Source organism: Scyliorhinus torazame, chromosome 7, assembly GCF_047496885.1.
Source record: "Scyliorhinus torazame isolate Kashiwa2021f chromosome 7, sScyTor2.1, whole genome shotgun sequence".
In the NCBI taxonomy this organism is placed as follows: Eukaryota; Metazoa; Chordata; class Chondrichthyes; order Carcharhiniformes; family Scyliorhinidae; genus Scyliorhinus; species Scyliorhinus torazame.
Genome location: NC_092713.1, coordinates 308,174,688 through 308,246,776, shown reverse-complemented (window position 1 = coordinate 308,246,776; position 72,089 = coordinate 308,174,688). Strand labels below are relative to the sequence as shown.

Sequence of the window (72,089 nt, the reverse complement as noted above, 5' to 3'; positions counted from 1 at the left end):
CCACCCACTGCTCCTCTCTCTTCTCGATGTTTTGTTGTCCATTGTTACGTGTAGATGTGACCCAAAGATGCACATGGGAGATGGAGGATCTATCTTACTGGAACACTGTACTTGCTGCCACGCCACGTTCACCGGCCATGTTGTTGTTCAAGAGGAAACGACGGACACAGTTTGATTTGTTCACTCCACCTGATACTTCAGAGATTGTCAAACAACACCAACAAAGACAAATTACTAACAGGGGGAAATCTATAAGAAGTGAGTATTCAACCAGATGACCTGCTCATTATCACATTGCTGCTTGTGGAATCTTGCTTTGCACAAATCGGCAGCCTCATTTCCTTGATCAAAACAGTGATGACATTTCAAATAAAGGGTCTTAATTCATTGGCTGTAAAGCGCTTCAGGGTGTCCTGAGATCACGTTGGTCGCTGTACCCTAACCTCAATCGACTCCCTGTCTGACAATGCCTCAGTTATAAAGTTCCCACCACTCCCTGGCCCTCGCCAGCTCTGTAACTACCTCCAGCCCAGCAACCCTGGCTTCACAGCGCCAGGGTCCCAGGTTCGATTCCCCGCTGGGTCACTGTCTGTGCGGAGACTGCACGTTCTCCCCGTGTCTGCGTGGGTTTCCTCCGGGTGCTCCGGTTTCCCCCCGCAATCCAAAGACGAGCAGGTTAGGTGGATTGGCCATGATAAATTGCCCCTAGTAACCAAAAAGGTTAGATGGGGTTATTGGGTTATGGGGATAGGGTGGAAGTGAGGGCTTAAGTGGGTCGGTGCAGACTCAATGGGCCGAATGGCCTCCTTCTGCACTGTATGCTCTAACCCTGCAAGATCTCCGCACATCTCCAGTTTGGGCCACTTATGCATTCCCCACTTCCACCACTCCACCAATAACGGCCGTGCTTTCAGCTGTCTGGGCTCCGAGCTCTGGAATTCCCTCCCTCAGCACCTCCACTTCTCTCCCGTCTCTAATAGCCTTCTCCTAACCTACCACTTTCACCAAGACCTTGACCAAAAAGCTTCTTCCGTCTCAGAATTTTGTTCTGTAACACTCCTGTGATGTATCGGTGACAAGGTCGGCCATTCGTTACCCCCCCCTGAGTTCCAGAAGTAAAGATATCTTGTTACAGTTGTATAGAGTGTTGGTGAGACCGCACCTGGAGTATTGTGCACGGATTTGGTCCCTTTACCTAAGGGAGGATGCACTTAGCATCAAGGGAGTGCAATGAAGGTCCACCGGAGTTACTCCCGGGATGGCAGGACTATCCGATGAGAGGAGATCGAGGAGACGGTTTTATATATTCAAGTTTAGTTGCAATTTCTGGCGAGGACGTGTGAAGATCGTTCCTATATAAAGCCAGATCAGAATTCTAACGCAAAGCTAGCCTTCTCCCTCACCTCCAAGAATACAGAGTGTTCTGTGATGAGCGAACAGCTGGCCTCAGCCCAAGCCGCTGCTTAATGAGGCCACATGACCCGCTGATTAATTTCACACTGTACTGCTGCCAATTCCATAAATAAAATACAGAACTAATAGACAATAAGACAATCCCCTACTTCATAAAACTCATAGGATGTGTATAATTGAGAGTTTAATGAATTTAGCCTGGCAAAACATGATTTCTGGACTTCAATGTAAAATGCAGAGAGCAGTAGATCTTTACTTAATGTTCTGTAAATTAAGCAGGCCGGCATCTGACAATATACTGTAATTATTTGCATACTTAAATGTTTATAAATGGACAATCTTTTTTTTTATTTTACACTTTATTTTAAAGGTTATCTGTAACCGTTAGGAATTATAAATACTTCTTCATGTTGTGTCGTTGACACTATCCAGCACTTGCTGCCAAGACGGTTTGTAATATTGCACTAATATTTTCCCTGTTTTCTAACCATCATAGCAGTAGCAGCAGTCAGTGTGGGCGAGCCTTTACCTGAAGGTCCCAGAAGGCAAGAACCAGGTTAGCGGACAGCATTCCTGCCGAGGTTCCAGGTCTGAATCCCACTCCCGACAATCCTGGTGGCTAGAGACCTGGAGATCCGACTGCGAATTCCCGTGCAATATCTGTACCTGGTGGGTGTGGGCATCCCCTTCATTATTGGATGGGTTGTGGCAGCCCAATAATGTCGTCCTCCCTCACCCCTTTAGAGGATTAACTACACCACTCCCTGCCACCCCCTCAATGGGTAATGAAGAGATGGCCATGGTCATGGAAGGGACTTGAGGGATTTGAGGAAAAATATCGAGTTTGGATACAAATTAGCCAGAATCTCATTGGATAGTGGAACGGGCTCGACGGGTGTAACAATATGTATATTGTATGGGAGATAAACAGTTAACAATTTCATGTTAATACTTCTCACCACCAGATGGGGATCAGGAGTAGTCATATAAATATCATGTGATTCCTGGGATTCTGGGACAAAGTGTTTAGGCGTGAAATAGAATAGTTGTGTTTTTGAGAGTTCTGCAGTTAGAGATAGTGTAGTTTAATTTAGTCATCTTATTTAGTCGTGTTAATAAATGAGTTTTGATAGTTAACAAAGCTTGATGTTCTTTGTTCAACACAATGGCGGAATTCTCCTTTCCGGGGACTAAGTCCCCACGCCGGCAGGAGAACTGGCGCCAACCAATCCGGCGTCAACAGCCCCCGAAAGTACGGAATTCTCCACACTTCCGGGGGCTAGGTGGACGCCGGAGAGGTTGGCGCCGCTCCAACTGGCGCCGAAGGGACTGCATGAGTTTGTGCATGCGGCGAAAGGCCGGCATGATCTTGAGTATGCGGAGAACCGCCGGTGTGGGTCTGCGCATGCGCAGACCGGCCAGCGTATTCTGGCGCACGCGCAGCGGGTTGTCTTCTCCGCGCCGGCCACCGGCGGGGCCCTACAGGGGCCGGCACAGAAGGAAGGAGTGCCCCCACGGCACAGGCCCGCCCGCAGATCAGTGGGGCCCGATCGCGGGCCAGACCATCATGGGGTCAGATCCCCCCGTGCCCCCCCCGCCCCCCCGAGGATCGCCCCAGCCAACTTATCTGCCAGGTCCCGCCGTGTGGGACCATGCTTAACCCACGCCGGTGGAACTGGTCAGGAAAGGACGGCTGCTCAGCCCATCAAAGCCGGAGAATTACCGGGGGGGCTGCTGCCAACGGCCCCCGACTGGTGTGGCTTGAACCCCGCCCCCGGCCGAAAACCAGCGCCGGAGAATACGACCGCTGGCGTCGGGGCAGGCTTCGTGCCGCCCCCCAGGGATTCTCCGACCCGGTGGGGGGTCGGAGAATCCCGCAGTATGTTTCCAAGCCATCCCGGTAAAGCAAAACAGGGAACAGGAAATGAAATGAAATGAAAATCACTTATTGTCACAAGTAGGCTTCAAATGAAGTTACTGTGAAAAGCCCCTAGTCGCCACATTCCGCCGCCTGTTTGGGGAGGCTGATCACCTGGTACCTGAATGGCTCTGGAGTCTGCAGACCCTCCATGAAACTTGGACTGGGTTTTCTTTTGATGCTACTGGTTGTTGCGATCGGAGTCTAGTTGAAGTTTTTTTTTCTTCGAACGGAGATTTTTTTCTTTCTCCCTAATCCTGACCATTCCACTTTCGGAACCACTCCTGGTACCATGTGATGTTTCCTGGTTTGCTTTACCTGGATGGCTTGGATGCGTAGTGTTTAAAAAAGAAGACCAAGCTTTGTTAACTAACAAAACTAATTTATCATCAGTACTAAATAAGATTTGTACGTATTCCTAAAGTATGGGGTTACTAACTTATACTATGCTATCTCTAACTGCAGAACTCTCAGATACACAACTGATCTATCTGATGCCGAAACACCTTCTCCCAGAATCCCAGGAGTCACATGATATTTATATGACTACTCTTGATCCCCATCTGGTGGTGAGAAGTATTAACATTAAATTGTTAACTTTTTATCTCCCATACAACATACATATTGTTACAACCGGGCTGAATGAACTCCTCCTGTTCCTAATATAGGGAAGTGACTGTGGGTTCCACCAGATGGAGCAGAAATACATCCCATCAGGAGTGGATGGGGGGATATTTCCAGCATACTATTGGATTGGATTGGATTTGTTTATTGGCACGTGTACCGAGGTACAGTGAAAAGTATTTTTCTGCGAGCAGCTCAACAGATCATTAAGTACATGAGAAGAAAAGGGAATAAAAGAAAATACATAATAGGGCAACACAACATATACAATGTAACTACATAAGCACTGGCATCGGATGAAGCAAACAGGGTGTAGTGTTAATGAAATCAGTCCATAAGAGGGTCATTTAGGAGTCTGGTGACAGCGGGGAAGAAGCTGTTTTTGAGTCTGTTCGTGCGTGTTTTCAGACTTCTGTATCTCCTGCCCGATGGAAGAAGTTGGAAGAGTGAGTAAGCCGGGTGGGAGGGATCTTTGATTATACTGCCCGCTTTCCCCAGGCAGCGGGAGGTGTAGATGGAGTCAATGGATGGGAGGCAGGTTGGTGTGATGGACTGGGCGGTGTTCACGACTCTCTGAAGTTTCTTGCGGTCCTGGGCCGAGCAGTTGCCATACCAGGCTGTGATGCAGCCTGATAGGATGCTTTCTATGGTGCATCTGTAAAAGTTGGTAAGAGTCAATGTGGACATGCCGAATTTCCTTAGTTTCCTGAGGAAGTATAGGCGCTGTTGTGCTTTCTTGGTGGTAGCGTCGACGTGGGTGGACCAGGACAGATTTTTGGAGATGTGCATCCCTAGGAATTTGAAACTGTTAACCATCTCCACCTCGGCCCCGTTGGTGCTGACAGGGGTGTGTACAGTACTTTGCTTCCTGAAGTCAATGACCAGCTCTTTAGTTTTGCTGGCATTGAGGGAGAGATTGTTGTCGCTACACCACTCCACTAGGTTCTCTATCTCCCTCCTGTATTCGGACTCATCGTTGTTCGAGATCCGGCCCACTATGGTCGTATTGTCAGCAGACTTGTAGATGGAGTTGGAACCAAGTTTTGCCACGCAGTCGTGTGTGTACAGGGAGTAGAGTAGGGGGCTAAGTACGCAGCCTTGCGGGGGGCCGGTGCTGAGGACTATTGTGGAGGAGGTGTTGTTCTTACTGATTGTGGTCTGTGGGTCAGGAATTAAACTGTGGACTGCATCGTGGCTGTCCCTTTTCCCATCAGACAGCCACAGACCAGCAGGAGTTAGCAGACAACATTCAGAACTGGAAAGTCAAGTTGGTGTTGCTTTCTTCCCAAACCAGTCGGGTCCTGCAGCTTGTTGCAATCAGCTCAGTTTACTGCATACAGACTCAGGGATAACTAAAGGCAGTCTCAGAGAGTTTCAGGTTGAGTGGACACATGAGATAACATCAGTTATTTGTCATGATATTCAAACACACACATCATGATAGACACACCAACAGACAAATCAGAACACACAACACCACAACCAATGACAGAAAGATATAAAAGCACAGACACGACCCCTGGTGGTCAGTATTAGCTGCAGAGGAGAACCAGGACACATCTATTGCCAAACACACTCAGGGAGACAGCACGTGCAGAGTATCCAGAACGAACTGTATTATAAGAGTTATAATAAAATAGAGTTGTACCACATACAACTGTGTTGGCTCATCTGTGCACCAGAGCACCCAACACCACATGGTACAGGAGTGGATCGATACCTGCCGGCATACCTCCGTGTACACAGACAACCAGCAGTGCCCAGGCATGATGTACGAGCTCCCGGTTCCGCAGGCGCTCCAGTGCGACGGCGACCTCCACGAAAACTGGCGGCGATTCCGGCAAAATTTTGAATTGTTCCTGGTGGCAGCTGAACTCAAAGACCTGGATGATAAGGAAAAAATTGAATTTCTCCTCACCGTCGCCGGTGCAAGGGCAAGAGCAATGTTCAGAAGGTTCAGGTTCTTCAGGAGGCAGCAAAGGTACGATTACCAGGCAGTCCTGGGCAAATTCTCCAAGTACTGTGAAGAATACGCAATCCAATGGGCACTTAAAGGTAAGAAAAGCTGCAGTACTCACCTCGTGGCTGGGATCCCGGAGCCCGAAATCCCGGGCCTGAGAAAAGGCTGGGTCGAGGTCGGCGGCCATCTTGCTAAAGGTATAACGCTAGCACAGTTGCGCGAGAAGTGCGCAGAACCGGAAGTTTCGTTTGCGCATGCGCGAGATGCTGCGCATGCGCAGTCAAGAAAACGGCCATCGGTAAAGGAACAGCGATCTGAGCATGCGCAGTCGCTTCCTACGTGCTACATACCGAGCGTCAGGATGTCAGAGGCCCCAGACTGCACCAACTTAAAAGGGAAATGTCCCAAATCCAATTTAAAAGGGAAACGTCCCAAATCAAAAAAACAAAAATCTGTTAAAGCTGTAAAACAACCTTCCCTCACCTGGAATGACAGCACAGTGCCGCAAATTGACCCAGGAGATGAATTTGACCTCCGAAGAACCCTCCGACAAGCAGTTACCTACGCACAAGCCGATGATTCCGACCTTGAATACTTCGATGACGATTTTTACAGGGTTTCCGGACCTCGCGAGCCCAATGATAGCTCCGTGGTCCTATATGACTATGACTCGGACGAACCTTTCGTGTTGCACATTGGCGGCCCCCACATTGAATCCGACGCAGATGCGGATTCATTTTTCGGATTTGAGGATCTTCAATCCAGCAGATATGACGTTCCAACTTATCAGTACCGGATGATGCTGCAGCCTGACATTAACAGACAGGGAGCGGTGCAAGCACACGGAGAGTGCCCTGCTGCCACACAGAGCGTGGTCCACGTCCCGCTCAACGTTCCCGACTCTATGAAAGAAGACATGCAAGACTCCAGAGTGCAGTCCTCGCATGAACCAGAAGTGACTCCAGTGTCACAAGCCTCCACAGAGAGCTCGTGGACAGCCTTCACGATAGAAGCAACGCAAGACTCCAGAGCGCAGTCCTTGCACGAACAAGAAGTGACTCCAGCGTCACAAGCCTCCACAGAGAGCTCGTGGACAGCCTCCACGATGGAAGGAACGCAAGACTCCAGAGCGCAGTCCTTGCAGGAACAAGACCATGAGGGTCTAGCAACCTCTCCTGACCAACCAGCGGCAGACGATGCAAGTCTGCCATGCTCACGTGAACAGCAAGAAGGCTATAACAGCCTACCATGCTCCACTACACAGCAGCATGACCATGACGGTCTCTCATGCTACAATAAAGGGCACAGCGCTGAAGACTGTTCAAGCCCAACTGAAGACAAGCCAAAGGAATCGCCTCGTCCAAGCCCGAAGAAAAAAGGTTTATGCGCTGACCTTCAGGATCATTGTAGCCGAACAGAGATTAATAATGCTGCACGGCCACAGAAGGATGCTGAGGATTTGCTAACGAAATTAATTGAATGTTTAACTTGCAAGGAGCAGACTGAGAATTGCCAGTGTTTTAGTACGGATCGAAAAAATGGACAAGACATTGATCCTCAGGTAATGGAAATAACACAACCTGAATCATATCTACAGCAGGGACAAATGTCTCCCTTCAACACAATGCCGCAAAATCCCAACTTCGGAGACCAGCAGTTAGTCAGTAATGACTCTTCAAACCTGGAGGGGAACATTAATTGCATTGAACCTATACACACTCCACTGATTATTGAGCAGAACATTGGAGCAAGAATCCTGAGGACACCGACATCGAGTAGCCAGATAATGAATTTAAAACCCACAGCAGTTTCAAGTGAACCAAGTGTGCTTTCCACTAATGGTGAAGATGCAGATAAGGTCGACCCGATTATCCATTGTACCACACTAACCCCAGTGATTAAGCAGTTATGTATGGGGAGTATAATGTGGGCAATTGAGAACAGTAAAATAGAGACTGTGACCATGCCAGTCCCAGCAAAATCAGACCCAGAGACCATGAAGGCATGTACATTAAACAAAGTTACATATGAGGTACCTGAGAAGAAAAGTGAAACGGAATGTTCTTTGGAAAATGGTACAATGTTGATAGAAACAGTGGATCCTATATTCGAGGCCATACATATGGGAGAATTTGGGGGTAATAAACAAGGTTCTGCAATGTCTGGGGGAAGATTTAAAGTTCCAAAGAAGAAAAGCCCAAATGAAGGACAATGGCAAGACAATGACAGTCCACCGACATGGTGTGCACCACCAGATGAAAACTCTGACAATTTACCCAACCCTAGTGAACAGCAAGCTGCTAATGATGATCTATCCACGGGATGTGAGACGAGTGACGACAGCATCCCACTTCCCATGCAAAAGGTGCAAGGTGACAGACCTCGCCTAGTGCGTACCGAGGCGCTCGACGATCACGGTGGGACCACTGACGACTGCGGTGGCGGCGCACCGCTTCCACCCTCGATGGCTCGAGCCTCTCCGCTGGTTGGTGCATTCCTGCATGTTCCGACTCCAGAAGTGCAGCTTCAGGGAATCTCGGCTGCCTCCAGTGAACCTGTTGGGACTCCGGACGGGGGGCATCGACGGAAGGCAGACCGGACTCCAGATGGGGAGCAGCCAAGCGCCGACTCTGATTTGCGCACGCCAGACCTTGCTCCGGACGGGCGGTGTCGCGGCCTCGGTGATGGCACGCTCAGGGTGACGGCGGATGCCACGGCGACAGGGAATGGATCGCGTGGCAGTCCCACTGGGTCGGCAGTGGCAACCAGCACCGGCGGTCCAAGATGGACACACCAATTCGCGCCATCGCCAGACGTTGATGCGAGCAACAATTCTCTCTCCAAGGCGACATGCTTCGACGTTTCTCTGCGGAGTCGCCCTTCCGGCACAGCAGGTGGCCGGAACCAGCGTACACGGTCTCGGCCAACTTCCACATCTGGCACAGTCATCGCCTTGCATGATATTAGTGATGGTGCTACTTCGCTGGCAACGACCCATCGGCTACAAGATGCCGTCCACTACAAACATAAAAAGAAAACAGACTCCACCTTGTTCCTGGCATGCAGGGCGGATGGATTGGTGCGTAGGCGCAATCAGCGGGCTCTGTGCTGCCTTCCACGCTCGCAACTGCACCGTACGCACACGCCGGATCCTCCACTGGTTCCCAAGGATGACTTCGTGGAGATGCCACGGATCATGCCCCTTCCATCGCCACCAGAACCAAACCACAGCCAGGGCACCACTAACAAAGATGTTGAATGTTATATTTGCACGAATGAAAAAACCAAGCACTGCACGAAGTACAACAAATGGTAAAGTAGAGACTTCGGCAACAGCATCACCTCCAACAGTCCAAGGTGAACCAGTGTGACCCCAAATCTCCACAGCTGAACCGGCTTGAGGACCAGCCCATTCTTGAGGCGGTCACCCATTAGACTGGACTTATAACGCTGTTCATACGTTCAAAAAGTCAAACACTTCTGTATTATAACCTGTTGTTGTTTATTGTTCCAGATATCGTCTGACCGGACCAATGTTCAAGTTTTTTTTTCTCTCGCATCCAAGTTTTGTTATGGTACAACCTTGTTAGTGTGACGCACCCGACATCGCCCCATGTAAATAGTTACGTCATAAACACACGCTGTACACAACACAAACGCACACTCTTAGATGCACTCACGACACAATTATATTTATAACCGCGTAGGCACTTGTCTTTGTAAAAAGGGGGGATGTCATGATATTCAAACACACACATCATGATAGACACACCAACAGACAAATCAGAACACACAACACCACAACCAATGACAGAAAGATATAAAAGCACAGACACGACCCCTGGTGGTCAGTATTAGCTGCAGAGGAGAACCAGGACACATCTATTGCCAAACACACTCAGGGAGACAGCACGTGCAGAGTATCCAGAACGAACTGTATTATAAGAGTTATAATAAAATAGAGTTGTACCACATACAACTGTGTTGGCTCATCTGTGCACCAGAGCACCCAACACCACATTATTCATCTTCATTTAAGTATGCAGTGAAAGGGTTAATCAGTTCATTCCGAAAGCAAATGAGTGAGTCAGGAAATGTTTAATTTTACTACGACTCAATATGAAACAGAAAATCATTTTGAACATTTAAACCCCAATGGAAATGTGCTTTTTATTGATTCTCAGGGAAGTGAGGGAGCTGGGGGTGCAGCAAACTATTCTTGTGAAGTGAGGTCACAATTTGTTTCAAAACAAGCACGAACTGTACCCTTACCACTTGGAGTCAAAACAGCCTCTTGCAATGTTTACCTGAAGTGAACGTTGCTGCCCTCACAGTCATTGCTCAGTGCATGTTAGCAGATGGGTTAGCTGGTGCTTATTAAACGAGAAGGGGGGACAGTTCAAGAACTTTCTGGGTGCTGAGAAGAGTAAAGGAATTCAGACAATGTTCTCACTTGATCTCAGTGACGCCCCCAGGAGGTGTGATTGTGTTCCTGTGTGCGTGAGTGAGTGGAAGTGACTAAGTGTGGGAATGAGTGAGTAGGTATGCGCAAGAGTGTTTGTGCGTGTCAGAGTGAATGAGTTTGAGTGTGTGAGTGGATGTGAGTGAACAGCCGAGCCCCAACATTGAGGGGCTAGGCCGACGCCGGAGGGATTTCCTCCCCGCCAGCTGCCGGAAACGGCCTTTGTTGCCCCGCCAGCTGGCGCGGAAATGACATATCGGGGCGGCGCATGCGCAGGAGCGTCAGCGGCCGCTGACAGTTTCCCGCGCATGCGCAGTGGAGGGAGTCTCTTCCGCCTCCATCATGGTGGAGACCGTGGCGGAGGCAGAAGGGAAAGAGTGCCCCCACGGCACAGGCCCGCCCGCGGATCGGTGGGCCCCGATCGCGGGCCAGGCCACCGTGGGGGCACCCCCCCGGGGCCAGATCACCCCGCGCCCCCCCCAGGACCCCGGAGCCCGCCCACGCCGCCTTGTCCCGCCGTTCAAAAGGTGGTTTAATCCACGCCGGCTGGACAGGAAATTTATCGGCGGGACTTCGGCCCAATTCGGGCCGGAGAATCCAGCGGGGGGGCCCGCCAACCGGCGCGGCCTGATTCCCGCCTCTGCCGAATATCCGGTACCGGAGACTTCGGCAACCGGTGGGGGCGGGATTCACGGCAGCTCCCGGCGATTCTCCAACCCGGTGGAGGGTCGGAGAATGACGCCCCTGATGAGAGCAGGGTGAGAAGTGATTGTCGAGACATAACACGAGGTCAAGCCATAGTACAATTTAATAGTTAGATAGAATATTGATTACTGTACTTTAGATTCAGTATTATTAGTTTAGTATCTGTTACTCAGTAAAGTGTGCCAACCTAATCAAGTTCAGTAGTGTAAAATAAATTTGTTTGGATTCAACTTTTATTTATATATTCTTTGTCAACACTGTGGGCGGGATTCTCCCATCTGAAGGCAGAGTGTTGAGGCCGTCGTAAAAACTGGAGAGTTTAACGACAGCGTCATCGGATCGTTATGTGTAGCGATCCTCTGCCCTGCAGGAGGCCAGCACGGCGCTGGAGCGACCCACGCCAGTCCAGCTGCCGATGCCAGTGTCACATGGGTGCCGCAGTCCTGCGCATGCGCGCTGCGACCGGCGCGAATGCGCGGTGGCTCCCTTCTCCAGGCCGGCCCCGACACAACATGGCGTAGGGCTACAGGGGCCGGTACGGAGCAAAAGAGGTCCCCACCACGAGCGGCCGTCCCACCGATCAGTACGCCCCGATTGTGGGCCTGGCCACGGTGGAGGCCCCCACCGGGGTCGGACCCCCCCTCCTGTCCCCACCAGGCTCCCCTAGACGGGATGGATGCCGAGGTCCCGCCGGTTATGGCCAGATGTGAACGGCGCCGGCGGGACTCGGACTTTTTTGGTGGGGGGGGGGGGGAAGCTGCTCAACCGGCGCCACGCCGATCGCACCCGGTCCGGCGATTCTCCGACCCGGCATGGGCTGAGAGAATCCCGCCCTACATATCGGGCTACCTTGGAGGAAAAGGCAAGGAATATAACATGTATATGACGGACTGCATGAATGAGTGACTGTGTGAATGAGTGAATTGTAGCGTAAAGGGTTAGCTCTCATTATCGCCACTGAACATTTGCATAAGGAGCTATGTGATCATGATATCACTCACCGAAAGGAAATGAGTGTGAAGCATCTTATAAAGGAGCGGTAGCCAGGTCCTGTGTTGCCGTCCCAGCTGGACAAGTCAGACCCCAGGGCGAAACCTGGCTTGATAGATCCTAACTGTTTTCAGGAACTGTGGAGGAAAGTTACTGAACAAATTCACAGGTGACTCCCGATGAAGGTTTAACACAAAGAATAAAATATTTATTAAACAGGAAACATGAACCATCTTCCACCAGACAAAAAGGTTGGAAAAATCTCAATACAATCACAAGGAGATGATTGCAGTTCTCAATATTTCTTTACCCAGCAATATCCCCACAGACACAAAACCCAGTGAAGATTTACCACGATCTTGGCACCAGGGCTTCTTGTCTTGGCTGACGTGATTGCAAATGGCTTTCTTCTGATGAACTGCTGAGCATTTACTTGATGCTTTCCACCCACTGATATTGCTTCCTGAGACACCCAAAGCTACACTCAACACACTCGCTCTTCAACTGCAGAACAAAGACACAAGGGACTTCTGAGGGATTTCCTGCTATCGGGCCACCTTTTGAAGTGGGTAGCCCAATAGAGATGGCCTGTGGCTAGCCCCCCTCCCCCTCTCCTCCCGTAACACAATTTAGCGCGGCCCCCCCTACCCCCACCCCCCCCCCCCCCCCACCCCCGACCCTGCAGTGCAATTCAGGCCTCTAAATAAAGACTGCCCCACAGGGACCACCTAAATAAAGAGAGACCCCCCCCCCAGGAGTGTAACCCCTGTCAGGACGTCCTCCCCCCCCGCCGGGAGTGTGACCCCTGTCAGGAACCCCCTCCCCCCAGGAGTGTGACCCCTGTCAGGAAGCCCCCCCCAGGAGTGTGACCTCTGTCAGGAAGCCCCCCCCAGGAGTGTGACCCCTGTCAGGAACCCCCTCCCCCCAGGAGTGTGACCCCTGTCAGGAAGCCCCCCCCCCCCAGGAGTGTGACCTCTGTCAGGAAGCCCCCCCAGGAGTGTGACCCCTGTCAGGAATCCCCCCCTATCAGGAAGGTCCCTGTCAGGAAGGCCGCTGTACGGGACATCAGCAAGTTTATACTGCATGAGAAGGCAGTGCTGATTGGTTGGCTTGAGGACTGTGATTGGTAGAGACGTTGCCATGGAGAATGCACCGGTTGATGGTGACCTCTCCATTCCCTTACATTCTATTGTTGCGAATGTGCTGATGAGTGCATGGTGAAAAGCTTCAGCAAAATATACCTCCTTTCCCAACAATACTCCAGCTGCGGTATTCCAGCAAGTCAGAGCTGGCAAGCAGTGAGGGTGTCTGGTAACTCACTGCTTGAGGCTTCGACTAACGTCACACTCAACGAGCAATGAAAGAGCAGCAGAAGGGGGTGTTAGGGATGCCTCGGAGCACAGGGGGAAGGGGGAAGGAGGGGAAATGAGGACAATAAATTTGAATGACGCAGTTTCAGAGTGGAATGACGGGCTTGTTTCATAGAATTTCATTGGAAGGGTTTACATTGAATTGGATTTTGTTTATTGTCACGTGTACCGAGGTACAGTGAAAAGTATTTTTCTGCGAGAAGCTCAACAGATCATTAAGTACATGAAAAGAAAAGGAAATAAAAGAAAATACATAATAGGGTAACACAAGGTACACAATGTAACTACATACGCACCGGCATCGGATGAAGCATACAGGGTGTAGTGTTAATGAGGTCAGTCCATAAGAGGGTCATTTAGGAGTCTGGTAACAGTAGGGAAGAAGCTGTTTTTGATTCTGTTCGTGCGTGTTCTCAGACTTCTGTATCTCCTGCCTGATGGAAGAAGTTGGAAGAGTGAGTAAGCCGGGTGGGAGGGGTCTTTGATTATGCTGCCCGCTTTCCCCAGGCAGCGGGAGGTGTAGATGGAGTCGATGGATGGGAGGCAGGTTCGTGTGATGGATTGGGTGGTGTTCACGACTCTCTGAAGTTTCTTACGGTCTTGGGCCGAGCAGTTGCCATACCAGGCTGCGATGCAGCCCGATAGGATGCTTTCTATGGTGCATCTGTAAAAGTTGGTAAGGGTTAATGTGGACATTGGGCGAAATAAAGGCTCAGGGTCAAACAGTGCTGAGACTGATGGAGTTATCAGCCAATATTCCCATTGGCTGATCACTACCAGCCCCCCACCCCCCACCCCCGCCACCCAAAGGGAGAGATGCCATGGTCCAAACCCCAACATGGTGGGTGGGGGGGAGGCTGCAACTGTCTGTCTGAGCTGGGGGTTGGGAGAGCGATCTGTATGGTGAGTCTCCCTTACCTGTGAATGATATTTTCTCCTCAATTTTCAGACACTTTCTGACTCTTTCTCATGTCTGAACCTGCCTGCTGATTCACACAACACAGTCTTTCGAATCGAAACAGCAGGGTTACCTATGCTCTCAGTCTAACGTCGCTCGTAACCTCGTGCAACGATGCAAGCAAACGTGAATGGGCTGTGACTCACTGGGTCGTTCCCTCACTTTCACCTCGCAGTCAAAGGGTTCAAATCCCACTCCAGTGTTTTGAACAATTGATCATGACGGACACGCCCAGTGCAGTACTGAGGGAGGACTATACTGCCGAAGGTACAGTCTTTAATGGGAGACATTCCCTCTTCAGGTGAAAGTAAAAGACCTGTTGATTACTATTTTGAAGACTAGCAGGAGAGTTTGTACTGGAGTTTTGGTTAATATTTATCCCATAATCAACACCATTAACTTTTTTTAAAAAATAATTTTTATTAAGGTTTTCATAAAATGTCAATAACAAAATGAGAAAGAAAAAAGAACCCAACAGGGTTAAGTACAAAACACAATCTAAAAAAGCAACCCCCAAACCCCTCCCCCCCTGTACATAAATAATAAATTAACATTAACACCCCGACTTAACACAGGTGTATACACCCCCTCAGACTCTCCAGTGTAAATAACATAAACAAAAATAAAATAACCCCCCCCGAGCTGCTGCTGCCATTGACCAATGTCTATCGTTCTGCCAGAAAGTCTAAGAACGGTTGCCACCGCCTAAAGAACCCTTGTACCGACCCTCTCAAGGCGAATTTCACCCTCTCCAATTCAATGAACCCTGCCATATCGCTGATCCAGGATTCCACGCTTGGGGGCCTCGTATCTTTCCACTGAAGGAGAATCCTTCGCCGGGCTACCAGGGACGCAAAGGCCAGAATTCCGGCCTCTTTCGCCTCCTGCTCTCCCGGCTCCTCTGCCACCCCAAATATTGTGAGCCCCCAGCCCGGCTTGACCCTGGATCCTACCACCCTCGACACCGTCCTCGCTACGCCCTTCCAAAATTCCCCCAGCGCTGGGCATTCCCAGAACATATGGGTGTGATTTGCTGGGCTCCCTGAGCACCGAACACACCTGTCCTCACCCCCAAAGAACCGGCTCATCCTTGTCCCGGTCATGTGTGCCCTGTGCAGCACCTTAAAATCAACACCATTAACAAACGACAGGTCGCCGATGGTTCTGAGGAGGTGTCACACTCTACTCAAAGCATTGACTCCATTTCCCAGGCCTGCTGAGCTTTTCCGGCACTTTCTGTTTTTGTCCCAGATCATCCGGTCGTTGATCCCCGTTGCTGTTTGTGGGATCTTGCTGTGCACGTTTTCATCCTTCACAACAATGCTACACTTCAAAGTGAATACTTCACTGACTGCGAATTGCTTTGCCAGGTGCAGAATGAGAAAATGTGGAAAATTCCTCTCTGACCCCCCCCCCCTCAACCTCTGGGTCAAAAAACCTGTAACTCCCTTCTGTCTGTTCCCAGCTGAGTCCGATCATGTGATATATTGATGCCGCCATTGTCCAGTTGCACAGGAAAACGAGTAGTCTATCCTAACAGCCTGTAAAATAAACACTTTTCCAATAAAGCTCATTTGTACAGGCGGATCTACAATGAAACACACCATGCCGTGGCACATTGCCCTGACAAATTGTGGGTGGGGGGGGGGGGGGGGCATGCGGGGCCGGGATACTGGGCATCCAATAGGAGGTTGATTACTCTACATTTGTTGATAGGCTCAGCTATCAGGAACTGCAGTGCGAAATGTGGAAAAGTGTGAGGTTATGCACTTTGGAAGGAGGAATTTAGGCATAGACTATTTTCTAAATGGGGGAATGCTTCGGAAATCAGAAGCACAAAGGGACTTGGGAGTCCTTGTTCACGATTCTCTTAAGGTTAATGTGCAGGTTCAGTCGGCAGTTAAGAAGGCAAATGCAATGTTAGAATTCCTGTCAAGAGGGCTAGAATACAAGACCAGGGATGTACTTCTGAGGCTGTATAAGGCTCTGGTCAGACCCCATTTGGAGTATTGTGAGCAGTTTTGGGCCCCGTATCTAAGGAAGGATGTGCTGGCCTTGGATAGGATCCAGAGGAGGTTCACAAGAATGATCCCTGGAATGAAGAACTTGTCATATAAGGAATGTTTGAGGACTCTGGGACTGTACTCGTTGGAGTTTAGAAGGATGAGGCGGGATCTTATTGAAACTTACAGGATACTGCGAGGCCTGGATAGAGTGGACGTGGAGAGGATGTTTCCACTTGTAGGAAAAACTAGAACCAGAGGACACAATCTCAGACTAAAGGGATGATCCTTTAAAACAGAGATGAGGAGGAATATCTTCAGCCAGAGGGTGAATCTGTGGAACTCTTTGCCGCAGAAGGCTGTGGAGGCCAAATCAGTGAGCGTCTTTAAGACAGAGATAGATAGGTTCTTGATTAATAAGGGGATCAGGGGTTATGGGGAGAAGGCAGGAGAATGGCAATGAGAAAAATGTCAGCCATTGAATGGCTGAGCAGACTCGATGGGCCGAGTGGCCTAATTCTGCTCCTATGTCTTATGGTCTAAATCAGACTCTGATTGGTGAGTCTCAAAGAGCGAGAAAATTGGTAACCATGTTGTATCAGCAACCTGTGAACGTGGCAGAAAAGACTGAGGGAAACGTTTGCAAAGACGTAGAAATTGCATTTCTGTAAAGCCAATCGCAACCTCAAGATGTCCCAGAATGCTCCACAGCCAATCATATAGTTTTGTGAAGTGTAATTGCTGTTGCAAGTAACTCTGCAAATAAATTATGCACATGAGATTCCACAGGCAACAACGGACGAGACATTAAACCCACCCATGTGGTGGACGTTAAAGATCTTGGGCGGCAGCACGGTGGCGCAGTGGGTTAGCACTGCAGCCTCACGGCGCTGAGGTCCCAGGTTTGATCCCGGCTCTGGGTCACTGTCCGTGTGGAGTTTGCACATTCTCCCCGTGTCTGCGTGGGTTTCGTCCCCACAACCCAAAGATGTGCAGAGTAGGTGGCTTGGCCACGCTAAATTGCCCCTTAATTAGAAAAAATGAATTGGGTACTCTCAATTTAAAAAAAAAAGTCTCTTGGGCACTGTTTCGAAGAAGATCAAAGGCCCAGAAAAAACAATATTTATTCCTCAACCGCCTTCACGTTATCTGGTGATTTACCTCAATGCTGTATGTTGGATCATACTGTGCACTGCTGTTTCCTGCACTGTCGCAGTGACCACACTCCTCAGTGGCTTCACTGGCCGCAAAGTGCCTTAGGAACATCCTGAGGTACGGAAGAAGCTATAGAAATGCAGGTCCCTCTTCACTCTCCATTCAAAGAGAGTCTTGTGGCCCGACAGGAATCTATGTTTAATCCAGTAGACCGATTAGCCTGGGATTGTGTGAAGGATTGGATTGCGAGGGTCCGGTTTGACATGTAACAGCTACAAGCCCATGTGCTGGAATAATATCATTGTGGTTGTGGAAATACTCAGTGAAGGAAACGATGCAGATATGTCAGACTGATAATGTTAACAGAATTAGCGGTTGCAAGTCTAGTGCTAGGCCGGAGGTTGTAAGGTAATTAGTCCATAAAGGACCATTGGCAAGTCATTCTCCCAGAGAGAGAGAGACACACAATTCTTTTACAATGTTTGTCCTTGGGAGGTGGGCATCATTGGCGAGGCCAGCATTGGTGGCCCAGCCTTGTAACTGCCCTTGAGAAGGTGGTGGTGGTGGTGAGCTGCCCACTTGAAGCACTGCAGTAGCTTGAGGGGTCCCACTCCCCACGGAGGTGAGGAGGCAGGGACCCCATGAAGCGTCACTGGCACAGGGATTGTACCCATCGTCCTGCACCACAGAACTCCATCCAGCCAAGTGAGCTGACCCACCTCCAGCGGCGATTATCAACAACAACTTGATTCATCAGAGCAGTAAGCGTGGTACAACAACAACTTGCATTTATATAGCACTGTTAAATTGGAGAAACATCACAAGGCGCTTGTGCAGGGGTGTGAATTTGGAAGCAGGGTGAGGAGATTTTAATAAACGATTATATGAATGTTCAGAGAGTGCAGCGGTCAGGGGAATCCCAAAACAGTAAAATGTGTCACAAACCAATGCCCAGTATCACCCAGAGGGACGAGGGCAGCTGCCATATGGGAACACCACCAACTGGAGGTTCCTCTCCAAGTCACTCACTATCCTGACTTGGAAACGTATCGCTGTCCTTTCCCTGGGTCAAAATCCTGGAATTCCCTCCCTAACAGCAAGGTGGGTGTACGTGTACCACAAGGCCTGCAGCGGCTCACCACCACCTTCTCAAGGGGCAATTAGGGAGGGGCAATAAACGCTGGCCAAGCCAGCGACTCCCACATCCTGTGAAAGAAATGAAGTTTACAAATGTGGCAATCTGACATGCACTTTACATATGTGACTGGTGACAGACAATTTACGTGTGACATGACAGATGCTTTGTGAATGTGACATGTGGGAGTTTACATTAATGCAGGAGCAGAGGGCAGAAGCTAAGAGGTGGGAATTAACCTCCTCAAGAGCTCCAAACCCCTTAATTTCAGCTACTTGGAAGTTCACTCATTGAGCCCAATTCTTCCCTGTCTAGTTGCCAGACCCTCAACCTGCTTCTTCATCACAGCTACTAGACTTCTCAACGACTCCCCCTCGGACTTCTCTGTTCCCTGTAAGAACACTATTCACGACGCCCTATGCTGCTCTTGCTCATGTATTTGCTTTGTTTGGCCCCTTGTTCCGCACTGTAACCAATCGCTATTTGTCAATGTACTCTGTCGATTATTCTCCCGTCTACTATGTACGTACTGTGTACATTCCCTTGTCGCAGAAAAATACTTTTCGCTGTACTTCGGTACATGTGACAATAAATCAATCAGTTAATCCTCGAATCAGCCAGATGTCACTTTTGAAAAGGTCATACATAATAATCGCTTATTGCCACAAGTAGGCTTCAAATGAAGTTGTTGTGAAAAGCCCCTAGTCGCCACATTCTGGCGCCTGTTTGGGGAGGCCGGTGCGGGAATGGAACCCGTGCTGCTGGCCTTGTTCTGCATTACAAGCCAGCTGTTTAGCCCACTGTGCTAAACCAGCCCCTGGTATACCACTCATCATAGTCAGAATGGAGTTGTTCTGACTCCTTGGGAAGTGGGGCATGTGCATTAACTCATAACGAATATGAATTTCCGCGTTAGTTGGGGGCAGAGCTTCCCCTTTTACAGGGAAGGCTCCACAGTATAAAAGCCCCAGTCTGGGTGCAGGTCGGGGAGGGTGACCCTTCTGGGTGTGGGAGTTAAAACCTCTTTCTTTGTATCATACCGTGCGTCAAAGAACAAAGAAATGTACAGCACAGGAACAGGCCCTTCGGCCCTCCAAGCCCGTGCCGACCATGCTGCCGGGCTAAACTACAATCTTCTACACTTCCGGGGTCCGTATCCCTCTATTCCCATCCTATTCATGTATTTGTCAAGATGCCCCTTAAACGTCACTATCGTCCCTGCTTCCACCACCTCCTCCGGTAGCGAGTTCCAGGCACCCACTACCCTCTGTGTAAAAAAACTTGCCTCGTACATCTCCTCTAAACCTTGCCCCTCTCACCTTAAACCTATGCCCCCTAGTAATTGACCCCTCTACCCTGGGGAAAAGCCTCTGACTATGAGTGTTCCTCGCTTGGTGGATTCGACACTGGTGATTGGCTAATTTACCTGTCAATCACACCTGGACACCACACTGGTTGAAGTGACTGGAATCAGTTTTATATAATTTGTATCATTCGACCATCTTCCACTTACTGCTTTTCACTGGTGAAATCACCCTGCCTTTACTCAGAGAGGTTGCTGTGCTTTCCTCCATGAGCTCAGATTGCTGTAGTTCGTCAAGACTCTTTATAAATGGACGTGTTCTGCTGTAAATTGAGCTGTCTGCTGTAAGGCTCGACCTCCTTCCAACCCATTGGTTGGCGCAGTGTTGCCAATAGACCCTCTGTCCTAGAGGCCGAAAGACTTGCAGCTCCGAACCCCATCCCCCAGTGCAGAAGGATCTGGCTCCCAGGAGACCTCATGCTTTGCGAGGTGGAGTGCGTCTCGGTGGATGGGATCTTATCCCGTTTTACAATAATCTCAGGGCGGAACCATTCCCTGGTCCCAGCCCACACTTGTTTGTTGGCTCACATGCCGATGTGATCAAGCCTAAACCACACGGACTGCAGCGGTTCAAAACGGTGGTTCACCGCCACTTTCCCGACGGCTACGAGGAATGGGCACCACATACTGGCCTAGCCCTGTCCCGTGAAAGAATTTTAAAATGTGCAACGCAGCCTGCTAATTGGCAGCCTCCGTGTTTGCCAGCCAATTGAGGATGGACAGCGAGGAGGGTGAAGAGCGAAAATGTGACTATCGTTAGGTGCCCTCTGAAGAGGTTCCTGCCTTTTAAAAATAAGCTGTGACCGCAGCTCCCAGGCCCAGCCCGAGGAAAGGGGACAAAGCGGCTGCGTCTTAACTGATCCCCATGGCTCCAATGGCATTAGGAGGGGAGGGCGATGGTAAACTGGAAGAGGCCTCAATCACCGCTTGGCCAGCTTCTTCCACGCACCTCCTTGCTTCTGGCCTCAGTGAGAAGACCCTGCCTCACGATCCCCAGTCGGTCCCTAGGTGGGGCCTTGTGACATTTTAGATTGGCCACCCTCCACTGCCGGGCAGAGAGCCACTGCCACTTTCAACCCTGTCTCCAGCGAGATCAGCTGGAGGCAGGGACACATCGGCCCACTCACCGGACACCGCGAGGATCGCCAACGCTCCTGGATTCTCCAGGAATTGAAGATCAATCTCCAGGACACAGCTGTGTGCAAACTGAAGATCATCAGGGCATTAAAAAAGGTGGGGGGGCGCGATTCTCCCATGCTGCGCGGCGCCGGACGCGGGCCGCTGTACGATGCCGGACCGCTGAATCTCCGGCCTATGGGCCGAGCGGCCGCGCGGAAACGGCAGAGTCCCGCCAGCGCCGTTCACCCCTGCTCGCTGCCGGCGGGAACTCTGCGCGTAGGGTCGGGGGGCGGCCTGTGGGGCTGGAAAAAGCAGCCCTTCACCGGGCGGGGCCTCCGATGGGGTCTGGCCCGCGACCGGGGCCCACCGATCGGCGGGCCGGCCTCTCCAGCCCCGGCCCTATTTTATTACGCGACCGGCCCCTGAACACCGACGCCAAGTTGCGTCGGGGCCGGCGCACTGAGGAAGTCCGCCGCGCATTCGCGGGTTGGCGTGGCGCCCATTTGGCGCCGGGAAGGGAGGCTGGAGCGGCGTGAACTGCTCCAGCGCCGTGCTGGCCCCCCGTGGGGGACAGAATCGCTACTGCCCGCGCCGTTACGCGCCGTCGTGAAACGTGACGGCGTTCACAACAGTGCGAACACTGTCTCCAATTTGGAGAATCGCACCCGGGGTTTCTCTTGTCATTTTCTTTCAACATTTCTCTTCAGCAAATATAAAAATATTGAAAATGGGGGGGGGTGAAAAAGGTTGTTTGGCTGATGGTCAAACATCATCCAATTGGATAATGAGTCTGTTTGATTTCTAATTTAATAATCTTTATTGTCACAAGTAGGCTTACATTAATACTGCAATGAAGTTACTGTGAAAAGCCCCTAGTCGCCACACTCCGGCGCCTGTTCGGGTACACAGAGGGAGAATTCAGAATGTCCAATTCACCTAACAAGCACGTCTTTCGGGACTTGTGGGAGGAAACCGGAGCACCCGGAGGAAACCCACGCAGACACGGGGAGAACGTGCAGACTCCGCACAGACAGTGACCCAAGCCGGGAATCGAACCTGGGACCCTGGCGCTGTGAAGCAACAGTGCTAACCACTGTGCTACCGTGCAGCCATATTGGCAGAGGAAGGCCACGCGTCACAAAAATGGATGTGTTGGCCGACCAGTGGCTGGAGCTTGGGGAAAAGTCATGTGATGAGACATCCAGGAATACATTTGATCCTCGTTGGCAACCCTACCCTTCCCGGCCTACCTTTCCCCTGGTCTGGCCTTCAAAGATACCTCAGCAGGACAGGCAGGAAGGTAGGTCAAGAGTGTTTCCCCTGATCACCATTGCCCCAGACTGTAAGACAATTGGCTGGTGAGACTGGATAAGACAAAGGTCACCTGAGCACACCTCAAACAGAGAGAGAGATGGTGGGATTGATGGGGAGGAAGAACTGATTAACAAAAAAAAGGGAAAACTACAATACTGAAATATTTTAACCCAAAAACCTCAATTATATACATCGAATTAGAATTTATTCTTTGCTCCAGTTCTCCTTCAAGGGGACCTCTCCCTCCCTTACCCTTCACCGAGAGTTTCCCTTGTAACAGGGAGAGAATCATCTCTAATAATCTGAAAATTTAAACTCATCCCAGAAATGATTGGGATCCTGAATACAGTGAAGACGGGGCGGGAATAGTTAAGTCAATGTGTCACGTTTGTCACAGCATAGAAGAAATGTATCCAATGCTAAATTGCTGAATATTGTATTTATTGAATGTAACATTTCCTGATTCAAGTGAGGGTCGTTGATCCTTCAATGTGGCCTGATATGAGCATCAAACACTCCCAGGACAGGTACAGCACAGAGTTAGATACAGAGTAAAACTCCCTCTACACAGTCCCCATTAAATAATTCCAGGGCAGGTACAGCACGGGGTTAGATACAGAGTAAAGCTCCCTCTACACTGTCCCCGTCAAACACGCCCAGGACAGGTACAGCACGGGGTTAGATACAGGGTAAAGCTCCTTCTACACTGTCCCCATCAAACACTCCCAGGACAGGTACAGCACGGGGTTAGACACAGAGTAAAGCTCCCTCTACACTGTCCCCATCAAACACTCCCAGGACAGGTACAGCACGGGGTTAGACACAGAGTAAAGCTCCCTCTACACTGTCCCCATCAAACACTCCCAGGACAGGTACAGCACGGGGTTAGATACAGAGTAAAGCTCCCTCTAGACAGTCCTCATTAAATAATTCCAGGACAGGTACAGCATGGGGTTAGATACAGAGTAAGGCTCCCTCTACACTGTCCCCATCAAACACTCCCAGGACAGGTACAGCACGGGGTTAGATACAGAGTAAAGCTCCCTCTACACAGTCCTCATTAAATAATTCCAGGGCAGGTACAGCATGGGGTTAGATACAGAGTAAGGCTCCCTCTACACTGTCCCCACCAAACACTCCCAGGACAGGTACAGCACGGGGTTAGATACAGAGTAAAGCTTCCTCCACACTGACCACATAAAACACTCCCAGGACAGGTACAGCACGGGGTAAGATACAGAGTAAGGCTCCCTCTACACTGTCCCCATCAAACTCCCCCAGGACAGGTAAGGCACGGGGTTAGATACAGAGTAAAGCTCCCTCTACACAGTCCCCATTAAATAATTCCAGGGCAGGTACAGCATGGGGTTAGATACAGAGTAAGGCTCCCTCTACACTGTCCCCACCAAACACTCCCAGGAGAGGTACAGCACGGGGTTAGATACAGAGTAAAGCTTCCTCCACACTGACCACATAAAACACTCCCAGGACAGGTACAGCACGGGGTAAGATACAGAGTAAGGCTCCCTCTACACTGTCCCCATCAAACTCCCCCAGGACAGGTAAGGCACGGGGTTAGATACAGAGTAAAGCTCCCTCTACACAGTCCCCATTAAATAATTCCAGGGCAGGTACAGCATGGGGTTAGATACAGAGTAAGGCTCCCTCTACACTGTCCCCACCAAACACTCCCAGGACAGGTAGAGCACGGGGTAAGATACAGAGTAAAGCTCCCTCTACACTGTCCTTATTAAACACTCCCAGAACAGGTACAGCACGGGGTTAGATACAGAATAAAACTCCCTCTACACTGTCTCCATCAAACACTCCCAGGACAGGTACAGCACGGGGTTAGATACAGAGTAAAGCTCCCTCTACACTGTCCACATCAAACACTCCCAGGACAGGTACAGCACGGGGTTAGATACAGAGTAAAGCTCCCTCTACACTGTCCCCATCAAACACTCCCAGGACAGGTACAGCACGGGGTTAGATACAGAGTAAAGCTCCCTCTACATTGTCCTCATCAAACACTCCCAGGACTGGTACAGCAGGGCGTTAGATACAGAGTAAAGCTCCCTCTACACGGTCCCCATCAAACACTCCCAGGACAGGTACAGCACGGGGTTAGATACAGAGTAAAGCTTCCTCTGCACTGACCACATCAAACACTCTCAGGACAGGTACAGCATGGGGTTAGATACAAAGTAAAACTCCATCTACACTGTCCCCATTAAATAATTCCAGGGCGGGTATAGCATGGGGTTAGATACAGAGTAAAGTTCCTTCTACACTGTCCCCATCAAACACTCCCAGGCCAGGTACAGCACGGGGTTAGATACAGAGTAATGCTCCCTCTACACTGTTCCCATCAAACACTCCCAGGACAGGTACAGCACGGGGTTAGATACAGGGTAAAGCTCCCTCTACACTGTCCTTATTAAACACTCGCAGGACAGGTACAGTATGGGGTTAGATACAGAGTAAAGCTCCCTCTACACTGCACATATTAAATACTTCCAGGGCATGTACAGTATGTGGTTAGATACAGAGTAAAGCTCCCTCTACACTGTCCCCATCAAACACTCCCAGGACAGGTACAGCACGGGGTTAGATTCAGAGTAAAGCTCCCTCTCCACTGTCCCCATCAAACACTCCCGGGACAGGTACAGCACGGGGTTAGATTCAGAGTAAAGCTCCCTCTACACTGTCCCCATCAAACACTCCCAGGACAGGTACAGCACGGGGTTAGATTCAGAGTAAAGCTCCCTCTACACTGTCCCCATCAAACACTCCCAGGACAGTTACAGCACGGGGTCAGATACAGGGTAAAGCTCCCTCTACACTGTCCCCCATCAAACACTCCCAGGACCAGGTACAGCACGGGGTTAGATACAGAGTAAAACTCCCTCCACATTGTCCAATACTCAACCTTCATTGAGTGCCTCCTCCTGTAGCACTGTGGCAATTTTCCATTCAATTTTGATCACCGTGAATACCTGAAAGTGAGGATTAAATGCTAACTGGTGAGAAACTGGGACAAATGGTGAAAAGGCCGTTGGAAACACATCTAAAACTGTCCATACTCATCACTAGTAGGAGACGTAGATGCAGCTGAATGAGTAGAAGGAATTTAATGCTGGCCCCAGGGCTGAGTGATCAGGCATTAACAAGCCTCTGCTTTGCTCCAACTAAAGAACAAAGTTGTCCATGAGTAGAGGAGTGATCAGCCTTGATATATATATATATATATATATATATACTTATAGGTACTAATTTGGAATATTATTTTCCCTAGGTTGCAATGTTTATCCATTTCCCAACAAAACATAGTATTGCAGCTTGATATAATTCATTGGCAGAAACACATTCTCAGAAATGTTGTGTGAAGAGTTCATGCTTTCTTAAGGATGTCCACCCTGACTGGGCCAAGTAGGGTCACAGGTCATGCTGCCTCTGATGTCACTGGTGGGTACCTCCAGATCCGGTAGATCACGATGGATAAGGCAGGGCCAAACATGAGGGTGCTCATCAGGATGACTGTGGCCAATATCACCAGCACGATTGCCCAGATTTCTAGCACGTGTGCCGATACTCCAATGGCCGGCAGCGAGGTCACCATCTGGGTCATCGTTCACTCTCTCATGCAACCCAGCTGAAATAATCCCCTCCGCTGGAGCCTCCTGTAGAAGAAGGAGAGGGCAAAAGCAAACACGAAAGGTTATTTCTTCCCCATCTCACCACGTTTAGCTCAACCCCAACATGCCCACCATCACCTGCACCGATATTCCCACACAACCTAATTTGCCAACACCTTGGATTGGCCACGGAGACTCCAGGAGTTGCTGGTTACTCTCCCGGACACTGTTGGGAGCAGAAAGCTGCAATGGGAAACATCACAACATTTTTAAAAATTGGGTTCCATTTTTCGATAAACGCTTCTGTTTATAGGTCACCCACAATATTGGCGATGGGGAAAAACAAGTCTTAAGGACATAGAACATAGAAAAGTACAGCACAGAACAGGCCCTTCGGCCCACGATGTTGTGCTGAACTTTTGTCCTAGATTAAGAACAAATTAATCTACACCCCATCATTCTACCGTAATCCATGTACCTATCCAATAGCTGCTTGAAGGTCCCTAATGTTCCCGACTCAATGACTTCCACAGGCAGTGCATTCCATGCCCCCACTACTCTCTGGGTAAAGAACCTACCTCTGACATCCCCCCTATATCCTCCACCATTCACCTTAAATTTATGTCCCCTTGTAATGGTTTGTTCCACCCGGGGAAAAAGTCTCTGACTGTCTACTCTATCTATTTCCCTGATCATCTTATAAACCTCTATCAAGTCGCTCCTCATCCTTCTCCGTTCTAATGAGAAAAGGCCTAGCACCCTCAACCTTTCCTCGTAAGACCTACTCTCCATTCCAGGCAACATCCTGGTAAATCTCCTTTGCACCTTTTCCAAAGCTTCCACATCCTTCCTAAAATGAGGCGACCAGAACTGCACACACTACTCCAAATGTGGCCTTACCAAGGTTTTGTACAGCTGCATCATCACCTCACGGCTCTTAAATTCAATCCCTCTGCTAATGTTTGACAAAGAGTTAAGGACTATCCAGTCGGGTAATGAATCGTGCATTTTATTTTCTATTTGACTGTGGGAAGACAGGACACCGTGAGTTTGGACATGGGTGAAAATAGCCGCAATATTGGAGAGGGTGGAGCCATCAGAGGTTGGAGGTCAAAAGAGAAAATGCTGGAAAATCTCAGCAGGTCTGGCAGCATCTGTAAAGAGAGAAAAGAGCGAACGTTTCGAGTCCAGGTGACCCTTTGCCAAAGCTAAAAGACATAGAAAGTGGGAGATATTTATACTGTAGGATGAGGGAATGAAAGACGAGTCAGAGCCACAGAAACCATGGGAACAGAGTGCTAATGGCAGTCCCCAGAGAGAATAAAAGGTGTGAAAGGCCAAACAGCAGAGAAACTAAAATCAGAGGGTAAACTGTGACAGATGTAGATGTGGGGGGAAGGGGGGACATGGGTGGGAGAGAGGTCAAATGAGAAAAAGAGGGGAAAGGGGAAGCAAAGAGGAGAAAAGGTAAGGAAAGGGGGGGATAAGATCGGGGGAAAGCGTGGGGGGGGGGGGGGATATAGATAAAGAAAGACAAGAAAGAAAAGGTAAAAGACAGTGAAGATGAAATGGAATGAAAATCAAGGGGTCGAAGAGGTTGGAGGTCATGTGATTGAAAACTCCAGGAGTACGTGTCACTGGAGTTGGGAAGCCCTGCACACCAGGACTCCTACTCACAGGTTCAGGTTTTCAAAAGTTATAATCTACCCCAGAGTATCGAGCTTTATTTTTATTTATTTATTTATTTTTTTAAATAATTTTTATTAAAGTTTCCACAAAATATCAACAACAAAATGTGAAAGGAACCCAATAGAATTAAATACAAAACAAAACAACCCCGTGCCCCCCTCCCCCCTGTACATAAATAATAAATTAACACCCCGAAATACATAGCAAACATAGCCAATATACACCCCCCCTCAGATCCCCCAGTGTAGACAAACTAAAAATAAAATACAACCCCCCCCCCACCCCCATTAGTTGCTGCTGCTACTGACCGTTGTCTACCGTTCTGCCAGGAAGTCCAAGAGCAGTTGCAACCGCCTGAAAAACCCTTGCACCGATCCCCTTAAGGCAAATTTCACCCTCTCCAATTTAATGAACCCTGCCATATCGCTGATCCAGGATTCCACGCTTGGGGGCCTCGCATCCTTCCACTGAAGAAGAATCCTTTGCCGGGCTACCAGGGACACAAAGGCCAGAATACCGGCCTCTTTCGCCTCCTGCACTCCCGGCTCCTCTGCCACCTCAAATATTGCGAGCCCCCAACCCGGTTTGACCCTGGATCCTACCACCCTCGACACCGTCCTCGCTACGCCCTTCCAAAATTCCTCCAGCGCTGGGCATGCCCAGAACATATGGGTGTGGTTTGCTGGGCTCCCTGAGCACCTAACACACCTGTCTTCACCCCCAAAAAACTGGCTCATCCTTGTCCCGGTCATGTGTGCCCTGTGCAGCACCTTAAACTGTATGCGGCTGAGCCTCGCGCACGAAGAGGAAGAGTTCACCCTCCCAAGGGCATCTGCCCACGTCCCCTCCTCGATCTCCTCCCCCAACTCCTCCTCCCACTTACCTTTCAGCTCCTCCACTGAGGCCTCCTCCTCCTCATGCATCACCTGGTATGTTGCCGAGATCTTCCCCTCTCCAACCCACCCCCCCGAGAGCACCCTGTCCTGTACCGTGCGTGGCAGCAGCAGCGGGAATTCCACCACTTGCCGCCTGGCAAACGCCCTTACCTGTAGATACGTAAAGGTGTTTCCCGGGGGGAGCTCGTTCTTCTCCTCCAGCTCACCCAGGCTCGCGAACTTCCCGTCCACAAACAGGTCCCCCAACCTTCTTATCCCTGCCCTGTGCCACCCCGAAAACCCTCCATCTATTCTCCCTGGGACAAACCGGTGGTTCCCCCGTATCGGGGTCCACACCGAGGCCCCCACTTCCCCCCCCGTGCCACCTCCATTGCCCCAACATTTTGAGGGTAGCCGCCACCACCCCCTCCATGCAGCCCCCTCCCCCTCCATCACCCACTTGCGCACCATCGCCGCATTGGCGGCCCAGTAGTACCCACAGAGGTTGGGTAGCGCCAGACCCCCCATCCCTACTCCGCTCCAGGAACACCCTTCTCACCCTCGGAGTCCCTCGCGCCCACACAAACCCCATTATGCTCCTGTTGACCCGCCTAAAGAAGGCCTTCGGTATAAGAATGGGGAGGCACTGGAACAGGAACAAAAACCTTGGGAGCACCGTCACCTTGACTGACTGCACCCTACCCGCCAGGGATAGCGGCAACACGTCCCACCTCTTAAACTCCTCCTCCATTTGCTCCACCAGCCTCGTGAAATTAAGTCTATGCAGGGCCCCCCAGCTCCTGGCCACCTGGACCCCCAAATACATGCAGCTCCTCTCCGCCCTTTTTAGTGGGAGCTCGCCAATCCCCCTCTCCTGGTCCCCTGGGTGAACCACGAACAACTCGCTCTTCCCCATGTTGAGCTTGTACCCTGGGAAATCCCCGAACTCCCTGAGGATCCTCATTACCTCTGGCATTCCTCCCACCGGGTCCGCCACATGTCGCAGCAAGTCGTCCGCATAGAGCGACACCCTATGCTCCTCCCCACCCCGCACCAACCCCCCTCCAGTTCCTCGACTCCCTCAGTGCCATAGCCAGGGGTTCAATCACCAGTGCGAAGAGCAGGGGGGACAGGAGACACCCCTGCCTCGTCCCTCGATGCAACCGAAAGTACTCAGACCTCCTCTTGTTCGTGGCCACACTCGCCATTGGGACCTCGTACAACAGCCTAACCCACCTGACGAACCCCTCCCCAAACCCGAACCTCTTCAGCACCTCCCACAAGAACAAACACTCTACCCTATCAAAGGCCTGCTCAGCGTCCATCGCCACCACTATCTCCGCCTCCCCCACCCTCGCCGGCACCATAATAACGTTCAGGAGCCTCCACACATTCGCGTTCAACTGCCTCCCCTTCACGAACCCCGTCTGGTCTTCGTGGATAACCTACGGCACCCAATCCTCAATCCTCGTGGCTAAGACCTTCGCCAGCACCTTGGCATCTACATTTAACAACAAAATCGGCCTGTAAGACCCACACTGCAGGGGATCCTTGTCCCGCTTCAGGATCAAGGAGATCAGTGCCCGGATATCGTCGGGGGCAAAGCCCCCCCCCCCCCCCCCCCTCCCTTGCCTCATTGAAGGTCCTATCCAGCAACGGGCCCAACAGGTCCACATATTTATTGTAGAATTCGACCGGGAAACCGTCCGGCCCCGGTGCCTTCCTCATCTGCATGCTCCCTATTCCTTTGGTCAGCTCCTCCAGCCTAATCGGGGCCCCCAATCCTGCCACCAGTCCCTCCTCCACCTTCGGGAACCTCAGTTGGTACAGAAAGCGGCCCATCCCTCCCTCCTCCAGTGGGGGTTCGGACCAATACAGTTCCTCATAAAAGTCCCTGAAGACCCCATTGATGCTAACCCCACTCCGCACCACGCTCCCTCCCCTGTCCTTAACTCCCCCGATCTCCCTAGCTGCGTCCCACTTCCGAAGCTGATGCACCAGCATCCGACTTGCCTTTTCCCCATATTCATAAACCGCCCCCTGGGCCTTCCTCCACTGCGCCTCCGCCGTCCTGGTGGTCAACAGGTCGAATTCGGCCTGGAGGCTACGCCTCTCCTTCAACAATCCCTCCTCCGGCACCTCCGCGTACCTCCTGTCTACCCTCATCATCTCCCCCACCAGCCTCTCCCTCTCCCTCTGCTCTCTCCTCTCCTTGTGGGCCCTAATGGAGACCAGCTCGCCCCTAACCACTGCCTTCAGCGCCTCCCAAACCATCCCCACTCGGACCTCCCCGTTATCGTTGGCCTCCAGTTATCTCTCTATGCTTCCTCGGACCCGCTCGCTCACCTCCTCGTCCGCCAACAGCCCCACCTCCAAGCGCCACAACGGGCGCTGGTCCCTCTCCTCCCCCAGCTCTAGGTCCACCCAATGCGGGGCGTGATCCGAAATAGCTATCGCCGAGAATTCGGTATCCTCTACTCTCGCAATCAGCTCATAACAAAAAAGTCGATCCGGGAATAGGCCTTATGAACGTGCGAGAAGAATGAAAATTCCCCAGCCCCCGGCCTTGCAAATCTCCAAGGGCCCATCCCTCCCACCTGGTCCATAAACCACCTCAGCACTTTAGCCGCCGCCGGCCTCCTACCCGCCCTAGACCTGAAGCGGTCCAGTGCCGGATCCAACACCGTGTTAAAGTCCCGCCCCCCCATTATCAGGCCCCCCACTTCCAAGTCCGGGATCCAACCCGACATGCGCCGCATAAAACCCGCATCGTTCCAGTTCGGGGCATTCACATTGATCAGCACCATCCTCTCCCCTTGCAGCTTACCACTTACCATTACGTACCTGCCACCATTGTCTGTCACAGAGCTCGACGCCTCGAACGACACCCTCTTTCCCACCAAGATTGCCACCCCCCAATTTTTGGCATCCAGCCGCAAATGAAACAGCTGACCTGCCCACCCCTTCCTCAATCTTACCTGGTCTGCCACCTTCAGGTGTGTCTCCTGGAGCATAACCACATCCGCCTTGAGCCCCTTCAGGTGCGTGAACACGCGGGCCCGCTTAACCGGCCCATTCAGTCCCTTTACGTTCCAGGTTATCAGCCGGATCAGGGGGCTACCCACCCCCCCTCCCCGCCGACTAGCCATAACCCCTCCTCGGCCAGCCACGTGCCCGCACCTCACGCCCGGCCCGTTCCCCACGGCGGCAGACCCCTGTCCCAACCCCCTCTACTCGCTCCAGCTCCCCCTTGACCATACCAGCAGCAACCCGGTTCCCAGCCGACAGACCTAACCAAAACAGTGGGATGTGGACGTCGCTGGCTAGGCCGGCAATTATTGCCCAGCCCTAATTGCCCCTTGCGAAGGTGGTGGTGAGCCGCCTTCTTGAACCCGCTGCGGCTCCTGAGGTGTAGGTGCACCCACAGTGCTGTTAGGGAGGGAGGTCCAGCATTTCGACCCAGCTAAATGGTGGAATGATCGAAATTGGCGCTGTGCAAGAGGCCAGAATCGGGGCTGTGCAGGTTGGGGACTGGCGGAGCACACAGAGACAACACACACTGAGAAGCTTCAAGCTCGAGAAGGGCTGTTTAAGTATACAAATCTGTTTTTTCTCTCTCTCGTCACTGGGTAAATTTTGAGTGGGAGGGTGAGATGGGACTTTGCTGGAATGTTTTTGGAACAGATTGCATGGAAAACTAAATGAGATTATTGTGTGAGAACATTGTATGAGAACTTTGGATGGCTTTTAAATAGAAACAATGATCTCAGAACAGTTCCTATGTGATGACAGGAATGTGAGACCGCATCAAGTTAACCCAGCGTCAACTCAGACTTGCTGTTTAAGTTATCTTTTTTTGTGGTCATTGTCACATTTACCGCTGTGTATTTGCAATAGTAAGGACCAGGTATTCATTCTTTATCCTCTGTTTCAAGTCAACAAAGCTTGGGCAGTATGGTGGCACGATGGTTAGCACTGCTGCCTCACACCGCCAGGGTCCCGGGTTCGATTCCCAGCTTGGGTGACTGTCTGTGCGGAGTCTGCACGTTCTCCCCGTGTCTGCGTGGGTTTCCTCCGGGTGCTCCGGTTTCCTCCCCCGGTCCAAAGGTTAGGTGGATCTTAAACCTTATCTTGGAGCCCTTTGATTTTGCCTAATTCATCGCAGAAAATGTCCCCCTTCCCGCCCTTGAAAAATCTCGGCCCAATTCAGCTTTATTTCTTTAAGCCAATCGTGGCCAGGAAGACTTGGCCCTTCGCCTGTCACTGTTATCACTGGGCGCTGGGTAGATTGTTGTCTGTAGCTTACAGTGTCCATTGTGGAGCCTTTCATTTCTATTTATCCTCCCATATAAGTCTTCAACTAGGCTGTTGAACTCTTCAACAACTATGAAATATACCTCGGGAGCAACGCTCACTGGTCAAACTTCTTAACAAGTTCCTACTGGTGTATAAGAATACCGCACATTCCTCGACAAAGACCTTTCCTGCATTACTAATGCTGAAACAATAACTACATTCCGTGTTTGATCTGTTGAAACCTCCGAAAGCTGAAGAGATTGTACAACAGCAAGTCCAAATGGAATGGTGGGAAAGCAAGGCAAAGCACAGAGCTTTCCACCAAGGACAAGGAGTTTTGGCGAGGAATTACTCCACAGGGGAGGAATAGGTTCCCGCCACAGTCCTTGCACAGACTGGACCTGTCTCTTGTACTGTCCAGACCAGAGATAACGTTATCTGGAGGAGACACGCAGACCAGTTGCGGGCTGGAAGAACGGAATCGGGGCCTGTGGAAAATCCAAGTTCAAACCTACAATATGATGAGTTGACCTTTCCTACGACCCCGTCACTGACAGACAGTGTTGAGGAAAGCAACACCTCATCTTCTGCCTCGAACGACACCCTCTTTCCCACCAAGATCGCCACCCCCCCAATTTTTGGCATCCAGCCGCAAATGAAACACCTGACCTGCCCACCCCTTCCTCAATCTTACCTGGTCTGCCACCTTCAGGTGTGTCCCCTGGAGCATGACCACATCCGCCTTCAGCCCCTTCAGGTGCGTGAACACGCGGGCCCGCTTAAATGGCCAGTTCAGTCCCTTTACGTTCCAGGTTATCAGCCGGATCAGGGGGCTACCCACCCCCCCCCTCCCCCGCCGACTAGCCATAACCCCTCCTCCGCCGATTAGCCATAACCCCTCCTCGGCCAGCCACGTGCCCGCACCTCACGCCCGGCCCGTTCCCCACGGCGGCAGACCCCTGTCCCAACCCCCTCTGCTCGCTCCAGCTCCCCCTTGACCATACCAGCAGCAACCCGGTTCCCACCCGACAGACCTAACCAAAACAGTGGGATATGGACGTCGCTGGCTAGCCCCGCAATTATTGCCCAGCCCTAATTGCCCCTTGCGAAGGTGGTGGTGAGCCGCCTACTTGAACCCGCTGCGGCTCCTGAGGTGTAGGTGCACCCACAGTGCTGTTAGGGAGGGAGGTCCAGCATTTCGACCCAACTAAATGGTGGAATGATCGAAATTGGCGCTGTGCAAGAGGCCAAATTCGGGGCTGTGCAGGTTGGGGACTGGCGGAGCACACAGAGACAACACACACTGAGAAGCTTCAAGCTCGAGAAGGGCTGTTTAAGTATACAAATCTGTTTTTTCTCTCTCTCGTCACTGGGTAAATTTTGAGTGGGAGGGTGAGATGGGACTTTGCTGGAATGTTTTTGGAACAGATTGCATGGAAAACTAAATGAGATTATTGTGTGAGAACATTGTATGAGAACTTTGGATGGCTTTTAAATAGAAACAATGATCTCAGAACAGTTCCTATGTGATGACAGGAATGTGAGACCGCATCAAGTTAACCCAGCGTCAACTCAGACTTGCTGTTTAAGTTATCTTTTTTTGTGGTCATTGTCACATTTACCGCTGTGTATTTGCAATAGTAAGGACCAGGTATTCATTCTTTATCCTCTGTTTCAAGTCAACAAAGCTTGGGCAGTATGGTGGCACGATGGTTAGCACTGCTGCCTCACACCGCCAGGGTCCCGGGTTCGATTCCCAGCTTGGGTCACTGTCTGTGCGGAGTCTGCACGTTCTCCCCGTGTCTGCGTGGGTTTCCTCCGGGTACTCTGGTTTCCTCCCCCGGTCCAAAGGTTAGGTGGATCTTAAACCTTATCTTGGAGCCCTTTAATTTTGCCTAATTCATCGCAGAAAATGTCCCCCTTCCCGCCCTTGAAAAATCTCGGCCCAATTCAGCTTTATTTCTTTAAGCCAATCGTGGCCAGGAAGACTTGGCCCTTCGCCTGTCACTGTTATCACTGGGCGCTGGGTAGATTGTTGTCTGTAGCTTACAGTGTCCATTGTGGAGCCTTTCATTTCTATTTATCCTCCCATATAAGTCTTCAACTAGGCTGTTGAACTCTTCAACAACTATGAAATATACCTCGGGAGCAACGCTCACTGGTCAAACTTCTTAACAAGTTCCTACTGGTGTATAAGAATACTGCACATTCCTCGACAAAGACCTTCCCTGCATTACTAATGCTGAAACAATAACTACATTCCGTGTTTGATCTGTTGAAACCTCCGAAAGCTGAAGAGATTGTACAACAGCAAGTCCAAATGGAATGGTGGGAAAGCAAGGCAAAGCACAGAGCTTTCCACCAAGGACAAGGAGTTTTGGCGAGGAATTACTCCACAGGGGAGGAATAGGTTCCCGCCACAGTCCTTGCACAGACTGGACCTGTCTCTTGTACTGTCCAGACCAGAGATAACGTTATCTGGAGGAGACACGCAGACCAGTTGCGGGCTGGAAGAACGGAATCGGGGCCTGTGGAAAATCCAAGTTCAAACCTACAATATGATGAGTTGACCTTTCCTACGACCCCGTCACTGACAGACAGTGTTGAGGAAAGCAACACCTCATCTTCTGATCAGACACGGGGACAACCTCCACTTCCTCCAACAACGCTGTTAAACCAAACATCGTTGATGTTAGTGCAAAGGTGGAAAGGCCAGGTGTTACCACCAGTGCGAAGAAAAAGATGCCAAATGTTTATTGTCAACCATTCTGAGACCGTTGACGTCCCGACCGTCTGACCTATTGACTATTGTTCTTGTTGAACCTGTTTTGAGCTTTTTGGGTCGTTCAAGTTCGGGGGGGGGGGGAGAAAATGTGATGTATTTTTATCAATTCTCATTAGCACTAGTGACTCTCTGTTGTATTAATGTATTCGCTGGAAGTGACGTATGAAGTCCTAGCGTTGGAGAAGAACAGCTGTGTAAGAGATAACACACTGTAAATAAAGCTCCGTTTTTTAAACCTCCGTGTTCTCTGACATCACACCTCCAAAACACAACAGCCACCATATTGTGTGCTTTGCAGCTCTTGTGCACCTTCTTCAGCGCTTTCCATGGCTAGAGCTCTCCCCATTGCTCATTTAAAATTTATGTCGTCCTCTCCAAGCAACCTGCATTGAATAGCATTGTTGTTCACGCCACAGACTAAACTATCCCGTAACATGTCGTTTAGGGTGGCTCCAAAATCACAATACTCTGATAACCGCGTCAGTTTAGCAATGTAAGTAGCGATTGATTCACCTGGGTCTCACACTCTCGAACTAAATTTGAATCTCTGGAGTATGACTGATGGTTAAGGTTGCAATTCAGCCTTCATTAAATCCACAAACTCACTAAATGATTCAGAGTCTGGCGCGCTTGTGGCTAAGATGGCAAATTAGGTTATAGGTCTGAATTCCACAGTTAGGAGAATTGCTTTGTGTTTCACATCCGTCCCTATCTTGTTTGCTTCGGAATAATACCCAAGGCACTCGACGCATTGTGTCCAGTCCTCCGTAGGGGAATCAAATGGGTCTATTCACCCTAAGAGAGGCATTCTGGTGAGTACTTTTCTTTTTCAGACTTCGATTAATACAGGATACTCACAGTGTCAGGCCAAAGGCGGGGTCAGGATCATTTATCCTCATCGGCAGATGTAGAGATGCACTTTCACAGACTTCATTAGCGAACACAAAAGGTATTTATTGATAAGAATTGAACAGAGCCTCATGGCTGTAGCCAACTCCCAAATTGTCTCTGCCTAGGAGTTTCTCACACCATGGGGTGCTTCCATACCCTGAGTCCCGATTGGTCAACCAGGCCATGTGACCCATACACTGCTGTGTTACCCTTAAAGGGATATTCCAGACATTAGTCTGGAAAGCCTTCTCTGAACTGTTTCTAATGCATTTACTTCATTCCTTAAATAAGGTGACCAGTACTGTACACAGTATTCCTGATGTGCTCTCACTCGTGCTCTGTATCACTGAAGCATAAACTCCCTTTGTATTCAAATTCCCATCACGACTAGGGGCTTTTCACAGTAACTTCATTGCAGTGTTAATGTAAGCCTACTTTTAACAATAAAGATTATTATAAAAATACGTGATAACATTCAATTTGCTTTCCTAATTACTTGCCGTACCTGTTTACTAGCCTTTTGTGTTTCATGCACTAGGTCACCCAGATCCCTCTGCACTTTCGAGCTCTGCCTCTCTCACCAGGTAGATAATAGGCTTCTCTTTTATTCTTTTTGCGAAAATGGACAATTTTGCATTTCCCACATTATACTCCATGGGCGGGATTCTCCGACACCCCGCCGGTCAGGGGCCGTTGGCAGCGGCCCCCCCGGCAATTCTCCGGGTCCCGATGGGCCAAGCGGCAGTCGGTTTCTGGCCAGTCCCGCTGGCGTGGATTGGACATAGCCCCACACGGTGGGACCTGGCAGTTATGTTCGCTGGTGCAGTCCTTGGGGGAGGGGGGGGGGGGGGGGGCGGGGGAGATCTGACCCCGGGGGGGGGGGGGGGGGGGCCACGGTGGCCTGGCCTGCGATCGGGGCCCAACGATCTGTGGGCGGGCCTGTGCTGTGGGGGCACTCCTTCCTTCTGCGCCGGCCCCTGTAGGGCTCCCTCATGGCCGGCGCGGAGAAGACCCCCCCCACTGCGCATGCACCAGAATACGCCGGCGGTTCTGCCAAGCGCTAACTCGCGCAGTCCCTTCGGTGTCGGCTGGCGCGGAGCCAACCCTTCGGGCGCCGGAAGTGCGGAGAATTTCGCTACTTCCGGTTGGCCCCACGGCAGAGTGGTTCGCGCCGTTCCTGGCGCCGGCTTCGGGCCAATTCGCCGATTGTGGTGTATCTCGCCCCATTTGCCAGACCTTTACCCGCTCGCTTAGCCTATCTATATCTTCTTGTAGCCTCCTTATGTCCTCTTCACAACCTATCTTTCTGTCATCAACAAATTTGACAAACTTCCTTCATCCAAGTCATTTATATAAATTGTAAACATTTAAGGTCCCAGCACTGATCCCTCTGGAACACCGCTCGTTACATCATGCTATGAATCTCTGACTTGAATCTGTCAAAAGCTGAGCCCTATTATAGATCTCTGGGGTGGAAAATTCATTTTGGAAGGAATAACAGGAAGACAGAGTACTGGGCTAATGGTAAGATTCTTGGCCGTGTGGATGAGCAGAGAGATCTCGGTGTCCACGTACATAGATCCCTGAAAGTTGCCACCCAGGTTGAGAGGGTTGTTAAGAAGGCGTACGGTGTGTTAGCTTTTATTGGTAGAGGGATTGAGTTTCGGAGCCATGAGGTCATGTTGCAGCTGTACAAAACTCTGTTGCGGTCGCATTTGGAGTATTGCGTGCAATTCTGGTCGCCGCATTATAGGAAGGATGTGGAAGCTTTGGAAAGGGTGCAGAGGAGATTTACCAGAATGTTGCCTGGTATGGAGGGAAGATCTTATGAGGAAAGGCTGAGGGACTTGAGGCTGTTTTCGTTAGAGAGAAGAAGGTTAAGAGGTGACTTCATTGAGGCATACAAGATGATCAGAGGATTGGATAGGGTGGACAGTGAGAGTCTTTTTCCTCGGATGTGATGTCTAGCATGAGGGGACATACCTTTAAATTGAGGGGAGATAGATATAGGACAGATGTCAAGAGGTAGATTTGTTACTCAGAGGGTAGTAAGGGCGTGGAATGCCCTGCCTGCAACAGTAGTGGACTCGCCAACACTAAGGCATTCAAATGGTCATTGGATAGACATATGGACGATAAGGGAATAGTGTAGATGGGCTTTAGAGTGGTTTCACAGGTCGGCACAACATCGAGGGCCGAAGGGCCTGTACTGCGCTGTAATGTTCTATGTTCTATGTTCTAATTGTGAAGGTTCACGATCCTCTGAGTGAAGAACTTTCTCATCTCAGTCCTCAATGGCTAACTCCTTGCCATGAGACTGCAGCCCCTCATTCTAGATTCCCTCCAGCCAGGGGGAACCTCCTCCCAGCATCTCCCTTGTCAAACCCTTTACAAATGTGTTTTTTTCCCCCCCAAGGAGTTCATCTTGCATTCGCCCAAATCCTAGGGAACATAAACCTACTTCTCATCCTCTCCTGACAGGACAATCCCCTCCCTGGAATCAATCTGGTGAATCTCTGTTGCGCTCCCTCTAACATGTCCTTCATTCTGTTAGAGAACAAAATCTTGTTCGAAGGGTTTAACAGGAGGGTCAGAACTCTCAAACCATTCGGGCAAGACAAGGCTCAGTATAATCTGAACCAAATTGCTGTGATGATGGGCTGAATGGCCTGTTCTAGTTCCATTCATTTCCACAGATCTGTGAATGAGATCACAGGCTGATTGATATTCACCAATCACAAGGTGTCTTTTCGATATCCAGAAGTGATGCTAATTTCCACCACATACCATCTGAGGTTTAATCTTGTCTTGCTCGCAGACAATCACATGAGTGTCTGAGAGGCCCAGTGCAGGGTGTAATGATGTTTCTGTACAATACTATGAGCAATTAATATGTGAGTCATCATTGCACTTACAGCCTCATGTTTCAAAGATTCATTTCTGGTTAAACAGCCAATCTTTGTGAACAATCCAGCAATCAAATACTGCGCACAAACTCAGCACAACATTCACAACACTCAGCTCCAGCAAAAAGATTCAAACAGTTAGATTAAAGCATTTTAAAATAATTCACTCTGTATTTGATCCCGTGCCGTACCTGGCCTGGGAGTGTTTGATGGGGACAGTGTAGAGGCAGCTTTACTCTGTATCTAACCCCGTGCTGTACCTGTCCTGGGAGTGTTTGATGGGGACAGTGTAGAGGGAGCTTTACTCTGTATCTAACCCCGTGCTGTACCTGTCCTGGGAGTGTTTGATGGCGACAGTGTAGAGGGAGCTTTACTCTGTATCTAACCCCGTGCTGTACCTGTCCTGGGAGAGTTTGATGGCGACAGTGTAGAGGGAGCTTTACTCTGTATCTAACCCCGTGCTGTACCTGTCCTGGGAGTGTTGGATGGGGACAGTGTAGAGGGAGCTTTACACTGTATCTAACCCCGTGCTGTCCCTGTCCTGGGAGTGTTTGATGGGGACAGTGTCGAGGGAGCTTTACTCTGTACCTAACCCCGTGCTGTACCTGTCCTGGGAGTGTTTGATGCGGACAGTGGAGAGGGAGCTTTACTCTGTATCTAACCCTGCGCTGTACCTGTCCTGGGAGTGTTTGATGGGGACAATGTAGAGGGAGCTTTACTCTGTATCTAACCCCGTGCTGTACCTGTCCTGGGAGTGTTTGATGGGGACAGTGTAGAGGGAGCTTTACTCTGTATCTAACCCCATGCTGTACCTGTCCTGGGAGTGTTTGATGGGGACAGTGGAGAGGGAGCTTTACTCTGTATCTAACCCCGTGCTGTACCTGTCCTGGGAGTGTTTGATGGGGACAGTGTAGAGGGAGCTTTACTCTGTATCTAACCCCGTGCCGTACCTGTCCTGGGAGTGTTTGATGGGGACAGTGTAGAGGGAGATTTACTCTGTATCTAACCCCGTGCTGTACCTGTCCTGGGAGTGTTTAATGGGGACAGTGTAGAGGGAGCTTTACTCTGTATCTAACCCCGTGCTGTACCTGTCCTGGGAGTGTTTGATGGGGACAGTGTAGAGGGAGCTTTACTCTGTATCTAACCCCGTGCTGTACCTGTCCTGGGAGTGTTTGATGGGGACAGTGGAGAGGGAGCTTTACTCTGTATCTAACCCCGTGCTGTACCTGCCCTGGGAGTGTTTGATGGGGACAGTGTAGTGGGAGCTTTACTCTGTATCGAACCTCGTGCAGTACCTGTCCTGGGAGTGTTTGATGGGGACAGTGTAGAGGGAGCTTTACTCTGTATCTAACCCTGTGCTGTACCTGTCCTGGGAGTGTTTGATGGGTGTGGTAGTATGTATTGGGGGTCATGTGGGACTGGAAGCCCTAATGTCATTGGCTGACAGATCCAGGGTCCTGGTTGGCCGTTGACCTCAAGCTCCGCCCTGAAGGCGGAGTATAAGAAGCCGGAGTCTTCCCCCGCAGGCCAGTTTAATATCGAGCTGCGGGGGAACAGACACGCATAATAAAGCCTCATCGACTTCACTCTATTCGTCTCACGGAGTCTTTGTGCGCTACAATGGGGACAGTGTAGAGGGAGATTTACTCGGTATCTTGTACTAGTCTTGATGGTGATGCTAGATGGTTGTGCTTTTGTTTTGGTGAATTCTGGATTCTTCTCTCCCGCCCTCAAAAAAAAAACCCAATGTGAGTGAGTTCTGCTAAGATATGAATTGTAATGAAGCTTGAGGACATCATTTAACAGATGGCGAGTGAAACCTTTGCAACAACTGGCTGCTTAGTATGATTAGCTGAACAAATACCCTCTTATCTGCAATGTAAATATAACAGGGATGTAAATGTTATTGATTTTAAATCTTTTATTACCATACCCTCCCTGCAATGTGGGTCAGCGGTGCCAATTTTGACTCTGTACGGTGTCTGTGCTTACTGACCGACAGTGGCCTCCGATCCAGCAACAGCTCAAATGTAAAATTCTGATCCTTGTTTTAACTCCCACAGCGGCCGCTCTCCTTGCACTGGATTTCATGCTCCCCTGCCAGCGGGTCTGAAGCCAGGGGGAATTCATTATATCCAGCGGGCAGCCTGTCCGTCATCTACTCCCCCACCCCTGCCCCCCCCCAACGCAGTTATACCAGCGCCGTGGATGGCATTGGGCATTCGACCTGCTGGTGGTGCAATTGAGGCCCTAAAGTGGGCAATTAACAGCCGCCGGTGAATACGAAACGTAAGTATTACCGAAAAAAGAGACACACTGTCGAAACTTTTCATTTTGCACTCATCAGAAATCAGAACAAATGCAAGAATGTCAAATGATCACAACAATTTATACCACGGGGGCGATTCTGCAGCCCTGCCCACTGTCAGCGAGAACAGCGGCACGGGCGAAATCCTCGCGAGAATTTGTTTCCCGATATTCCTTTCCCCCCCCCCCGTCGACAATGGACATCCACAAAGAGCGAGATCGTCATTTTAATAGATTTACATCCATTTTAATCTCATTACCGAACTCCTACCCCCCCCCCCAGCCACATGATCCGCCGAATGTTCAACAGGTTTGGAAAATGGAAATCAGCCGAGGGGATTCTCTGGGGGTGCAAAGGTAAGTATAGCCCCTGGGGGAGGGGGACAGGCCGAGGCAGTGCCAGCATACTGCCCCCAGGCACAGGTTGACAGTGCCAATCTAGCACTACCAACCAGTGCCAGGGATCAGTGCTCCCTCTGGGGAATCCCTGTTGGGGGCGGGGTTCACGTTACGTATGTCATGATATGCAAACATGCCGATAATGATATACAGACAGGCAGCTAATGAACACAGAGAACAGGACATGACCAATGAGCAGGCAGGACACTTGGGGTGGTATCTCTGGTCAAAAAGAAGAAGGAGGCATATGACGTACATAAGCAACTGGGATCAAGTGGATCCCTTGAAGAGTATAGAGATTGTCGAAATAGAGTTAAGAGGGAAATCAGGAGGGCAAAAATGGGACATGAAATTGCTTTGGCAAATAATGCAAGGGAGAATCCAAAGAGATTCTACAGATACATAAAGGGGAAAAGAGTAACTAGGGACAGAGTAGGGCCTCTTAAGGATCAACAAGGACATCTATGTGCAGAGCCACAAGAGTTGGGTGAGATCCTGAATGAATATTTCTCATCGGTATTCACGGTGGAGAAAGGCATGGATGTTAGGAAACTAAGGGAAATAAATAGTGATGTCTTGAGAAGTGTGCATATTACAGAGGAGGAGGTGCTGGAAGTCTTAAAACGCATCAAGGTAGATAAATCCCCGGGACCTGATGAAATGTATCCCAGGATGTTGTGGGAGGCTAGGGAGGAAATTGCGGGTCCCCTAACAGAGATATTTGAATCATCGGCAGCCACAGGTGAGGTGCCTGAAGATTGGAGAGTGGCGAATGTTGTGCCCTTGTTTAAGAAGGGCAGCAGGGAAAAGCCTGGAAACTACAGACCGGTGAGCCTAACGTCTGTAGTAGGTACGTTGCTAGAAGGTATTCTGAGAGACAGGATCTACAAGCATTTAGAGAGGCAAGGACTGATTCGGGGCAGTCAGCATGGCTTTGTGCTTGGAAAATCATGTCTCACAAATTTGATTGAGTTTTTTGAGGGGGTGACCAAGAAGGTAGATGAGGGCAGTGCAGTAGACGTTGTCTACATGGACTTTAGCAAAGCCTTTGACAAGGTACCGCATGGTAGGTTGTTGCAGAAGGTTAAAGCTCACGGGATCCAGGGTGAGGTTGCCAATTGGATTCAAAATTGGCTGGACGACAGAAGGCAGAGGGTGGTTTTAGAGGGTTGTTTCTCAAACTGGAGGCCTGTGACCAGTGGTGTGCCTCAGGGATCGGTGCTGGGTCCACTGTTATTTGTGATTTATATTAATGATTTGGATGAGAATTTAGGAGGCATGGTTAGTAAGTTTGCAGATGACACCAAGATTGGTGGCACAGTGTATAGTGAAGAAGGTTATCTAAGATTGCAACGGGATCTTGATCAATTAGGCCAGTGGGCCGACGAATGGCAGATGGAGTTTAATTTAGATAAATGTGAGGTGATGCATTTTGGCAGATCGAATCAGGCCAGGACCTACTCAGTTAATGGTATGGCGTTGGGGAGAGTTATAGAACAAAGAGATCTAGGAGTACAGGTTCATAGCTCCTTGAAGGTGGAGTCGCAGGTGGACAGGGTGGTGAAGAAGGCATTCGGCATGCTTGGTTTCATTGGTCAGAACATTGAATACAGGAGTTGGGACGTCTTGTTGAAGTTGTACAAGACATTGGTACGGCCACACTTGGAATACTGTGTGCAGTTCTGGTCACCCTATTATAGAAAGGATATTATTAAACTAGAAAGAGTGCAGAAAAGATTTACTAGGATGTTGCCGGGACTTGATGGTTTGAGTTACAAGGAGAGGCTGGATAGACTGGGACTTTTTTCCCTGGAGCGTAGGAGGCTTAGGGGTGATCTTATAGAGGTCTATAAAATAATGAGGGGCATAGATAAGGTAGATATTCAACATCTTTTTCCAAAGGTAGGGGAGTCTAAAACTAGAGGGCATAGGTTTAAGGTGAGAGGGGAGAGATTCAGAAGGGCCCAGAGGGGCAATTTCTTCACTCAGAGGGTAGTGAGTGTCTGGAATGGGCTGCCAGAGGTAGTAGTAGAGGTGGGTACAATTGTGTCTTTTAAAAAGCATTTAGATAGTTACATTGATAAGATGGGTATAGAGGGTTATGGGCCAAGTGCGGGCAACTGGGACTAGCTTAATGGTAAAAACTGGGCGGCATGGACTGGTTGGGCCGAAGGGCCTGTTTCCATGCTGTAAACTTCTATGATTCTATGATTCTATCTCACTATAAAAGGCACGAGGCATTCAAACTCCGCCTCTTTCCACTGATGAACATCTACAGAGTGAGTCAGGGTGTATGTACAGTATCACACCTCCACCACGTGGCTAAGAGCTAGTCTGGTTCAGTCAGACAGAGTAACCACACTTAGGTTAGCAGAGAGTCGAACTCATGGAGAACTGTGCTAACTGTGCTACTGGTTCAATAAATCAGATTAAACTAACTTCAAGGTCTGGAGTATCTTTTGGTCAAAGCTGCATCCAGTTGCAGCCTGTGTTATCCTAGAGTACATAACACATCAACGTATGTTGGTGGGGGGGAAGGAACCCCGACGTTAATAATGCTTGTGGTGGGACGGGGGAGGGGGTTCTGGGGTGGATTTATTTTCTGTGCTGATTGGGGCACCTGTTTTAAAGGTCTGCCCCGATCTCTGTGGAGTCGGCCTTGCCAGCTCCATCAGGCCCCGCCCCGCCACAGTGACGGCGTAAACCACGCCCCTGAATTAATAGTTCCACAGTGACTCAGAATGTGGACTAAAAACTCGGCGGTGTGGCTTTAGAGCTGCACGCTGCCTTTCGGCCAGGGCTTGACGCTGAAACAATATGGGAAAATAAAACCCGACAGGGTAAAGGGGATGCTGATTGGTGGGTAAATCTTCTCTGATTGGCCGAGGTGTTGCCATGGGGAAAGCAATGGGAAACTATGGGCTCCCCAAGCTTCCGGGTAACTCAAAAAGCACAAAGCTTGAAGCCATTGCTGTTGTTTTCAGAGAACACGTCTCTGTGTATATATATTGCATCTACCAACTCTAAATGAGCACATTATGAGATCGACTCATTGCCTTACATTATTTGTTAGTGTCGCTATTAGCTTGGTCATCAAAGGTCCAGCAGTGAGAAAAAGACCCAGGTGAAGCAGATATACTGGCGGGTCCCCCTGTATGAGCTGACGGCGGGCGAATGTTCCCTCCGTAATGGGTACCCCGGCCTGCCCGCTTGGCACCCGACGACAGATGATACCCTCAAACACTTACCCAAATCCTGGCTCCTGCACCACATGCCACTGTCTCCGAGCACTGGAAAACCGATGGCTTCTGAGTGACTGGCAGCTGTCTGAGGCAGGAGTTCCTGTTTCTGAGAGCCTTCAGCCTCAGCGCATCCCCCCCCCCCCAATTCCCACCACTCCAATCCTCCCTACATTTAAGCCAATGGATGGGAATACACTGCCATTCTTGGGTTTGGCTTCAGTAAACTGAGCGCCAAGCTCTAAAATTCCCTTCCTGTCACTCTCTCTCTCTCTCGGTCTCGCTGCCAGACCTGCTGAGTTTTTCCAGCACTTTCTCTTGTTCCACGATCGCACTCACTCAAGGGGTTTATCAAGTGTGTAAGTGAAGTAAACTGGGAATATCGCAGATTCGACCACTGAACCTACCCTGAGCCAGGAAACTGGTGTACAATCCAGTGAGGATATGTTAATCAGCCAGACTTCATTCTCCTGATGTTCGCCAGGCAATTGTACAGATATCAATTATTAATGGGTTTGGATGCAACAGAGTCTGCACCTTCGTTCCAGTTTATCAGCACACTGACATCTCTTCCATCACGGAGGTGAGCATCAGTGACAAGGCCAACTTTCATTGCCCATCCCTAATTGCCCTTGGGAAGGTGGTGGTGAGCTGCCTTCTTGAACCGCTGCAGGCCCCAGATGTAGGTGCACCCACTGTGCTGTTAGGGAGGGAGTTTCAGGATTTTGCCCCAGCGACAGTGAAGGAACGGCGATATATTTCCAAGTCGGGGTGGTGAGTGACTTGGAGGGGGACCTCCAGGTGGTGGGGTTCCCAGGTATCTGCTGCCTTTGGCCATCTAGATGGTAGTGGTTGTGGGTTTGGAAGATTCTGCCTAAGGAACTTGAAAGTTCCTCCAATGCATCTTGTAGATGGTAGGGGTTGGTTTAGCACAGTGGACTAAACAGCTGGCTTGTAATGCAGAACAATGCCAGCAGCGTTGGTTCTATTCCCGTACCGGCCTCCCCGAACAGGTGCCGGAATGTGGCGACTAGGGGCTTTTCACAGTAACTTCATTGAAGCCTACTTGTGAAAATAAGTGATTATTATTATTACACACGGCTGCCACTGTGCGTCGGTGATAGAGGGTTTTATGTTTGTGGAAGGGGGAGCAATCAAGCGGGGCTGCTTTGTCCTGGATGGCGTTGAGCTTCTTGAGTGTTGTTGGAGCTGCACTCACCCAGGCAAGTGGAGAGTATTCCATCACACTCCTGACTTGAACCTTGTCGATAGTGGGCAGGCTTCGGGGAGAGTGAGGAGGTTGAAATACTTGCCACAGAATCTCCAGTTAAATGGGTTAGCAAAAGGGCCATCAATGCCATGAGGCAAGATGATGTGGAGATGCCGGCGTTGGACTGGGGCGAGCACAGTAAGAAGTCTTACCAGGTTAAAGTCTAACAGGTTTGTTTCGAGTCACTAGCTTTCGGAGCGCAGCTCCTTCCTCAGGTGAGGAAGGAGTAGTGCTCTGAAAGCTAGTGATTCGAAACAAACCTGTTGGACTTTAATCTGCTGTTGTAAGGCTTCTGAATGAGGTAGGATCACAGCTCCTGTGCTCCCAGTAGAGCGCTGGGCTCGAAGGCAACCCCATGAACAGCACTCACCCACCTACATCCAGTTGAATCATGACTCAGTCCAGCTGGGAGAGGGAGAGAGAGGATCAGTCACAATTCCTGTGTGGAGTCAATGAACTGAATCTTGCTGGATGAAGAGTGTTGTGATAATGACACACGCCCTTATTAAAGTGCAAATTGGCTGGCGGGTTTAGGCGTTGAAGGGTTATGACGTTATTTGCATATCTCCAGAATCCACTGATAGATTTGCTCACTCACTTAACAAAAATAGCATCCCACCCTCAACCTGCCTGTCATTTTAAAGAACTTCTTGGGCTTGCCTCATTGATTGCTCATTAAACTCACCGCAGAATGTTTGGGCTGGAAATTAAAACCCTTTTAACGAGAGGCTAATTGTCCATGTAAATACTAATCCATTTCTCCAACTCAGAAAGTTAACGATTTGAATTCTGGATCCCATTCTGTGTTTGTAATTTTAAAAGGATCATTCGGCGTGAATTACAATGCGGATTAATATTCGGGGTGAGGGGTATAAGATCCAACAGGATCCGATAGGTTTATTTAACGAGCAAAATAAAAATATCCAGGATGCCCTATGCATTGGATTGGATTGGATTTGTTTATTGTCACGTGTACCGAGGTACAGGGAAAAGTATTTTTCTGCCAGCAGCTCAAACAGATCATTAAGTACATGAAAATAAAAAGAAAATGTATAAATACATTGCAGATGAAACATGCGAGGGCACGAAAATCTGACCCCGATGCCTGATACTGAAATAAACTCAATCTGAAACCCAGCAGATTCCCACGCGCACACAGGAAAAGGTTAGAGTTTAATGGGCTGCGATCTGTCTGTAGTTCCCTGGGTGACACCAGGCACACGTGAAACCTGAAAATTCACACAAGGGCATCAGCAGAAGATTGTTGATTGTAACGGCCGTTATTACCTCGCTCAGAAATATGTCAAAGCACTCCACATTCGACGGGTAACTCTGAAGCTCAGAATACACACTTGCTGGAGAGGGAAGTGCCATCTTGTGCAGAGCAAGATCCCACAAACTGCATCGAATGAGTTGCTTCAAAGATCAAGGAGGCACTTTCCTCCGTCTGGGAGCGGAGGGGATACAGGAAATTGGTCAGTTTCCCCACCGGGACCTGCAACATCCCCACCGCAAAGGATGAACCCGGGTGCTGTGAGGCTTGAGAATCAAGCTCAGAATCATTTTGAACAATGGCCTTCATCAGCCACATGGAGAAACTGTCAGCTGTGTGTGTGTGTGTGTGGAAGCTGTCAATCACAGCCTAGTAAGGTGATGCACGATCAATTGCACAAAGACTAAAGTTGGGTACAACTGTGGCTTTATTACAGTCAGGTGCGTGGCCTCCTGCTGCAGCTGGCGAAATGGCAGGGCACTGGAGGTCATGCATATTTATACAGTTCTCCGTGGGCGGAGCCAGCCGGCAGGAGCTACCGGCGAACCTGTAGCGCAGGTCCTACCTTACATCTCCTCATACAGTGGTTCACCACATAAGGGAAATGAATGAATGGCTTGCAGCTCAAGAATCTGAGGGGTTTAAACACAGCTGACTGGTTCCTCGTTCCAGTAATTGACAGGTGGTGTTTCCTGTGTCTAAGCCAGCAGGTGTATTGCCCAGGTGAGTGTTACAACAATGCTTTTTTTCACTGCCTCTGTCTGGACTGCTCTCTAGCATCCTGACAGGGAAGGGCCTGTGGGGGGGGGTCTCCATATTTAGGAGGTCTCTGGGGGGGTAGGGGGGGGCGGATCTCTTTATTCGGGGCTCTCTGGGGCGGTCTCCTTACTCAGGGAATCTCTAGGAGGGATCTCCTTATTTACATTGAGCGTCATTGGAAGTCAAAAGGAGGCTGAGGAGAGCGAGGTCAGAGTGGGACTAAGGTGGAGAAATAAAATGACAGGCCAGGATGGATGGGCAGAACGGCCTGTTTCTAAGCTGTATATTCTGTGTGATATAGTTTCCACTGTCGATTGACTCAACATTCCTCTTTCCCTTCCTCATTCTGCACTCACTCCAGCTGGGACCGGTGGGTGTTGTCAGTCACGTACGCAGGCACAGAAACAGACCATTATAGACATGGATGATACGCTGACATGGACAGTCATCAACGCTCACGCATTCAAAATTAAAAGGTTTTTCGATTAAAAACCGATTCTCAACCTGAACTCATAACACACACATGCACACCACACTCGCACCCTGTACTCACAGCTCATGCTCACGGCCAAGACTTTCAAGCCTTACTCGCAACCCTCATTCACTGTGAAATTCCTCATGGATATCCCTCAGTGACATTCCAATATTTGGTGGATTTCCAGATGCTCAAGAGGGACTCAACATTTCCTTTGAGGATTTCCGGGACGGGATTCTCCCATCCCGCGTCAGAGTTTCCACGCCATTGTAAACGCCGTCGCATTTTACGATGGCGTGAACGGGCCGCTGCCAGGACTAATTCTGGCCCCAACAGGGGGCCAGCACGGCCCTGGATTGGTTCACGCCGCTCCGGCTGTCGATCCCGCGCGAACTGGGCGCCGTGGGATCCGCGCTTGCGCAGTGGCCTCCTTCAACGCGTTGGCCCCGACGCCACATGGCGCAGGGCTACAGGGGCCGGCGCGTAGGAAGTGAGTCCCTCAGCCAGAGAGGCGGCGGGCCCTGATCGCGGGCCAGGCCGCACCGGAGGCTCCCCCCGGGGTCGGCGCCCCCCTCCCCGCCGCCACCCAACCTTGCCGCGCTGAATTCCCGCCGGCTGAGAGCAGGTGTGGACGGCGCCAGCAGGACTCAGCATTTCCACGATGGCCGCTCGGCCCATTCCGGGCTGGGAATCGGCGGGCGGGCCGCGTAAAGCAGCCCACGACCGGCGCCGCGCCAAACACACCAGCAGCAATGCGGAGAATCGCCTGCTGGCGGCGTGGCCCGGTCGCGGGGATTCTCCAGCCCGGCCCCGGGCTGAGAGACTGACAATAAACATCCTGTGCAGCAATCGTCCTCTCTCTGGGATTTGGAGATGAGCCAGGTTTATGGCCAAAGATATTCTTGATCACGCAACTCTCCCCAGACTCGTGCCTCCAGAACTTTTGAAATAAATCTTTCTTTAATCAACCAAGATACCCCCAGAAGGAGGACATCAATAGGCAGCAAAACAGCCAAAATTAATTCTTAATCTTTGTTTACAAAACCAGTCCAAACACCACATATGGGTATCCAGACAGTGAAATAATGATTCACCAGCAAACTTCATTTCAATGTAACAGCACAGGCACATTGACATTCAGAGGTAAACTCTCCCTCACAATCATCGCATTAAGACAGATCATAAAAACATAACAAAATTAAAACAGGCATAGGCATTTGACCCCTCAAGCCTTGGCTGACAGTGAATAAGGCTGAACTTCGACATAAACCCCTCTTGTTCGCCTTACCCTATATCCTTAAATCCCTTAGTGGCCAAAAATGTATCAACCTCAGCCTCGAATACACTGAACAACTGCGCATCCACCACCCTCTGGGGTAGTAAAGAATGCGCGTGAGGGGTGGGTGTGAGAGGTGTGCAAAGAGGGGTAAGCATGAGGAGGTCAGAATGAGGGGCATGAGTGAGGGGGTGTGAGTGAGGGGGTGTGAGTGAGGGAATATGAGTGAGGGGATATGAGTGAGGGGATACGAGTGAGGGGTTATGAGTGAGGATGTGGGGCAGCACGGTAGCCTTGTGGATAGCACAATTGCTTCACAGCTCCAGGGTCCCAGGTTCGATTCCAGCTTGGGTCACTGTCTGTGCGGAGTCTGCACATCCTCCCCGTGTGTGCGTGGGTTTCCTCCGGGTGCTCCGGTTTCCTCCCACAGTCCAAAGATGTGCAGGTTAGGTGGATTGGCCATGATCAATTGCCCTTAGTGTCCAAAATTGCCCTTAGTGTTGGGTGGGGTTACTGGGTTATGGGGATAGGATGGAGGTGTTGACCTTGGGTAGGGTGCTCTTTCCAAGAGCCGGTGCAGACACGATGGGCCGAATGGCCTCCTTCTGCACTGTAAATTCTATGATAATCTATGATGTGACCACTCAGGTGGAAAGCTCATTACAACCTTGGTCCAAACATGAGGCCAAAGGGCCGAATGGCCTCCTCCGGCTTCTATTTTCTCTGTATGGTTCTATGTATGTGAATTCCAGAGGTGAGGTGAGAGTGACTACTTTATCAAGGCAGCATTGGATATCAAGGATCCCTAGTAAATCTGGTTAATGGGAATCACAGGGAACAGTCCTGGATGGCGTTGAGCTTCTTGACTGTGATTGTTTGCATCCATTCGGGAAAGTGGAGAGTATTCCATCACACTCTTGGCTCGTGCCTTGTTAGTAGTGGACAGGCTCTGGGGAGTCAGGAGGTGAGTTACTCACCGCAGAATTCCCAGTCTCTGACCTCTCATATCCGTGGCATGCAACTGGCTGATCCCGTTGAGTTGACCTCCAGAACGTTGAGGGCGGGGGCAATGTCATTGAATGTCAAGAGGAGGTGAATGAACACGTGAATGAAAGGTTAAATTGAGGCCCAGTCTGCCCTCTCAGGTGAATGTTCAAAGTCCCTTGAACAAAGTAGGGGAAATTCTCCTGGTCAACATTTATCAGTCAATCAACTTAACTAAAAAGTGATTATTGATAACTAGATCCCAAGCTGGATGGCGAAGTATGAAACCCAGACACAAACCTTTCTCTTGATAGTTTGTTTCTTGATAGAATGCAGCATTACATATGCCTGCCTCCTATCGACTAACTATCCCAGTTTCCCAAATGCCCCTCTGTATACCCTTTTAATAAACAAAAAATTAATAAAATAAATTAAGGAGAAGGAGTGACATCCCTGATGGGATATTGTACCAAAAAAAATTAAACGTTTCAAAGGAAACTTAACTAACAAAACCAAACTATTAATCCCGGGGGTGATGATGTATCCCAGCCCCTATGGTGCCCATGGGGCACAGAAGGCCTGGAGCATACTGGTGGACACAGTGTACTTCCTTTCCCTAACCCTAATCTGGCTGCGGTAGAGACAGTCATGTCAGTCTACCCCCTTGAACACCCGTTGCCTTCTGTTGGCCACCCTGGCCCAGGTCCTCCTTATATTCCTTTGGAGAAGTCAAATGAGCAAATAAAGGTGACAAGTTAACAAATTATCAAAACCTTTCTTCACATGTGATTGCGTCATTTAATCAAGAAATACTCTCCACCTCTTTATCTTTGATCTTAACAATACAATTGATGCACAGTAACAATTATCTCTCCTCTATTACTTATCTGCCGCATTTCTTACATTGTAACATGATCAAATTCATAAATTCTTCCCCCACTATTCAACTGCATCAGGCACCACTGCTCTATCCAATCCCGTCTTCACCCAAGGCCCCTCACCCAATACCGACACAGGCAGTGGCGTAGTGTCACTGGACTAGCAATCCAGACACCCGGGTTACTGCTCTCGGGTCCCCGGTTCGAATCCCACCGGAGCAGATGGTGAAATTTGAATTCAATAAAAATCTAGAATTAAAAGTCTTATGAAGAACTTTTGGATGTTCTGAGGTCATGACAAATGTTTTTTTTTTTAAATAAGTGTCAGTCTTTTTCTCAAGTCAAAACTGTCTTAAAGTAGAACATTTTTCGTGTTGACTTTCAGTTTCTTTTGTGCCAAGTTATTTATTTTTGTAAATATCAGCTTCCCCTGTTCTCTCAGTTGGGAGCGTGGAGTCATAGACATAGAATTTACAGTGCAGAAGGAGGCCATTCGGCCCATCGAGTCTGCACCGGCTCTTGGAAAGAGCATCCTACCCAAGGTCCACACTTCCACCCTATCCCCATAACCCAGTAACCCCACCCAACACCAAGGGCAAATTTTGGACACAAAGGGCAATTTATCACGGCCAATCCACCTAACCTGCACATCTTTGGACTGTGGGAGGAAACCGGAGCACCCGGAGGAAACCCACGCACACACGGGGAGGACGTGCAGACTCCGCACAGGCAGTGACCCAAGCCGGGAATCGAACCTGGGACCCTGGAGCTGTGAAGCAATTGTGCTATCCACTGTGCTACCGTGCTGCCCTACCTGCATGCATTGTGTAAAATCTGTCACCTGATAAACTGCAGGGTTCTTGTGGTCGATTTGCTTGCTGTCTGTGTGAAGCTTTAAAACAAAAGGACATAAGGACACGGGAGCAGGAGTAGGCCGGGTGGCCACTTGAGCCTGCTCTGCCATTCAGGAAGATCATAGCTGAACTTTGACCTCAAATCCACTGGCCTGCCAGACCTCAGCATCCCAACTCCCTTTGTCCCCAAAATTCGATCGATCGCGGGTGTGAATATCCTCACCGAATGGGCTTCTGGGGTGGAGATGTCCAAAGATTGACAACTTTCTGAGGGAAGACATTTCTCCTCGTCTCTGGAAAGTGACCGACCCTACCTTGTCCTGTGATTGACCTCGAGAGGCTACAGTCAGGGAATAATCTCATCAAACCAGTGTCAAACCCCCTCTTCTACATTTGAATGTGATCGTCCTTCATTTTTCTAAACTGCAGACAGTAGAGGCCCAATCTCCGGGTGGAGGTAAACCCTCAGATCCCAGGAATTAACCCAGTGAAGCCTCTTTGTACAACATCTAAAACAGGGTGTCTTGGCCTCGGGTATGCCGACCAGAGCTGTACACCGTGCCCTGGGTGTGGTCTCACCAAAGAGGTGGCACAGTGGTTAGCACTGCTGCCTCACGGCACCAGGGACCCGGGTTCGATTCCAGCCTTGGGTCACTGTCTGTGCGGAGTCTGCACGTTCTCCCCATGTGTGCGTGGGTTTCCTCCGGGTGCTTCGGTAGTGGGGAAGATGCTGGAATCTATCATCAAGGAAGAAATAGCGAGGCATCTGGATGGAAATTGTCCCATTGGACAGACGCAGCATGGGTTCATAAAGGGCAGGTCGTGCCTAACTAATTTAGTGGACTTTTTTGAGGACATTAACAGTGCGGTAGATAACGGGGAGCCAATGGATGTGGTATATCTGGATTTCCAGAAAGCCTTTGACAAGGTGCCACACAAAAGGTTGTTGCATAAGATAAAGATGCATGGCATTAAGGGGAAAGTAGGAGCATGGATAGAGGATTGGTTAATTAATAGAAAGCAAAGAGTGGGGATTAATGGGTGTTTCTCTGGTTGGCAATCAGTAGCTAGTGGTGTCCCTCAGGGATCAGTGTTGGGCCCACAACTGTTCACAATTTACATAGATGATTTGGAGTTGGGGACCAAGGGCAATGTGTCCAAGTTTGCAGACGACACTAAGATAAGTGGTAAAGCAAAAAGTGCAGAGGATACTGGAAGTCTGCAGAGGGATTTGGACAGGCTAAGTGAATGGGCTAGGGTCTGGCAGATGGAATAAAATGTTGACAAATGTGAGGTTATCCATTTTGGTAAGAATAACGGCAAAACGGATTATTATTTAAATGATAAAAAATTAAAACATGCTGCTGTGCAGAGGGATCTGGGTGTGCTAGTGCATGAGTCACAGAAAGTTGGTTTTCAGGTGCAACAGGTGATTAAAAAGGCAAATGGAATTTTGTCCTTCATTGCTAGAGGGATGGAGTTTAAGACTAGGGAGGTTCTGCTGCAATTGTATAAGGTGTTAGTGAGGCCACACCTGGAGTATTGTGTTCAGTTTTGGTCTCCTTACTTGAGAAAGGACGTACTGGCACTGGAGGGTGTGCAGAGGAGATTCACTAGGTTAATCCCAGAGCTGAAGGGGTTGGATTACGAGGAGAGGTTGAGTAGACTGGGACTGTACTCGTTGGAATTTAGAAGGATGAGGGGGGATCTTATAGAAACATATAAGATTATGAAGGGAATAGATAGGATAGATGCGGGCAGGTTGTTTCCACAGGCGGGTGAAAGCAGAACTAGGGGGCATAGCCTCAAAATAAGGGGAAGTAGATTTAGGACTGAGTTTAGGAGGAACTTCTTCACCCAAAGGGTTGTGAATCTATGGAATTCCTTGCCCAGTGAAGCAGTAGAGGCTCCTTCATTAAATGTTTTTAAGATAAAGATAGATAGTTTTTTGAAGAATAAAGGGATTAAGGGTTATGGTGTTCGGGCCGGAAAGTGGAGCTGAGTCCACAAAAGATCAGCCATAATCTCATTGAATGGCGGAGCAAGCTCGAGGGGCCAGATGGCCTACTCCTGCTCCTAGTTCTTATGTTCTTATGCTCTGGTTTCCTCCCACAGTCCAAAGATGTGCAGGGTTAAATCGATTGGCCATGAAAAATTACACCTTTGTGTCCAAAGGTGAGGTGGGGTTGCTGGGAAATGGACTTAAGTACAGTGCTCTTTCGAGGGTCGGTGCAGTCTTGATGGGCCGAATGGTCTCCTTCTGCACTGTAGGGATTCTCTCATAGCTTTGTCCAATCCTTTTTCTCTTTATTCATTCATGGGATATGGGCATTGCTAGCATGGTCATCATTTGTTGCCCATCACTGGAGCCTCAGTGAGCTCAGTGGGCCATTGATTACAGGTGAAAGGGTTGCCCCTTCCCCCCAATTGACTTCCATTTGAAAATTGGGGTGCATCCCAGTTGGGATCCAAAGAGGACTTACGGGAACATGATTTTTAAATTGTTCCTGCACACAATGTCGACCTCGCTGGTAATCGAAAGTCCAGCCCCTTATGTCCCCCTCACACCTCACTTACACACTTAACTTTGCATCATCGCAAACCTGAATATATTATGTTCAGTGTCTTTATCCCAGTCATGAGTATAGATTGTAAATATCTGAGATCCCAACACTGATCCTTGTGACACTCCACTAATAACAGTAACTAGTAGTTTGCCAAACTAATAATGACCCATTTATCCCTCCTGACCAGTAATCAATCCACCATCCACGCTGATATATTACCCCAACACCTTTAGTCTGGCAGCTTATCGAATGTCTTTTGGAAACCTAGTATAGTCAATCTACTGGCTCCCCTTGATCTTCCCTGCTAATTGTAAACTCCGTATCTCAAAACACAATGTCCGGAATTTTCCGGCTGTTCGCACCAGAGGGATCTTCCAGTCTTGCCGAAGGTGCATTCAACGGGAAACCCCATTGACAAACGGTGGGACACCGCAAAACATGCGGCAGGTTGCGTGGGAAATCCAGCCCAACAGCAATGACCTGCCGCGGGTTCCCCAACGGCAGAGGGTGCAAACAACGGGAACCCCCGCTGACAATGGCAGGACCGGGAGATCGCGCCGCTGGCTAATTGGACGTTGTCTCTGTCGCCACAAAAGACACCACGGAGGAAGTAGGAAATCCCTTCCAATGTTTTTTTATAAATTTTTCCAATTAAGGGGCAACTTTGCGCAGCCAATCCGCCTACCCAGCACATCTTTGGGTTGTGGGGGTGAGACCCACGCAGACACGGGGAGAATGTGCAAACTCCACACAGACAGTGACCCGGGGCCGGGGTCGAACCAGGGTCCTCGGCGCTGTGAGGCAGCAGTGCTAACCACTGTGCCGCCGTGCCCCCCCCCCCCCCCACACAATATTTTTAAACAGAAAGAGGAAGCACAAATTTAGACATGGTGGTCCAACACTTCGATCTTGTCTGAAAGAATAAAATGGTGGCTATCACACCAGCCTCCCAATACATCTGTCTCCACATAATCAATTTGACAATACAGCATTGGGCAGGATGCAGAAGAGATTTATCTTAGAATGGAATTTTCCACCGGTGGGATTTTCGCTCCCATCGAAGTCAATGGAGTTTTGAATGGCTCACCGTATTTCCCAGCCCCACCCCTTCCATTGGGGAGTCATAAAATCCAGCCCACAGGATGTGACACCACTTGATTTACCATGTGGCCTTTGAAAAAGCTCACCAACTGAACACACTCCTCTACACTTTACCCCTAACCAAGTAATCTTTTTCTTCTCCAAGTTTTTATCCAATTTATGTCCCCTTGTAATGGTTTGTTCCACCCGGGGAAAAAGTCTCTGACTGTCTACTCTATCTATTCCCCTGATCATCTTATAAACCTCTATCAAGTCGCCCCTCATCCTTCTCCGTTCTAATGAGAAAAGGCCTAACACCCTCAACCTTTCCTCGTAAGACCTACTCTCCATTCCAGGCAACATCCTGGTAAATCTTCTTTGCACCTTTTCCAAAGCTTCCACATCCTTCCTAAAATGAGGCGACCAGAACTGTACACAGTACTCCAAATGTGGCCTTCCCAAAGTTTTGTACAGCTGCATCATCACCTCACGGCTCTTAAATTCAATCCCTCTGTTAATGAACGCGAGCACACCATAGGCCTTCTTCACAGCTCTATCCACTTGAGTGGCAACTTTCAAAGATGTATGAACATAGACCCCAAGATCTCTCTGCTCCTCCACATTGCCAAGAACTCTACCGTTAACCCTGTATTCCGCATTCATATTTGTCCTTCCAAAATGGACAACCTCACACTTTTCAGGGTTAAACTCCATCTGCCACTTCTCAGCCCAGATCTGCATCCTATCTATGTCTCTTTGCAGCCGACAACAGCCCTCCTTACTATCCACAACTCCACCAATCTTCGTATCGTCTGCAAATTTACTGACCCACCCTTCAACTCCCTCATCCAAGTCATTAATGAAAATCACAAACAGCAGAGGACCCAGAACTGATCCCTGCGGTACGCCACTGGTAACTGGGATCCAGGCTGAATATTTGCCATCCGCCACCACTCTCTGACTTCTATCGGTTAGCCAGTTTGTTATCCAACTGGCCAAATTTCCCACTATCCCATGCCTCCTTACTTTCTGCATAAGCCTACCATGGGGAACTTTATCAAATGCCTTACTAAAATCCATGTACACTACATCCACTGCTTTACCTTCATCCACATGCTTGGTCACCTCCTCAAAGAATTCAATAAGATTTGTAAGGCAAGACCTACCCCTCACAAATCCGTGCTGACTATCCCTAATCCAGCAGTGTCTTTCCAGATGCTCAGAAATCCTATCCTTCAGTACCCTTTCCATTACTTTGCCTACCACTGAAGTAAGACTAACTGGCCTGTAATTCCCAGGGTTATCCCTAGTCCCTTTTTTGAACAGGGGCACGACATTCGCCACTCTCCAATCCCCTGGTACCACCCCTGTTGACAGTGAGGACGAAAAGATCATTGCCAAAAGCTCTGCAATTTCATCTCTTGCTTCCCATAGAATCCTTGGATATATCCCGTCAGGCCCGGGGGACTTGTCTATCCTCAAGTTTTTCAAAATGCCCAACACATCTTCCTTCCTAACAAGTATTTCCTCGAGCTTACCAATCTGTTTCACACTGTCCTCTCCAACAATATCGCCCCTCTCATTTGTAAATACAGAAGAAAAGTACTCGTTCAAGACCTGAGGATTAAAATAGAAGCAAACGAAAATATGGCCATTATTTGAAGCAAAGTTGGGCAGTCTGCCCCGGTGCTTGGGAACCAACTCACTAAAGGCCGGAAACCTCACCAACAGGGTGGGGGTATTCAATACTTAAAATCGACCCCAGAACATTAACTTCGAGCAGCAAGATTCATGCTGCTGTTACGTGATTCAAAGTGTTGCCCACAAAGACTATTTACTGTTTATCCCTTCTTATCTTGTAAAGGGAATTGAATCATAAATACCGCTTAAAATGCTAGCTTTCTGGTTTGCATGTCTATTGTGCAATCGCAAGAGTCTGTGTGGTCCCTTTGTAAAAGCAAAGGCGCAAGTCAGTGGTAACTCACACCTCTCGAGTCGGGAGGATGCGCATTTTAAAATCCCACTCCAGGGACTTTTTTTTAAACATGTCTTTAAACTTAGAGCACCCAGTTCTTTCCTTTTTCCAATTAAGGGGCAATTAGGCGTGGCCAATCCACCTATCCTGCACATCTTTGGGTTGTGGGGGCGAGACCCACGCAGACACGAGGAGAATGTGCAAACTCCACACAGACAGCGACACGGGGCAAGGATCCGACCCGGGTCCTCGGCGCCGTGAGGCAGCAGTGCTAACCACTGTGCCACCGTGCTGCCACTACTCCAGAGACTTGAACACTAAGTGCAGGTTGACACTCGCAAAGTGGAAATGAGGCAGTGCTGGAACTGTCTTTTGGAAGAGACCTTACACTGATACCCCATCTGCTCGCTCAGGTCGACATGAAACATCCCACAGCCACCATTTTGAAGAGGAGCTGGAGACTTCACCACTGTGTCCTGGGGCCAATGTTTGCCCATCAGCAGAATGTACTAAATCCAACGATCTGGTCATCAGCACCTTGAGGCTCATCTGGAGTCTGACCACATGTTTGTGGGTTTCCAAAATTATGACAGTGCTCTACATTTCAGAAATAGTCGCTTGTCAGTACAGAACGTGAATCTTGCTGACAAAAGAGACATGCTGTTGAAGCTTTTCATCTTGCACTCATCAGGACAGATTCACAAGAACATCTAATCTCAATGGGAACAACAATTTATACTGCAAGAAAAGAGGGTGCTGATTGGTTGGTAAGTCATGATGTGGAGATGCCGGCGTTGGACTGGGGTGAGCACAGTAAGAAGTCTTACAGCACCAGGTTAAAGTGCAACAGGTTTGTTTCGATGTCACTAGCTTTCGGAGCACTGCTCCTTCCTCAGGTGTCCTTAGCCCTGAAGAAGGAGCAGTGCTCCGAAAGCTAGTGACATCGAAACAAACCTGTTGGACTTTAACCTGGTGTTGTAAGACTTCTTACTGTGGTTGGTAAGTGGACTCTGATTGGTAGCGCCGTCACCAAGGAGAATGCACCAGGGAACATTTAACTACCAAACTCTTGTTTAAATACAATTTGTTTAAATTTAAATTGTTTAATTTAAACAAAAGCTTAGCAGTTCACTGCTCCCTGGTACATTCTCCATGCCAATGCCTCTACCAATCAGAGACCACTTGCCAACTAATCAGCATTCTCTTCCCATGCAATCTAAATTGTTGTTCCCGTCGAGATTTGGTATTCTTGTAAATCTGTCCTGATAAGTGCAAGATGGAAAGCTTCGACAGCATATCTCTTTTTTGAGCAGTACCCCAAAGTCCTTCACTGACAGTAGAGCATGATTTCAATGCAGGTCCTTCATCACTGGACAGAAAAACTCTTTGCACCCTTGAGGGCTAGAGATTTTTAAATTTCCTGCTACACATTACCCAGAGGATTTGCTCTCTCTTTCTTTAAGCATGCATTAGTAGTAATATGGTTAGGAATAAGTGCATCGTGATGTCTCACGAGCTCTGCCTTATCATGGCCACTTAGCTCAAAAATGTAGATTATCGCTAGCTTGCTCCCTAACAAGATGAGCTTCATTGCAAATCGAATTCAGAACAATGCAATCTATTTAAAGTGCTTTGCACCACCTTCATACAGGCCAAAGTGGCCTTGCCTCATGTAGCAATGAATGCTTTGGCCCATCCATTGACTTTGTCTACACTTCCCGCTGCCTTGGGAAAGCGGGCAGCATAATCAAAGACCCCTCCCACCCGGGTTATCCACTCTTCCAACTTCTTCCATCAGGCAGGAGATACAAAAGTCTGAGAACACGCACTAACAGGTTCAAAAACAGCCCCTTCCCCGCTGTTACCAGACTCCTGAATGACCCTCTTATGGGCTGAACTGATCTCTCCACACATCTTCTCTACTGAGTAGTACTGCACTCCGTATGTTTCACCTGATGCTGGTGTCTATGTATTTACACTGTGTATTTATGCATGTTCCATGTTATTCTTCATGTATGAAATGATCTGTCTGGACTGTACGCAGAACAACAGAATATAGAACACAGCAGAAGGAGGCCATTCGGTCCATCGAGTCTGCACCGACCCACTTCCACATTATCCCCGTAACCCAATAACCCCTTCTAACCCTTTTGGACACTGAGGGCAATTTAGCACGGCCAATCCACCTAACCTGCACGTCTTTGGACTGTGGGAGGAAACCGGAGCCCCCGGAGGAAAACCACTCAGGCACGGGGAGAACGCGCAGACTCCGCACAGACAGTGACCCAAGCCCGGAATCGGACCTGGGACCCTGGCGCTGCAAAGCCACAGTGCTAGCCACTATGCTACCGTGCTGCCCACGGTACTTTTCACCGTTGTTCGTTACACGTGACAATAAAACAAATTTAAGACGATACCTGCTTTGACCCTGAGGGAACACATTGTATCTGTTTTTAAAAATTAATTCTTATGATCTGGGCGTCGCTGGCCGGGCCAGCAAGTGTTGCCCATCCCTAATTGCCCTCGAACTGAGTAGTTTGCTCAGCCATTTAATAGTGGGGCAGTTAATATTCAACCAAATGTCTCCCTGGAGTCACATGTAGGCCAGACTGGGTAAAGACAACAGATTCCCTTCCCTGAAGGGCATTAATAAACCAAGTGGATTTTTACGACAATTGGCAATGGTTTCATGGTCATCATTAGACTTTTAATTCTAGATTTTTATTGAATTCAAATTTCACCATCTGTTGCGGTGGGATTCAAACCAGGGGCCCTAGAGCAGTAACCCAGGTGTCTGGATTACTAGTCTAGTGACAGCACCATTACGCCACTGCCTGTGTAGACATTGGGTGAGGGGCCTGTCATGATATGCACTCATACACATAATGAGATAGTGACAGACACCCAGTACAGCCAATCAACACACAGGACAGAACACAACCAATCACCAGGCTGAACACTAGAAGGTGGTCTCGCACTATAAAACACACAAGGCATCAAAACTCTGCCTCGTTCCACTGGTGACAACTGTAGTGACAGTCAGGGTGTATATCTCAGTTAGCACCTTCTACGCGTGGCTCAGAGCTCGTCTGGTCTAGTTAGTTATAGTAAGCACGCTTAGATTAGTAGAGTGTCAAACCCACAGCGAACTGTGTGCACTGCTTAACAAGTTCAATAAACCGTATTGAACGAACATCAAAGTTTGGAGTCTACTTTCCAGTACAACTGCATCCAGTTGCAGTCCGTGTTACCCCAGGGTGATTAACACGACAGGGCCTTGGGTGAAGATGTGATTGGATAGAGCAGTGGTGCCTGATGCAGTTGAATAGTTCATCATCACACAAATGTCTAGGGATCAAGCATGAAGGACTGTTTGAAATCTGTGGCCCCGGCAAGTCTCAGCGTCTTGTGTGGGATTAAGGGAAGTAAATTGGGGAAGAGAAAGCATAGATTTGTCCTAAATCACAGAATTGTTATGATGCAGAAGGAGGCCATTTGGCCCATCGTATAAGCACCAGTTCTCCAAATGAGCTTTATGACCTAGTGCCGCTCCCCTGCCTTTTCCCCATCCCCTTGCACATTGTTTTTATTCAAATAATCATCTAATAATCTTTTGTGTGCCTCGATTGAACCTGCCTCCACCACATGTCCAGGCGGAATATTCCAGTCCCCAAACCACTGGCTGTGTGAAAAAGTTTTTTCTCACATCACATTCGCTTTCTGCTATAAATCACTTTTAATCTGTGCCCTCTCGTTCTTGATCCTTTTACCAACGGGAACAGTTTCTCCCGATCTCCTCTGTCCAGCCCCCTCATGATTTTGAACATCTCAGTCAAATCTCCTCTTCGCCTTCTTCTCCCCAAGGAGAACAGCCCCATCCTCTCCAATCTATCCTCATAACTGAAATTTCTCATCCCTAGAAATATTGTTGTAAACCTCTTCTGCACTTTCTGCAATGTGTTCACATCCTTCCTATAGTGTGACACCCAGAACTGTGCACAGTATTCCAGCTGAGGTCTAACTTGTGTCTTGAATAAGTTCAGTATAACCTCCTTGCTCTTGTACCCTGTGCCCCTAATGATAAAGCCCAGAATACTCTCTGCTTTACTAACTGCTCTCTCCACCTGTCCTGATGCTTTACTCTCTGCTTTACTAACTGCTCTCTCCACCTCCAATGATCTCGGCACACAGACATCCGGGTCCCTCTGCTCCTCCGCCCCTTTAGTAATTTTACCCCTTATTTTATATTGTCTCTCCATGCTCTTCCCACCAAAATGCGTCGCCTCGCACTTCTCCACATTAAACTTCATCTGCCACCTATTTGCCCCCTCCACCAACTTGTCCCTGTCCTTTTGAAGTTCTCGAACTTTGTGATGAACTGACAAAGAACTGAAAACATAAGACATAGGAGCAGAATTAGGCCACTCGGCCCATCGAAAACATCGCTCCTCAAAATGGAAAGGAGGTCTCAGCATGCAAAGACCCCAAATAGTCAGAAACACGCCAATAATCAATGCACCTTTTGTGATCTACATTAACCAGGATTGATAACATTCAGTGGTGCCAGGTTTATGGTACTATTGATTCATATAATTTTCAAAAAATAATATACTCTGAATTGTAAAGCTCAGTGGCTTGTACTCTCACCTCTGAGTCAACAGGTCATGGGTTCAGATCCCACTCCAAAGACCTAGGGGGCGATTCAGGGGACTCAAGTTAAAGTCTGTTGAAAGGCGTGATTAGCGGGCTGTTTCTGGGCGGCTGCAGTGCCGAGAAGCACCCCGCTATCCACGCCACTTTGCCATTTTGTTTCGGCCTCGGGGAGATTCTCTCCACCGAGGCCGCACTTTGAGTGATTTCCTGCTGTCAAAGAACAAAGTACAGCACAGGAACAGGCCCTTCGGCCCTCCAAGTCTGTGCCGCCCCTCTACCCGTCTAAACTAAAATCTTCTGCACTTCCTGGGTCCGTATCCCCTATTCCCATCCTATTCATGTATTTGTCAAGATGCCCCTTAAACGTCACTATCGTCCCTGCTTCCACCACCTCCTCCGGTAGCGAGTTCCAGGTACCCACTACCCTCTGTGTAAAAAAACTTGCCTCTTACATCTACTCTAAACCTTGCCCCTCGCACCTTAAACCTATGCCCCTAGTAATTGACCCCTCTACCCTGGGAAAAAGCCTCTGATTATCCACTCTGTCTATGCCCCTGTCGAGGTTCCATTTCGTCCGGCAGCCCAAATCTTCCCACCCGTGCTTTCAGACCGCTCCCCCGCCCCCGTTCTTTTGACCCCCCACCCCTCACCCCCAAGCCTTGAGGCGGCCGCCAAGAAACCCCCACCATTTCCTGGCAAGGTCCAACCCGGCACCTGGGCACCCTGGCACGGCCAGCCTGGCACCTTGGCAGTGCCCTGGTGTCCTGACCGAGCCATTCCAGCCAGGGTCTCCAATGGCCTGGGAAACCCCCCCCCCTCCCCTCCCAAGGTGCCATGACAATCGTTCCACTTTTGTGTGGACTAGTTCTAAACAGTGCTCTCGCGAGGTCTCCTAGGCACAGCCTCGAGTCCCGGACGGCGGGTCAATCCAGCGTCTGGGTATTTATTTGAGCCATAAGGCTCATTTAAATATTCAGATCTGGATCTCTCCCTGCAAGGGTGCGATCCAGATCGTGTCAAGCAGGACAAGTCAGGTGACTCACAATCGGCCTGGCGACCAGCGCGGAGCCAATTTGGGGCTCGCACATAATTCACCTGCTGCGCCCGGATATGCGCTGGTTGCAACAGGGTCACTGAGCACGAATTCTGGGCCGACACTCCCAGTGCAGTACCGAGGGAGTGCTGCACTGTCACTGCCTTATGGATGCAATATTGAACCTGATGTCCTGAGTCAATTAAAACCATTGAAAGAGATAGATTATCTGGTCATTATGTCTGTGGAAGCTGTCTGCAGTCCTGCCACATCCAGTTGTGAATGATGGTGGACATTCAAGCAACTAGCCAGAGGAGAAGGTCCCAAAGATAACCCCATCCTCAATGATGGGGGAGCACACCACATCAGTGCAAAAGACAAGATTGAAGCACTTGCTACCATCTTCAGCCAGAAGTGGCAAATGGATCTCGATCTCCCCGGAGGTCACCGGCATCACAGGTGCCAGTCTTCAGCCAATACCATTCACTCCACGTGATATCAAGAAATGGCTGAAGGCACTGGATACTGCAAAGATTACCTGACAGCCTCCTAGCAACAGTACTGAAGACTTGAGCTCCAGACGTGGCCACACCCCGAGCCACGTTGTTCCAGTACAGCTACAACACTGTCATTTACCCAGCAATGTGTGAAATTGCCCAGGTTTGACCTGTCCACAGAAAGCAGGACAAATCCAACCTAGACAGTTCTTGCTCCATCAGTCTACTCCCGATCATCAATGACGTGATGGAAGGGCTCGTCAACAGTGCTCAGAAGCGACATTGGCACAGCCAGACCGTGACAGAGTGGAGAGCAGCCAGAGCTGGCACTATCCCCTCATGCCTTACTACATGAAACCAAGTCCAGCTCCAGTGAGCGATTCCCTGACTTAAGCCAGGTCGCAAATGCGGGCCAATGAGAGGGGCCCCCGACTATGCAATGGTCTTTCTTGCAAAAAGCACAGGAACATGATTCAGGAAAGATTTTAAAAGTAAAAACCAGTGGGGCTGGATACTCCGGACGCCGAAATCATGTTCGCCGATCAGCCGTAGAATCAAAGTTCCTGACCAAATTAGGGGTCGGCACCGCTTTCGCGATGCACCGCCCCGTCCAAAGCGGCGTACTCGGAGAGTACACCGTGCCATGTATCGACGGCCTCAGGACATTGCCTGAGGTCCGCCCCCACCGTGCTCCGTCCCCGACCGGCCGAGTTCCCGACGGCGTCGGTCGCGTGTGGCCTCATCCTTCGGGAACTCGGCATGGCAGCTGCAGACCGCCGCCGTGCGCACGCGCGGCCAAGGACCCGGCAATTCTCTGGGCCCTATCGGCAGCTCGAGCCGGGTGTTCTACGCCGTCGGCATGCTAGGCCCCAGCAAAACGGGGAAATCGGTGGCCGTTTGACATCATTTCTTCTGGCGTAAAACGCCACCATTCCCACACCGGCATGGGGGCATAGCCCCAGAATCGGAGACTCCAGCCCCACACGTTACTGGTCAAACCCGTGCAGGAGAAAGATGGGGTCCCTTTAACCAGTAAGAGTGTGAAGCCCTCGACCAGTTATGTTCATGTTTCTGGCGGTACTTTAGTCTGGTTTAAGGTTGAATTGACTGGATTCAGGTCTCGCTGCGCAACATTGGCCACACTCCGCCGGGTTGACGGGACGAGATCCTACCGCTTGTGGTCATTTGGGAAGGCTCTACGGATTGTACTTTATTCCTCAGCAAGTTCTGAAGGTTTATTTACAGCAACAAAAAAAACATTTGATTCACCAAGAGCCCGATGTGAGAACAACAATTAAACAAGTGAATGCTTCAGTCTGGTTTGTTCAAGTCATTTTTAGCAATTTAGTGATAGAGGGCAGGCTGGTCACTCCTGTTATTGGTTTTTTTTTTGCTGGGGTAAGTGCACTTCCAGCTAGAAATACTTAATAATCGAGATTTTTAAAAAGTGGATGGGATTATGGCTGTCAGATTCTGCTGGGTTGGGTGGAAGATTTTACATTTTGTGATTAAGCAAATGAGTTTGCAGCCTGTCTAACCGCTGCGATTTTAAGCGCACTTAGGAAGCAGTTTCCATGCCCCGCTGTGCCCAGAGTGGGACCCCTGTCTCTTTGGAACTTTGTGAATAAAATACTGATTTGTTTTTCTTTTCTCCTTTATTTGCGTTTCTCTATTGAAAGGCTTTTGTTTCATTGTCGTTTAGCCCCGAGGGGGTGGTGGGGGGGGGAAGAGGGTCTTGCAGTCACAGGAACCGACCCGGAGCTCGCATTAATCTTCTGTTGAACCGAGGCTGCTCGGGGAGTGAAGGGTGGCGGGGATCGAGCGAGAGTGGGGTTGGGGGGATAAAGAAAGGAGATAAAACTGACAGTTCTGCTGGAGCCGGCTCAATACCGGGGTCGCCGGATCGCTAAGAGAGGCCCGAAGGCTGTTCTACTTACACGTGGAGGGTTCCAATTCAGTCGGTCCGCTCAGATCTGACCATGCAGTATGTGTGTGGGTGAATATCTTCAGTCAGGCTTTCTGCCTGCTGTTTCCTCTCTTGTATAACATGCCCCGCCTGCCCGTGACTTGACCCTGCTGCTCAAGCAAAAAAAAAATAACAAAGCGAGAAACCACTTAGGGAATAAATCCTACGTTTCACGGATACTTTTTCCATCCGAAAGTTTCTGCCCAATTTTGTTTTGAGGGGAGTGTGGGAAATTAGGATGGAAACTGCGAAAAGCTCACCAAATCCAGGGGAAAAAAACCCATTCTTTTAGTTTCAGCTGAGGATTTGCCGTCTGGGCAGTTTTATTACCGCAGCGGACAGTGGGCTTGGCACCAAAACAAAGTGTCATTGGAAATAGGGTCGCCCAGGACTCCACTGGTTTGAAATGCAGAAATTGATTTGAACAAATCTGCAAGTTTGTACCGATTAGGAAAATTGAACAGGTTTGCTGCTGTTCTCTCCAAAAGACAGAGATCATTAAAATTATGAAGAGGTGGGTGAGGCGTTCATGGAGAAAATGTTTCCACCTGTGCGGAAACCTTAGAATCACAGAATTTACAGTGCAGAAGGAGGCTATTCGGCCCATCAAGTCTACACCAGCCCCTGAAAGAGCACCCCACTTCAGCCCACACCTCCACTCCATCCGCATAACCCAGCAACCTCACCCAACTTTTGGACACTAAGGGCAATTTATCATGGCCAATCCACCTAACCCGCACATCTTTGGACTGTGGGAGGAAACCGGAGCAGCCGGAGGAAACCCACGCAGACACACCCCGGCCGGGAGTCTCCGACCGGGACCCCCCCCGGCGATTCTCCGGGCCTCGACGGGCCGAGTGCCCGCCAAGTTCGGCCGAGTCCCGCCGGCGAGGGTTACTCAGGTCCCACACGGCGGAACCTGGAAGGTGTGCCTGCAGGGGCGTCCTGGAAGGGGGGGGGGGGCAAGGGGATCCAACCCCAGGGGGGGGGCCTCCACGGTGGCCCGGCCTGCGATCGGGGCCTGCCGATCGGCGTGCTGGTTCTGTGGGGGCTTATGTTCCTCCATGTCGGGCCCCTGTAGGGCTCCACCATATTGCCCGGGGGCCAGCGCGGAGATGGGAACTCGCACGCATGCATGGAATCACGCTGGCCGTGTTGCGCATGCCTGGAATCACGCTGGCCGTGTCGTGCATGCGCGGAATCACGCCGGCCGTGTCGCGCATGCCTGGAATCACGCTGGCCGTGTCGTGCATGCGCGGAATCACGCTGGCCGTGTCGTGCATGCGCGGAATCACGCCGGCCGTACCGCGCATGCGTGGAATCACGCCGGCCGTGTCGCGCATGCCTGGAATCACGCCGGCCGTGTCGCGCATGCCTGGAATCACGCTGGCCGTGCCGCGCATGCGTGGAATCACGCTGGCCGTGTCGTGCATGCGTGGAATCACGCCGACCCTCCGCGCATGCGCGGAATCACGCCGGCCGTGCCGCGCATGCGTGGAATCACGCTGGCCGTGTCGTGCATGCGCGGAATCACGCCGGCCGTACCGCGCGTGCGTGGAATCACGCCGGCCGTGTCGCGCATGCGTGGAATCACGCCGGCCGTGCCGCGCATGCGTGGAATCACGCCGGCCGTGCCGCGCATGCGTGGAATCACGCCGACCCTCCGCGCATGCGCGGAATCACGCCGGCCGTACCGCGCATGCGTGGAATCACGCCGACCCTCCGCGCATGCGTGGAATCACGCCGGCCGTGCCGTGCATGCGTGGAATCACGCCGGCCGTACTGCGCATGCGTGGAATCACGCTGGCCATGCCGCGCATGCGCGGAATCACGCCGGCCCTCCGCGCATGCGCGGAATCACGCCGGCCGTGCCGCGCATGCGTGGAATCACGCCGGCCGTGCCGCGCATGCGTGGAATCACGCCGACCCTCCGCGCATGCGCGGAATCACGCCGGCCGTACCGCGCATGCGTGGAATCACGCCGACCCTCCGCGCATGCGTGGAATCACGCCGGCCGTGCCGTGCATGCGTGGAATCACGCCGGCCGTACTGCGCATGCGTGGAATCACGCTGGCCATGCCGCGCATGCGCGGAATCACGCCGGCCCTCCGCGCATGCGTGGAATCACGCCGGCCGTACTGCGCATGCGTGGAATCACGCTGGCCATGCCGCGCATGCGTGGAATCACGCCAGCCGTGCCGCGCATGCGTGGAATCTTGCCGGCCATGCCGCGCATGCCTGGAATCACGCTGGCCGTGCCGCGCATGCGTGGAATCACGCCGGCCCTCCGCGCATGCGCGGAATCACGCCGGCCCTCCGCGCATGCGTGGAATCACGCTGGCCATGTCGCGCATGCGTGGAATCTTGCCGGCCATGCCGCGCATGCGTGGAATCACGCTGGCCGTGCCGCGCATGCGTGGAATCTTGCCGGCCATGCCGCGCATGCCTGGAATCACGCCGGCCGTGCCGCGCATGCGTGGAATCACGCCGGCCGTGTCGCGCATGCCTGGAATCACGCTGGCCGTGCCGCGCATGCGTGGAATCACGCCGGCCGTGCCGCGCATGCGTGGAATCACGCCGACCCTCCGCGCATGCGCGGAATCACGCCGGCCATGCCGCGCATGCGTGGAATCACGCCGGCCGTACCGCGCATGCGTGGAATCACGCCGACCCTCCGCGCATGCGTGGAATCACGCCGGCCGTGCCGTGCATGCGTGGAATCACGCCGGCCGTACTGCGCATGCGTGGAATCACGCTGGCCATGCCGCGCATGCGTGGAATCACGCCGGCCGTGCCGCGCATGCGTGGAATCTTGCCGGCCATGCCGCGCATGCGCGGAATCACGCCGGCCGTACCGCGCGTGCGTGGAATCACGCCGGCCGTGTCGTGCATGCCTGGAATCACGCTGGCCGTGCCGCGCATGCGTGGAATCACGCCGGCCGTGCCGCGCATGCGTGGAATCACGCCGACCCTCCGCGCATGCGCGGAATCACGCCGGCCGTGCCGCGCATGCGTGGAATCACGCCGGCCGTGCCGCGCATGCGTGGAATCACGCCGACCCTCCGCGCATGCGCGGAATCACGCCGGCCGTACCGCGCATGCGTGGAATCACGCCGACCCTCCGCGCATGCGTGGAATCACGCCGGCCGTGCCGTGCATGCGTGGAATCACGCTGGCCATGCCGCGCATGCGCGGAATCACGCCGGCCGTGCCGTGCATGCGTGGAATCACGCTGGCCGTGCCGCGCATGCGCGGAATCACGCCGGCCGTACCGCGCATGCGTGGAATCACGCCGACCCTCCGCGCATGCGTGGAATCACGCCGGCCGTACTGCGCATGCGTGGAATCACGCCGGCCCTCCGCGCATGCGTGGAATCACGCCGGCCGTACTGCGCATGCGTGGAATCACGCTGGCCATGCCGCGCATGCGCGGAATCACGCCGGCCCTCCGCGCATGCGTGGAATCACGCCGGCCGTGCCGCGCATGCGTGGAATCTTGCCGGCCATGCCGCGCATGCCTGGAATCACGCTGGCCGTGCCGCGCATGCGTGGAATCACGCCGGCCCTCCGCGCATGCGCGGAATCACGCCGGCCCTCCGCGCATGCGTGGAATCACGCTGGCCATGTCGCGCATGCGTGGAATCTTGCCGGCCATGCCGCGCATGCGTGGAATCACGCTGGCCGTGCCGCGCATGCGTGGAATCTTGCCGGCCATGCCGCGCATGCCTGGAATCACGCCGGCCGTGCCGCGCATGCGTGGAATCACGCCGGCCGTGTCGCGCATGCCTGGAATCACGCTGGCCGTGCCGCGCATGCGTGGAATCACGCCGGCCGTGCCGCGCATGCGTGGAATCACGCCGACCCTCCGCGCATGCGCGGAATCACGCCGGCCATGCCGCGCATGCGTGGAATCACGCCGACCCTCCGCGCATGCGCGGAATCACGCCGGCCGTGTCGCGCATGCCTGGAATCACGCTGGCCGTGCCGCGCATGCGTGGAATCACGCCGGCCGTGCCGCGCATGCGTGGAATCACGCCGACCCTCCGCGCATGCGTGGAATCACGCCGGCCGTACCGCGCATGCGTGGAATCACGCCGACCCTCTGCGCATGCGTGGAATCACGCCGGCCGTGCCGTGCATGCGTGGAATCACGCCGGCCGTACTGCGCATGCGTGGGATCACGCCGGCCGTGCCGTGCATGCGTGGAATCACGCCGGCCGTACTGCGCATGCGTGGAATCACGCTGGCCATGCCGCGCATGCGTGGAATCACGCCGGCCGTGCCGCGCATGCGTGGAATCTTGCCGGCCATGCCGCGCATGCCTGGAATCACGCTGGCCGTGCCGCGCATGCGTGGAATCACGCCGGCCCTCCGCGCATGCGCGGAATCACGCCGGCCCTCCGCGCATGCGTGGAATCACGCTGGCCATGTCGCGCATGCGTGGAATCACGCCGGCCGTGCCGCGCATGCGTGGAATCTTGCCGGCCATGCCGCGCATGCCTGGAATCACGCCGGCCGTGCCGCGCATGCGTGGAATCACGCCGGCCGTGCCGCGCATGCGTGGAATCACGCTGGCCGTGCTGCGCATGCGTGGAATCACGCCGGCCGTGCCGCGCATGCGTGGAATCACGCTGGCCGTGCCGCACCTGCGCGGAATCACGCATGTCATGAGAATGTCACTTTAAGAAATGTTTGGCTGCTCATGTTACTGCAGTGATGTCAGAGTGTGGGTGGAGCTGAGCTCGGGCTCTGCTTTTAAGTTTCACTTTGAGAAAAGCTTGGGTGTGTCTGTGCTTTTTTGGTTTCGTTTTCAGTGTTGGAGCTGAAGCCAGACAGAGCAGGTGTACTGTTGATCTCTCTGCCATGAAAAGACTATCTCTTGATCATTTGGTGAATTCAGAATTATAAATGTTCTCAGTAGTGACTTTAACCTGATGTGCTTCTGTTAAGTCTTAAGTTCTGGTTTTAAGTCTTATGGATGTTAAGAGGAAAGTTTAAAGGATTACTTAGTGTTGTAGTCTTTGGGGGTTGTAAT

General features: G+C 50.7%; 1 protein-coding gene across 1 annotated transcript; it reads right to left on the bottom strand.

Annotated features, from left to right (window-relative positions):
• Positions 1-22,913: 22,913 nt before the first annotated feature.
• Positions 22,914-67,155, bottom strand: LOC140427164 (small integral membrane protein 3-like). Its single transcript, XM_072512731.1, has 2 exons — positions 67,026-67,155; positions 22,914-26,172 (listed from the first exon to the last, which is right to left on the bottom strand). Exon 2 carries the CDS (start codon positions 26,118-26,120, stop codon positions 25,935-25,937), a length of 186 nt encoding a protein of 61 aa, XP_072368832.1. The 5' UTR covers positions 26,121-26,172; positions 67,026-67,155; the 3' UTR covers positions 22,914-25,934.
• Positions 67,156-72,089: the final 4,934 nt, after the last annotated feature.

Coding starts and splice junctions, on each gene's coding strand:
- LOC140427164 (XM_072512731.1), bottom strand. CDS start 26,120: ATGACCCAGATGGTGACCTCGCTGCCGGCCATTGGAGTATCGGCACAC.